Genomic DNA, 72,089 nt, shown 5'->3' with positions numbered 1-72,089 from the left:
CCAGTTGCTCATCCACTGTGACTTCAGGCCCAGGGTTGTAGAGGTATGGCAGACGCTCCACCCACTTCTCCCAGACCTCTCTTATGGCTGCCAGTTTGTCTCTCACACGTCTTGCAGGTCTTGACTCATGGTTATCAAATCGTGGCATTCTTGAGAAAGTGTGAAAGACTTTCAGTGGCATCGTGGCACGGAAAATAGCCCTTCCACTCTCTCCAGCCCAGAGACTACATGTAGCCTCGCCTCGGGACCTATATACACCCGCTAAGATTAGCAGCCATATGTAGGCATGCAGGTCAATCTCATCCATCCTTTTCCAGTTGTCTCCATATTTACGGAAACCCTCCAAATTTGTAATCTCAAAGATGATTTTTTCGATGGCTGGTGTAATGAACATGTAGAATGTTGAGGCGATGCCCTGGGCATGGGCAACTGCATGTCTTGTGGGCCATGTGGTCATCCTTATGACATTTTGTACTGCGATCCTGCCCTGGTTGTCATATAGTGACAAGGACCATGTTATTTTTCTGTTCTTTGACAAAAATGTCTCTTTCAGCTTGGGGGATTTCTTCTTCATCTGAAGATGATGCATCGTGCTCTGGGTTGTATTCTTCCCCATCTTCTTCTTCAGATACCTCCACTAGGAAGTCCTCTTCTAAATCATTGTTCTCTTGTTCCTCCTGGACATCTGAAATAATCTGATTTTATGACCTGTTGGGCACTGCACGCATGGCTTCAGCAAAGAGAGAACTGGGGGGAGTGTCGTCTGCAGCACCTTCATAGCCTTTGTTGTGTCTGTGACTATCATTAAATGTGAAGACTGTTATTTTATCAAATCAATTCTCTATGTGTTATTATTATTACGTGATTAACTTCTAGTTCCTCCCAAACCCGGATCCGGGAGCACCCCCATCAGTAAAAAAGCTGACTAGCATAGCCTAGCATAGCGTCACAAGTAAATACTAGCATCTAAATATCATTAAATCACAAGTCCAAGACACCAGATGAAAGATACACATCTTGTGAATCCAGACATCATTTCTGATTTTTAACATGTTTTACAGGGAAGACACAATATGTAAATCTATTAGCTAACCACGTTAGCAAAAGACACCACTTTTTTTACTCCACCATTTTTTTCCTGCATAGGTAGCTATCACTAATTCGACCAAATAAAGATATAAATAGCCACTAACCAAGAAACAACTTCATCAGATGACAGTCTGATAACATATTTATTGTATAGCATATGTTTTGTTAGAAAAATGTGCATATTTCAGGTATAAATCATAGTTTACCATTGCAGCCACCATCACAACTCTCACCAAAGCGACTAGAATAACTACAGAGAGCAACGTGAATTACCTAAATACTCATCATAAAACATTTCTGAAAAATACACAGCGTACAGCAAATGAAAGACAAACATCTTGTGAATCCAGCCAATATTTCAGATTTTTTAAGTGTTTTTCAGCGAAAACACAATATAGCATTATATTAGCTTACTACAATAGCCAAACACACAACAGCATTGATTCAAGCCAACAATAGCGATAACGAATAAACCAGCAAAAGATATTAATTTTTTCACTAACCTTCTCAAACTTCTTTCGTTGACAGTCCTATAACATCATATTACACAATACATATAGAGTTTGTTCGAAAATGTGCATGTTTAGCGGCACAAATCGTGGTTATACAATGAGAAAAGTAGCCAAGCTGCAAAGAAAATGTCGGGAGAAATCTTGGGAGAGGCACCTATTCTAATCGATAACTGATCATATACTTGACTAGAAAATACAGGTTGGACAGCAAATGAAAGATACATTAGTTCTTAATGCAATCGCTGTGTTAGATTTTTTAAATTAACGTTACTACAACATACAGCGTGCGTTAAAGCGAGACCGCGACTAGATTCATAGCAGAATAATAGTTCTACATTTTTCAACAGAACAACGAATTAACATCATATATATTTCTTACTTTTTGATGAACTCCCATCAGAATCTTGGGCAAGGTGTCCTTAGTCCAAAATAATTGTTGCTCGGTTGTAGATTGTCGCCTTCAACGTTGGAATAAGCTGTAAACATTAGCCATGTGGCAAGACGTGTCCGACTCACTAAAACGCAGGACAAATGAATATCCGAAAACCGCAATATACCGATATAAACTGATATAACTCGGTTTAATATAACAACATTATGATGTCTCTAACACCTATTACGAATAAAAACACAGCCGGATATATCTAAGGCCTATAACCTGAGCGTTCTACAGCCACAGCCAGAGGTCCTTCCTGCGTCAGAGCGAAGTGAACAAATACCGGACCCTAAGTTCCCAGGCTATTTATAACCTCCCAGTTCTGCCTAGCAACCTCATTTCAATTCTCACTATTCGCTGACACCCAGGGGAAGACGTATGCAGTGCATCTCAACCAATAGAAGACAGGCAAATTAATAAACTGACCTGGGAACAGCTTGTAGAATTCAGCATTCTCACATCCTCATAGGAAAATTTCTCCAGCTCCAGTTCTGTTTAACTCACAGATATAATTCAAACGGTTTTAGAAACTAGAGAGTGTTTTCTATCCAATAGTAATAATAATATGCATATTGTACGAGCAAAAATTGAGTATGAGGCAATTTAATTTGGGAATGAAATTATTACAAAGTGCAAATACCTCCCCCTATTGACAAAAGGTTAAACTAATCATGTAAACTTGAATTAACTAGGAAGTCGGGGCACCACGGGAAAATTGTTTATTCATTTAGAAGGTTAACATCACATTACATATTTTCACAAATAGTTTCATGTTTAATCACATACGTTTCACAATATTTAGATGTAAACCTGACAGCTGGGAAATGTCCTTCATGAGATCACCAAATGAAACACACTCGACATGACTGTCCCTTAAGTGTCCACGGACCATTTCCACATTCTCAAAAGTATAAATATTGTTTAGTTCTCCCATTTTGGGGATTAGGAGTTTTGAACTAAGATAAGCTCTTTGTTCTGGTAGACTCTCTCCCTCAATACTGCATGGCAGTTTCTACCAGGTATTTATGACCTGTCGTAAAGTCATAAAACTGTAGAGCGAGAGAGGGGGTGGGGGGCTATGATCCTCCCCCCAGGGCACGCCATGACACCTCTGACTGCATTTCTCATTAGTAAGCAATGCTTTCAATACATTTTTACTTTGTCTGAAATTGTTATTATTTTGTCTGTGAACTTGAGTCATGTGTGGGGTCGTGGAGGGGAGATGCTGCACAAGCACAATAAAGTTTTAGTTTTGTCTGAGTTCAATAAGTAGCACACAATCTCAATTTCTTATTGTGTGTGTGTGTGTCTTTGTGGTTTTTCTGGTGTATAAATGATTTTATAACTGCCGGGTCAAAAATAATCCTAAAACAATTGTTGTCCCCTGGCGGTGTACAGCGTTCATGGAAATATGAACATAGGTGATGTTTCACTTTTTCTAATGTTGGGTCACTCTAGGAAAAGTAATCCAATTTTAAGTTGAAAAAATATAATTTAGGGGGTTTTCTCTGCTGTTAAACATAGTGGCGGTAATGTTTTACCCTTAAGACAACACAAGGGTTAAGACATCTGTGGCATTCTAGAGTGGCCTTTTATTGTCCCCAGCACAAGGTGCACCTGTGTAATGATCATGCTGTGTAATCAGCTTCTTGATATGCCACACCTGTCAGGTGGATGGATTATTATGAACCATTTCTTTTGTTTACATGGGCCCGCTGATACGGTAGAGTGTTGATTGTTTTTCTCACAGTATTTATTCCCTGATAGACAGCACAGTGTTTGGACCCATAGGAAAGGGTTGTTGTGACAGGAAGACAGATCTACAGTTCTGGGTAGCCTGGTTACATCCGTCAGATGAGACCACATCCACTTTGGGGGCCCCAACTGTTTTAGGACTGAACATCTCAAACAGGTGTCAAGACTGAAGAGGATGAAGATACTTTGAGTCACCCGGTAACAGTGCCCCATGTTTCACTTCAGACTGTTGTCATACTCTTTAACAATGACATGGTGTTGTTGTGTGTTATCAATGCTGGGGAGATGACCAAACTCCTTCTCTTCACTCTCCTTCTTTCTCTCTGTGTCTCTCTCAATCACTTTCTCCATCTTTATCTATCCATCTCTGTACCTCTTCCTCTCTTTCCCCTTCTCTCTCTCTCCATCTCTTTGCCTCCCTTGCTCTTTTTCTCACCCCCCTCTCTCTCCCTCCGCTCTCGCTCTCCCTCTTTTTCCTCTCTCTCCTCTCGCAGTCTCAGTTATTTGCATAATCCCTGTGATACTCAGATTAATAACTCCACAGTCATTTGCATATCTATGCCTGGAACTGAGAACAGACATTAACACCATAAACACAGTCCATCTTGAAATAAACTGTTTACTGATGTAGGAATAGATGTGTTGAGTTATACTGGCAGAGTAGTGAGGGAAAGAAAGACAGCCTGATGGTTCCCAGGCCCCCAGTACACACACTCCCTCACACTGTCCTTCCTTCTGCTCTCTTCAAGCCCTTCACCCCGACCAAACCAGGCCTGGGAAAGGGGAGACCTTGCCACTCTAATGGTTCTCGGTAACAAACTGCAGTTTAAGAAAGTGTAACCCCAAATTACAAACCCAGAGCTTTGGTTAAAACAATGTTTTAACCAAAGGGGGCGAGGAACCACCAAGATCATATCTGCATCAACACTGTCCCCCAGTGGAGATAAGATGGTCAGCTCTATCACAGATTTTTGCCTGGGAAGCACAGGACTTTGAGTTCTGGGAAAAGAGATGGTCTTTCCTAGTATGAATAGGAGATCCAGGACTTTGGAGCTTCTAGGAAAGGGTTGCCCCGTGTGTACAAAGCAATCCGACGTCAAATATCAAATATGAATGAGACAGTTGAGAATTGAGAAAACTATAACGCAGTACCAAACCGTCAAACCAAGCGGGCCAAGCTGGTTCAAGTGATGTCATTACATATCCTGCCGGGAAGAGATTGAGAATGTCTTCTCTAATAAACAAATTGAGGGTGGAACTCTGTGAACGAGACATAATATGCAAGTTCTGTCTCCATACAGATGAACAGCAATGTATGTACAGCTTCCATAAGAGCTTTAAGCATCTATTATAGTTTCTTTACCATTATAGCCATCAATAGATGAAACAACAAGAGTTTTCTGACATTTCAATCTCATATGTCAAGTCCTTTCAAATCAGTGGTCAGAAAGGAAAGGAAACATAGAAAGGAGGCCTATTGAGCCAGAGAGATAGTGTGTGTGTGTGTGTGAGACTGTTAGTTACTGACAGAGAGTGGCAGGGTGATCTCACCCCAGGATCTGGTGATAAGAGTCTGTTTATACTCCAGAGTTTGTGAACAGGGTCCTCCTGCTCTGCGCAGTGGGGCCTAATGCAATGCTACTGTGCGCTTACACTACACACACTCTTCACAGTCACACACACACACACACACACACACACACACACACACACACACACACACACACACACACACACACACACACACACACACACACACACACACACACACACACACACACACACACACACACAGAGAGAGAGATGCACCACTGCAGAAGAAATGACATGTGTACAATGAGGTAATGACATTTCCCCCATAATGTGGCCGAAGGCATCTTTCAGCAGAATGGCAGGTCTAAGAGTCTGACCTGCTCCAGTGACAAGCCAGGCTCTAATCGGTAGGTACAGCTTTCACTGCGGCTCAGGACCCAGCCACAGAGTGGCCATTCAATTATTGAACAGGTGCAATATGTTCAGGCAGAGAGAGAGAGGTACTTCTCTAAAATGGATGCAGTGTCCTTCCTCTGCTTGCTTGGTAGGAGTCATCAAATGTTAGACGGGAGAAAATGTCCAACTACTTTCCCCCTCGTTCCTTCGGTCCGGAAACATATTCCTCTCAATTCCCCAAAGGTGCAACGTCTTCGTCGGTTGTCAGCCGCGGCACTGATTTATTTTCTTCCTCTCCTATCTCCCTTTCAGACCTTTATTTTTTTTATTTTTCTCCTAAGGATGTTTTATTGTTTTTCAGCTTTTCATCAGGGCCTGGGTTGCCATGACGACAAAGTGGAATGTCATGCTGAATTTCACCTTTGCTGTTTCACCTCATATGCAGCACAGCATCGTTGCGTGTGTGCGCGAGTCTCATATGGAGCTTGCCACTCAGAGCAAACACTGCGGAACGACTCGGCCATACAGATGCCTGATTTCACGGCGACGGGCGATGAGAGAAGGAAGCGGAGGGGAGGAGGAAGAGGAGGTGGCATGGGAGAGTGACCTTGGGAGAGTGTCCCTCTTGAGGTTTGGGGGGGAGGGGTGTTTCACTCAGCAATCTGCTGCTTGTGAGCCCCCAACACGGGGCCCAAATGGTGAGTGCCACAACTGCACTCAGGTGAAACCGACATGGCCTCCCACTGAAGGCTAAGGACTGGAAGGAAAGTTGAAATTAAAAAACAATAACACTGACTATACTTTTACTGTAGGAGACCTACAGTAATATCTGAGGGGCTGTGTTATGGGATGGTATTATACCGTTACTGTAGGAGACCTACAGTAATATCTGAGGGGCTGTGTTATGGGACGGTATTATACCGTTACTGTAGGAGACCTACAGTAATATCTGAGGGGCTGTGTTATGGGACGGTATTATACCGTTACTGGAGGAGACCTACAGTAATATCTGAGGGGCTGTGTTATGGGACGGTATTATACCGTTACTGTAGGAGACCTACAGTAATATCTGAGGGGCTGTGTTATGGAACGGTATTATACCGTTACTGTAGAAGACCTACAGTAATATCTGAGGGGCTGTGTTATGGAACGGTATTATACCGTTACTGTAGAAGACCTACAGTAATATCTGAGGGGCTGTGTTATGGGACGGTATTATACCGTTACTGTAGAAGACCTACAGTAATATCTGAGGGGCTGTGTTATGGGACGGTATTATACCGTTACTGTAGGAGACCTACGGTAATATCTGAGGGGCTGTGTTATGGGACGGTATTATACCGTTACTGTAGGAGACCTACGGTAATATCTGAGGGGCTGTGTTATGGGACGGTATTATACGTTACTGTAGGAGACCTACGGTAATATCTGAGGGGCTGTGTTATGGGACGGTATTATACCGTTACTGTAGAAGACCTACGGTAATATCTGAGGGGCTGTGTTATGGGACGGTATTATACCGTTACTGTAGAAGACCTACGGTAATATCTGAGGGGCTGTGTTATGGGACGGTATTATACCGTTACTGTAGGAGACCTACGGTAATATCTGAGGGGCTGTGTTATGGGATGGTATTATACCGTTACTGTAGGAGACCTACGGTAATATCTGAGGGGCTGTGTTATGGGATGGTATTATACCGTTACTGTAGGAGACCTACGGTAATATCTGAGGGGCTGTGTTATGGGATGGTATTATACCGTTACTGTAGGAGACCTACGGTAATATCTGAGGGGCTGTGTTATGGGATGGTATTATACCGTTACTGTAGGAGACCTACGGTAATATCTGAGGGGCTGTGTTATGGGATGGTATTATACCGTTACTGTAGGAGACCTACGGTAATATCTGAGGGGCTGTGTTATGGGATGGTATTATACCGTTACTGTAGGAGACCTACGGTAATATCTGAGGGGCTGTGTTATGGGATGGTATTATACCGTTACTGTAGAAGACCTACGGTAATATCTGAGGGGCTGTGTTATGGGACGGTATTATACCGTTACTGTAGAAGACCTACAGTAATATCTGAGGGGCTGTGTTATGGGACGGTATTATACCGTTACTGTAGGAGACCTACAGTAATATCTGAGGGGCTGTGTTATGGGATGGTTTTATACCGTTACTGTAGGAGACCTACAGTAATATCTGAGGGGCTGTGTTATGGAACGGTATTATACCGTTACTGTAGAAGACCTACAGTAATATCTGAGGGGCTGTGTTATGGGACGGTATTATACCGTTACTGTAGGAGACCTACAGTAATATCTGAGGGGCTGTGTTATGGGACGGTATTATACCGTTACTGTAGGAGACCTACAGTAATATCTGAGGGGCTGTGTTATGGGATGGTATTATACCGTTACTGTAGAAGACCTACAGTAATATCTGAGGGGCTGTGTTATGGGATGGTATTATACCGTTACTGTAGAAGACCTACAGTAATATCTGAGGGGCTGTGTTATGGGATGGTATTATACCGTTACTGTAGAAGACCTACAGTAATATCTGAGGGGCTGTGTTATGGGATGGTATTATACCGTTACTGGAGGAGTACTAAGACCCCTTGACTTCTTCCACATTTTGTTACGTTACAGCCTTATCCTAAAATGTATTCAATTGTGTTTTCCCCACATCAATCTACACACAATACCCCCAATTGCCAAAGCAAAAAATTGTTTTACACATTTTTGCAAAAAAATAAAATATTACATTTACATAAGTATTCAGACCCTTTACTCAGTACTTTGTTGAAGCACCTTTAGCAGGGATTACAGCATTGAGTCTTCTTGGGTATGATGCTACAAGCTTGGCACACCTGTATTTGGGGAGTTTCTCCCATTCTTCTTTGCAGATTCTTTCAAGCTCTGTCAGGTTGGATGGGGAGCATCGCTGCACAGCTATTTTCAGGTCTCTCCAGAGATGTTCGATTGGGTTCAAGTCCGGGGCTCCGGCTGGGCCACTCAAGAAAACTTGTCTCGAAGCCACTCCTGCGTTGTCTTGGATGTGTTATTGTCGTGATGGAAGGTGAACCTTCGCCCCAGTCTGAGGTCCTGAGCAGGTTTTCATCAAGGATCTCTCTGTACTTTGCTCTGTTCATCTTTCCCTCTATCCTGACAAGTCTCCCAGTCCCTGCCACTGAACAACATCCCCACAGCATGATGCTGCCACCACTATGCTTCACCGTAGGTTTCCTCCAGACGTGACGCTTGGCATTCAGGCCAAAGAGTTTAATATTGGTTTCATCCGACCACAGAATTTTGTTTTCATGGTCTAAGAGTCCTTTACGTGCCTATTGGCAAACTCCAACCGGGCTGTCATTTACTGAGAAATGGCTTCCGTCTGGCCACTCTTCCATAAAGGCCTGATTGGTGGAGTGCTGCAGAGATAGTTGTCCTTCTGGAAGGTTCTCCCATCTCCACAGAGGAACTCTGGAGCTCTGTGTGACCATCGGGTTCTTGGTCACCTCCCTGACCAAGGCCCTTCTCCCCCGATTGCTCAGTTTGGACGGGCGGCTAGCTCTAGGAAGAGTCTTGGTGGTTCCAAATTACTTCCAGTTAAGAATGTTGGAGGCCAATGTGTTCTTGAGGACCTTCAATGTCGCAGAATGTTTTTGGTACCCTTCCCCAGATCTGTGCCTCGACACAATCCTTCGATCTCATGGCTTGATTCTTGCTCTGACATGCACTGACAACTTTCGGACCTTATATAGACAGGTGTGTGCCTTTCCAAATCATGTCCAATCAATTGAATTTACCACAGGTGGACTCCAATCCAGTTGTAGAAACATCTCAAGGATGATCAATGGAAACAGGATCCACCTGAGCTCAATTTCAAGTCTCATAGCAAAGGGTCTGAATACTGTATAAATGCAAATAAGGTATTTTATTACATTTGCCAACATTTATAGAAATCTGTTTTCGCTTTGTCATTATGCGGTATTGTGTGTAGAATGATAAAATATATATATATATATATATATATATATATATATTTAATCCATTTTAGAATAAGGCTGCAACAGTACAAAATGTGGAAAAAGGGAAGGGGTCTGAATACTTTCCAAATGCACTGTATATCTGAGGGGCTGTGTTATTGAACTCACAAGGCATTATTACAGTAAACCGTATAAATTATGTGACGTTTAATATTCGTAAACATCAGCTGTTTCTGAGTTCGCACAGTAAAGTTTAGAGTATGGCCTACAAATAATAACTGTAAACTCCTACTCAACAACCAAAACCATCTATTGTAATGACAGATCATGCAGTGTGTTTTCAGGAGTCTCTACATGCTCTGAAGGTCCCTATTAGACGAGTCATTGTTGTGAGAAGTGGCACGGTGCCACACAGGTGCCACAGCAAGCAGATGCTGTCGTAGCCTGTCACCGTTGAGTGGTAGACCGCAGGAAGAATACTCCCCCCCCGAGAGAGAGAGAAAGAGAGAGGGGAGGGAAAGAGAGGAACATATAGAGATGGAGAGAGGGAGACTGAGAGATGGAGAGAGAAAGACAGCGACAAAGACAGGATTGGGCTCGGTTTCGACATTGTTGTGTATCATGGGACCTCCTGTCAATCCTCCAGACAATGCCTCTCCTCTCCATTCATTCTGGGGTTTAACTGACAATAATGGCTCTAACTGTCATGGCTGACGGCTATATTATTCACCATGACAAATGGGGTTGAGTGAAGAGAGGTGCGGATGCCAGAGATCACCTCCCCCCTCTCTAATCCATACGTGTCTCTTTAATCCCCCCCTCCCGACACACACACACACATCCCACACCCCCTTACGTATGCTCGCCTCTAAAAAGTGACAACTTCATTATTGGACTGTAGAGGAATATTGAGAAATAATAGCTTTTCTGTGGTCGTCAGTGTGTGTGTGTGTTAGTGGTGTGTGAAAAGGCTTCTGACATGTCTGAGAGCTATTGTTAAACCATATGACAGATGTCATTATGAAGACTTAGGAAAAAGGCACATAAAGCCATCAACGAGATTGACTGTCATCTGCCAAGAGTCAAACACTGTGACCAAGTCCTGAGTTATTACAGCGTAAGACTAGAGTGGAAAATTAATATAGCTATGGTGTCATACTCTGCCCGTACCGAAATGCATTACTTCCACAAACTGTTCCACAAACACCAACAACTATCACAGAATATTCTCTAAAAGCTGCATGTTCAAGATGGGTCTTTTAGTGGGCCTATATTCCTGTCAGTTATGATACGAGAAGGGAGAATAGATTATAAGGCTGCTATCAGGGGCCTTGGGCCGTATAGTACTGTCTGCTGTTACAATTCATTAAGTGAGGATAGGCCCTATAGGATTATCTCTGTTCAGAGGCCGGGTTTAGACGCTGGCATCAGGCAGCCTTTCTGACAGGTCATTATGGCGCATCACACTGGGACCCACTGCAGAGAGAGGAGAGGAGCAGGCCCACCATGCCACTGTGTGTGTGTGTGTGTGTGTGTGTGTGTGTGTGTGTGTGTGTGTGTGTGTGTGTGTGTGTGTGTGTGTGTGTGTGTGTGTGTGTACTTGTGCATGTGTGTGTGTACCCCAACAGACATGGGGTAGTGAAACCTGCTCTTCTCTGAGATGTGTGGAGGGTTCCCTGCTACACTAATGACTTATAGTTGTACACACTAGGCTCTGGAAGGCTTCACAGCAGTAGAGGTGCGTCAGGCATGCTTCAGACTGGGAGGGGAGGTCTGATACAGCGTCTTAATGCAGATTTTTAACTAGTAGGGGGCACAATGTTAGAATCATAGGAGAGTGAGCCAATGTGTACTGGATAGCATAGATGAATACACACACACACACACACACACACACACACACACACACACACACACACACACACACACACACACACACACACACACACACACACACACACACACACACACACACACACATACAGTACCATTCAAAAGTTTGGACAAAAGTTTTCCCAATGTAGAATAATAGTGAAGACATCAAAACTATGAAATAACACATATGGAATCACATAGTGACCAAAAAAGTGTTAATCAAATCAAAATATATTTTATATTTGAGATTCTTCAAAGTAGCCATCCTTTGCCTTGACGACAGCTTTGCAGACTCTTGGCATTCACTCAACCAGCGTCATAAGGTAGTCACCTGGAATGCATTTCAATTAACAGTTCTGCCTTGTTAAAAGTTAATTTGTGTAATTTCTTTCATTCTTAATGTGTTTGAGCCAATCAGTTATGTTGTGACAAGGTAGGGGTGGTAACCAGAAGATAGCCCTATTTGGTATGAGACCAAATCTATATTATGGCAAGAACAGCTCAAATAAGCAGAGAGAAATGACAGTCCATCATTAATAGAAGACATAAAGGTCAGTCAATCCGGAAAATGTCAAGAACTTTGATGAAACTGGCTCTGATGAGGACCACCACAAGAAAGGAAGACCCAGAGTTACCTCTGCTGCAGAGGATAAGTTCATTAGAGTTACCAGCCTCAGAAATTGCAGCCCAAATAAATTCTTCACAGAGGTCAAGTAACAGACACATCTCAATATCAACTGTTCAGAGAAGACTGTGTGAATCAGGCCTTCTTGGTCGAATTGCTGCAAAGAAACCACTATTAAAGGACACCAATAAGAAGAAGAGACTTGCTTGGGCCAAGAAACACGAGCACTGGTATTAATCTGTCCTTTGGCCTGATGAGTCCACATTTGAGATTTTTGGTTCCAACCGCCTTTGTGAGACGCAGGGTAGATGAACGAATGATCTCCATGTGTGGTTCCAACCGTGATGGTGTGGGGTTCTTTTTCTGGTGTGACGACCCTCCCACTCTGTCTGCCGAATTCTTTCTCTTTGCTCTTGTTTTCCTTAATAGGATGTCGGTGGGTGGAGCCGGGAGGGTCGTCAGCGAAATGGGACACACCTGGGCTCGGGTGTGTCCCGGGATAAACGCACCCCTTCCCCATTCATTGAGGAGACTCTCTCCATGCAGACACTGATAGATTTTGGTTGTGGCATTTTTGTGGCTGTTTTTGTTTGTTTGCGTTGGCACCTTTCAACAACACTCATTCACACTCACTTACACTACTGATTACTGAATACACACACAGTTGTTAATTGAATTTAGTCTACTTTAGTTAATAAATATATTTTGTTTTTCCTTATCTCCACGTCGTCTCCCTTTTTTGTTATGGGCTTCGAGCCGGTTCGTGACACTGGTGACACTGTCAGTGATTTATTTAGAATTCAAGGCACACTTAACCAGTATGGCTACCACAGCATTCTGCAGCGATATGCCATCCCATCTGGTTTGCGCTTAGTGGGACTATCATTTGTTTTTCAACAGGACAATGACCCAACACACCTTGAGAATGTGTAAAGGCTATTTTACTAAGAGAGTGATGGAGTGCTGTATCAGATGACCTGGCCTCCACAATCACCCGACCTCAACCCAATTGAGATGGTTTGGGATGAGTTGGACCGCAGAGTGAAGGAAAAGCAGCCTCAGCATATGTGGAAACTCCTGCAAGACTGTTGGAAAATCATTTGAGGCGAAGCTGGTTGAGAGAATGCCAAGTGTGCAAAGCTGTCATCAAGGCAAAGGGTTGCTTCTTTGAAGAATCTCAAATATAAAACATTGTTTAACACTTTTTTGGTTACTACATGATTCCATATATGTTATTTCATAGTTTTGATGTCGAGACTATTATTCTACAATGTAGAAAATAGTAAAAATAAAGAAAAACCCATGAATGAGTTGGTCTGTCCAAACATTTGACTCGTACTGTACATACAGTTGAAGTCGGAAGTTTACATACACTTAGGTTGGAGTCATTAAAACTCGTTTTTCAACCACTACAAATTTCTTGTTAACAAACTATAGTTTTGGCAAGGCGGTTAGGACATCTACTTTGTGTATGACACAAGTAATTTTTCCAACAATTGTTTACAGACAGAATATTTCACTTAGAATTCACTGTATCACAATTCCAGTGGGTCCGAAGTTTACATACACTAAGTTGACTCTGCCCTTAGACAGCTTGGAAAATTCCATAGCTTTAGAAGCTTCTGATAGGCTAATTGACATAATTTGAGTCAATTGGAGGAGTACCTGTGCATGTATTTCAAGGCCTACCTTTAAACTCAGTGCCTCTTTGCTTGACATTATGAAAAAATCTAAAGAAATCAGCCAAGACCTCAGAAAACAAATTGCAGACCTCCACAAGTCTGGTTCATCCTTGGGAGCAATTTCCAAACGCCTGAAGGTACCACGTTCATCTGTACAAACAATAATATGCAAGTATAAACACCATGGGACCACACAGCCGTCATACCGCTGTCTCCTAGAGATGAACATACTTTGGTGCAAAAAGTGCAAATCAATCCCAGAACAACAGCAAAGGACCTTGTGGAGATGCTGGAGGAAACAGGTACAAAAGTATTTATATGGAAGAAGCCACTGCTCCAAAACCACCATAAAAGACCTAGACTACGTTTTGCAACAGCACATGGGGACAAAGATCGTACTTTTTGGAGAAATGTCCTCTGGTCTGATGAAACAAAAATAGAACTGTTTGGCCATAATGACCATCGTTATGTTTGGAGGAAAAAGGGGGAGGCTTGCAAACCGAAGAACACCATCCCAAACGTGAAGCACGGGGGTGGCAGCATCATGTTGTGGGGGTGCTTTGCTGCAGGAGGGACCTGGTGCACTTCACAAAATAGATGGCATCATGAGGAGGGACAATTATGTGGATATTTTGAAGCAACATCTCAAGACATCAATCAGGAAGTTAAAGCTTGGTCGCAAATGGGTCTTCCAAATGGACAATGACCCCAATCATACTTCCAAAGTTGTGGAAAAATGGGTTGAGGACAACAATCCCATAGAAACTTTGTGGGCAGAACTGAAAAAGCTTTAGGACAACAAAGTCAAGGTATTGGAGTGGCCATCACAAAGCCCTGACCTCAATCCTATAGAAATTTGTGGTCAGAACTGAAAAAGCGTGTGCGAGCGAGGAGGCCTACAAACCTGACTCAGTTACACCAGCTCTGTCAGGACGAATGGGCCAAAATTCACCCAAGTTATTGTGGGAAGCTTGTTGAAGGATACCCAAAACATTTGGCCCAAGTTAAACAATGTTAAAGCAATGCTCCCAAATACTAATTGAGTGCATGTAAACTTCTGACCCACTGGGAATGTGAAGAAATAAATAAAAGCTCAAATAAATCATTCTCTCTACTATTATTCTGTGATGTCACATTCTTAAAATAAAGTGGTGATCCTAACTGACCTAAGACAGGGAATTTTTACTAGGATTAAATGTCAGGAATTGTGAAAAACTGTATTTGGCTAAGGTGTATGTAAACTTCCGACTTCAACTGTACATACAGGCATACACACACACACAAACAAATACCCATGCATACAAACCCAGTAGTAATAACTCCTCTATGAGAATCCTTTCTTGATGGACATAATGTGTATGAGTTGTTCATATTGGCAGCAGAACGATTATCAACTGTGTCATGCTTGAGCTTAATACCCACTCATGTTTGATGTCAGTGACTCCCAGTTCAGCTAAATGTCTGTCTGATGCTATCTTCCCTTTCACAGAGAGTAGAAAGAGAGAGAGAGCGGGAGAGAGAGCGGGAGAGAGAGCGGGAGAGAGAGCGAGAGCGAGAGCGAGAGAGCGAGAGCGAGAGCGAGAGCGAGAGAGAGAGAGAGAGAGAGAGAGAGAGAGAGAGAGAGAGAGAGAGAGAGAGAGAGAGAGAGAATGACGGACAGAGAGAGAGAGAGATGGAGATGCTACAGTGGGATGTTCCATATGTGCAGCAGACCTGGATCAATAAGCCTTGTTGCTATGGCAGACCAAAGAGAGAGAGAGAGGCGGACGGGGTATCTGAAGGTAGATGGTATCGATTTGCTCCCGTTTAAACAAACCTCCGTAATGCAATTCCGAGGGTAACTGACACACACACACTGACGACCACGGAAAAGCTATTATTTCTCAAAATTGCAAAACAAATTGCACGTCTGTGACTTTGAGACCACAGACGATTGAGAAACACAAGAGAGCGGAGCCCTTTAAATTGATCTGCCATTTTATTTAACTTGACCTCTCATAAACAAGGAAGATTATTAGAGGCTTAGATGATAAACCTGTTTGGCTGGGAAACTGCCTGACTTACAGACATGGACAGACAAACAGACAGGAAGGGGATACTAGATCTCATCAAAATGAAAGGGACAGCTCAGCTACCCGTCTCATATAGAGCTAAGAGCAGCTCAACTAGCCCTAATGCAATGTGTGATTGACTTCTCCCCTTCATATGTCTGAGTCCGAGTCTGGCACAGCCAGCTCCTAAATAATAACAGAGCAAAGACCTAGGATTTATGGGGGGCTCATTGGAAGTGGGAGTGCGCACACACACACACACACACACACACACACACACACACACACACACACACACACACACACACACACACACACACACACACACACACACACACACACACACACACACACACACACACACACACACATATACACACACACACAAAGTACACACACACATATAAAAAGTATGCACGCACACACACACACACACACACACACACACACACACACACACACACACACACACACACACACACACACACACACACACACACACACACACACACACACACACACACACAGCTTTCTCAATCACACAGTGGTGAATTAACAGGAATATGTAAATGCATTAGATGAGCATTAGATGAAATTACCCAGGCTGGGCTGCTCCCTCCCAGCTAATATTTATGACTAATTACCAGGTGCTGGTCGACTGTCTATCAACATGGTTGGTGACGCGAGCAGACGTTACAAAGACCAGTTGGCCTAGGAGAGGAGGGCAGAGACTGGATTAATGTTCATGACTGAGAAAACAGTGTTGAACTTCATACGGGTGCTGAGAGGAACACCATCAGGCTTGACAATGTAATGCACAGAAATGAAGTTGTGAGTTTGTAGGAACTCGATAGGATTTTGTCAGACCTGGGTTCAAGTACTATAATAAAAATGTTTTTCTACTTTGTTTACTGTAGCCTTTGCAACAGGCAAGCTCAATCAAGGACAGCTAAAGAATCTGAAATCATTTGAAATAGTATTTGACCCCAGGTCCGAATCTTGTACATGCGTTACGCATGGAAACTTTACTCCCTCCAGAAAAATAAGTAGGACTTTCTTCAAACATCTCACTCCTCAAGGTCATACGTCTCTCTACGTTCCTGTCGCTTTAATTCATCTTTATTTAAGGATTCATATCTAATTCTACCAGTGGGCCTAGATTACCCTTTTGTTATTGACTTTGGCACGGCCGAAAGAAAACCTGTTGGATTATTTCAATTGAAATGTTAATTTTTTTAGGCTCATAGCCGATTGCACACTGTGCAGCGAAGGTTTACTCACCACATCGATCTCCTGGACAATATTGAGGGTGGAAATCCCAGGATACCTCATCACCCGGCGATGGCTCCTACCCAACTTCTATAAGAGACCAGGCCGTCCGGCTGCTCTCTCGTAGCATGTGTAGAGCACAAGGTTACAAGTTTAGCAAAGTTCTGTTGAGGTTTGAGGCACCAAAGTAATGCATACCTGTCTGGAGCTTTGCATGCTGGGAGCTAGAAAAGCTAGAAATCTCTCGCTTAAAGGTCCAATGCAGCCGTTTTTATCTCAATATCAAATCATCTCTGGGTAAAAATGAAGTACCTTACTGTGATTGTTTTCAATTAAAATGGTCCAAAACAAAAATAGCTTCTTAGCAAAGAGCAATTTCTTAAGAATCTTCCTCCTCTCTTACGCTGTCTCCCTCTCCTTCTCTTCTCCCATCCTCTCCCTCCCTTTCTCTCTTCATCAGTATGCTGTCAGGTCATCTTCATACGTCCCCTATGAGGAATCCCCCTTTAGGTGGGAGATAAAGATAAACATTATGTTCCATAATTCATCCCATTAATAAAGGAAGCATTTGCTTTTCAGATGTGGGAAAAAATTGTTATCTGTGCTCTGAAGGGAATCGCTGGAGACACTATCTCATTGATTACAATGTTCAATGGCGACATGTTGCACTATGGTAGTTGGTGCTACACATGGTTTAGTAGATAGCAGATAGTGGATTGTATAATGTCAGAGGCAAGAGCAATATTTTTTATTCATGCAATACCTTCAGTTGCACTCCCTATCAGTTTGATCATTCTCGTTTGAACAGGCTCGACAGAAATGACTTGACTATTTTCGTGAATTGTATTTCTATGTTGTTATGCCTGTATTACAGAGCCAGTGGGTGGTAACTCACATTCCCAAGAGTGTTATCATGCCTGTAAGACATTCAAAACACATTCAGGCCTGGGACTCAGTCTGTTCATCAGGTCAAACTGAACATCTTGTAAAACAAAGGCTGGTACAGTAGATGGCTATGTTAACCCCTGACACAAATGCACACACACTTGAATAAGTTGCATGTAAACAGATATGCATCTATGATAGATGTGACAATGCGGGCCTAGAACATACATCTTCCTGCTTTCTCAGGACCTTTTTCATTTCTATCATTTTATTTGGGGGCGGCAGATAGCCTAGTGGTTTGAGCGTTGGGCTAGTAACCGAAATGGTTGCTGGATCGAATCGCTGAGCTGACAAGGTAAAAATCTGTCGTTCTGCCCCTGAACAAGGCAGTTAACCCATTGTTTTCCGGTAGGCCGTCATTGTAAATAAGAATTTGTTCTTAACTGACTTGCCTAGTTAAATAAAATAAAAATATATATTTTAAATGTGTGTAGTGCTGTTCTTGTCAATTATTGTTCTGTATCAGGTTGAGTAGCTGATGCATTTGCAACAGCTAATGGGGATCCTAATAAAATAACAATAACACACACACATACACACAGCTGAGTCAGGCCCACTACGTCTGGGCTAATGATACACACTCATAGATGGATACCGGCCCGCCTTACCGGCTGTCTTGGAGCCGAAGGCCAGCTGAGCCATATTAAAACCATGGTGTCACAGCGGGCACACACACACACACACACTGCCGTGCTGTTTGGCATGCTGCTCGGTCGCCTTACGTTAGTCCTGAAGAGTTACCCAGGGAATAGTTATATCCATACTGATCACTGCCCACACCCTTCTGGCCCTGAGAAATCAACAGGCAGGACATATATATTTGCCTTAGATTGCCTCTTCCGCATTTGTCCCCCCATAAATGCTTTTACAGCTCTACTAATGCCACTACGGGGAATAAGCAAGGTTACAGTGGATAAGATGAGGCCGAGATTTAGTTGGCGGTTCAGACAGCGCTGGACGAATGATGAGGAAGGGACTGGTGTTGGGCTGTGTAGCGTTAGCATGCTGTGTGTGTTGATATGTGTGTGTGTGTGTGTGTGTGGGGGGGGGGGGGGGGGGGGGGCATCACAGATGCTCCCTGTGTGTGCTCCCAAGCTGGGTCTAGTGAGAATATTCTTCAGCCTAATGTGACAACACCACCCCATTGTACTCTCAACACATGCATTGAGTTTACTGTAGAGAGTGTGACATGTCTGTTCCATGTGTTGTTGTTTTGCTGGTGAAGGATTGCATAATTCAAGCCCTGTACTGTACCACAGCTATGGTGTTGTCTATACCAAGCCCTCTGAATAAATAACAAGCATGTTTGGTTGAATGAGGAAGCTCCCTCTGTGACTATCTCTCTGTCTCTCTCACTCAATTCAATTCAATTCAATTCAATTGACTTTATTGACATGGCAAGTTCATTATTACTTACATTGTCAAAGTATACATATCGAAAAAATAAAAATAAAATATATATGTATATATATATACAAAATATATATATATATTTATATATAAATAAATGGTGGGACCAACAGTAATAATAATAGTAGTAGTGGACATGGGATTACCATTAATAACAGCTACAACAACAATATTAATCAGAACAACAATACATTAAAGCAATGGTAGTAGACCAGTGTCAATATGACTTGAGAAGACATATGACCTGGTATGAAAGACAAAACAAAACTAAGCTAAATGGGAAATATTATCAATTTTTAGCATTTTTCACTGGCTGTCCCTCAGGTTGTGGCAGGAGGACACATATTTGGCTGCCAAAACTGCACATTTTGGCTTTTCACCCAATAAATATTTGATTTTTTCTTCATCTTTTATAGTTTCAAATTCTTTGTATTGAGTTATAATTTTGGGAAAGAAATATGCTCTTAGGTCTGAGTATTTGTCACAGTGTAGTAGGAAATGCACCTCTGTCTCTACCTCTCCCCTGGAGCAGAGTGAGCACAGCCTGTCCTCTCTGGGCAGCCAGGTTTGTCTGTGACGACCGGTCTCTATAGCCAGACTGTGCTCACTGAGTCTGTACCTAGTCAATGTTTTCCTCAGTTTTCTATCAGTCACAGTGGTCAGATAGTCTGCCACCATGTACTGTCTGTTTAGAGCCAAATATCATTGAAGTTTACTTTGATTTTTTGTGGTGTCTTTCCAATAGGTTATATATTTTTCTTTTTGTTTTGTGATGATTTGGTTGGGCCAGATTTTCTGAGGGCTGTCCCGAGGCTCTATGGGGTTGGTTTGGGTTGGTTAACTGAGCCTCCGAACCAGCTGGCTGAGGGGACTCTTCTCTGGTTTCATCTCTTGACATTGTAGAGCTGTGTGATGGAATGTTTTAGGGTCACTTGTTTTTAGATGGTTGTAAAATTTGATGGCTCTTTTTTCTATTCGAATGAGGAGGGGGTATTGGCCCAATTCTGCCCTACATGCGTTATTTTGAGTTTTTCTTTGTACTTGCAATACAGTCTTGCAAAACTCTGCATGCAATATTTCAGTTGGATGTTTTTCCCATTTACTAAATTCATTATTAGAGAGTGGACCCCATACTTCACTGCCATATAGAGCAATTGGTTCTATAACCGATTGAAACATTTTGAGCCAGATTCTAATTGGAATTTCAATTTTGATGTTCCTTTTAATGGCATAGAATGCTCTTCTTGCTTTGTCTCTCAGCTCATTCACAGCCATGTGAAAGCTACCTGTGTTGCTGATATTTAGTCCTAGATATGTGTAGTTTTTGGTGTGTTCTAATAGAAATGTGTCCAAATAGAATTTATATTTGTCATCCTTATTTCCCGACCTTTTTTTGGAATATCATTATATTTGTTTTTTTTAGGTTAACGGCCAGGTCTGACAGAACCTGTGAAGACGATCTAGGTGCTGCTGTAACCCCTCTATAGTGGGAGACAGCAGCACCAGGTCATCTGCGTACAGCAGACACTTGATTTCAGTGTTGTGTAGGGTGATATCAGGTGCTGCCGATTCTTCTAATGTTTTTGCCAATTCATTAATGTAGATGTTAAATAATGTTGGACTTATTGGGCAGCCCTGTTTCACTCCCCGCCCCTGAGAGAAGAAGTATGTTTGCTTGTTGCCAATTTTAACCGCACATTTGTTTTTAGTGTACATTGATTTAATAAAATCATATGTTTTCCCTCCAATACCACTTTCTATTAGTTTATAAAAAAGACCTTCGTGCCAAATTGAATCAAATGCTTTCTTGAAATCTACAAAACACGAGCCTTTGTTTTGGTTAACTTGTTTATCAATTAGAGTGTGGAAGGTGTAAATGTGGTCTGTTGTACGATAATTTTTTAGAAATCCAATCTGGCTTCTGCTCAGGACACTCACTCTCTCTCCCTCTGTGACTCTCTCTATCTCTCGGTCTCTCTGTGACTCTATCTCTCGGTCTCTCTGTCTCTCTCTCTCTCTCTGTGACTCTCTCTCTATTTCTCTGTCTCTCTCTCTGTGTGTGTGTTTCTCTCACTCTCTCTCCCTCTGTGACTCTCTATTTCTCTGTGTCTCTCTCTGTGTGTGTCTCTCACACTCTCTCTACCTGTGACTCTCTATCTCTGTGTGTGTGTGTCTCTCTCTCTCTGTCTCTGTGTGTCTCTCTCTATCTGTCTGTCTCTGTGTGTCTCTCTCCATCTGTCTGTGTCTCTGTGTGTCTCTCTGTCTCTTTCCGTGACTACAAAGTTGTTTATCAATGGGCAGCATTATTGAAAAGCAGCTCCTGGCTGAAGCAAAAACAGATGACCATGGTGCTAATGCTTATCAGAGACATCCACTATAAATGATTAAAATGAATGACTTAATTTCAGTTTTAAATGCTACTCATTTGGACAACTTCATGAAACTTGCAGGGTTTAAAGCCATAAAATATGCATAGTAAAGCCATCACTCGTTGGATAATGAATAAGCACACCTTGGAATTGACAGATTTGCTCCAGGAAAGTCTTGTTAAACTGATTACAAGAGTACTCTCTAGAGTTGGCTGGGTTCTCTTTACACACTATGTGAAGCCACATCAGCAATATTAGGAGAGGTTGTAAAACTGGTTTTGTCATCATTGTGCCATGGCCAGGTATCTCTAGAAAAACTACATGAAAGTTGTCAGTAAAATTAAAAACGGAACTTGATCTATTTCCAACTGGACATTTAATTGTATTTTACAAATGATAACACATACAGTATATAATGAATGTAAATGCATGTATATTAACGCTAAATTTGAAGAGTCATGCAGAATCTATAGTGCATGATCACATCTGACATAAAATTAACATTGATGATGTTTTTACACAGCTGTTGTTTGCATTTCACGACCCAAATTGATATGAGCCATAATAACACATGACATTTCAGTAGGCCTACTGTAGTATAATCTGGGTGGTTCGAGCCTTGAATGCTGATTGGCTGACAGCTGTGGTATATCAGACCGTATACCATGGGTATGACAACATTGTATTTTTACTGCTCTAATTACATTGGTAACCAGTTTACAATAGCAATAAGGCACCTTGGGGGTTTGTGGTATATGGCCAATATACCACATGTTGGCCATATACCACACCCCCTCGTGCCTTATTTCTTAATCATCATCTTTCCAAACCTCGATAGAAAGACCACTTGAAATACAGTAATGATACACAAACTATAATATCACAGTGTGGTATAAAGTGCAGTGTTATTAGCTCCTACTCTAGCTTAGAGTGCGTGTGAATGGCAATGACAGGGTCCGGGTCAGAGGGGCTGATGGTGAAGTGTGCTCTCCCGTCCCCTCCAACGGTCACCTGTTTCCCCGAGCAACGCCCCCCTGACCTCTGACCGGAGATGACATCACAGTAGGTTCCTCCATGAAGGCCGGTGTACAGCATCACATCCAGGGAACTGAATAATAGGAAATAGCTCAAAGTGTTACAAACAAGTACTGCAGGATGACTACTAGGTTATGGAATTGATTTCCTTACCCATTCAGAGATCATCTTTTTAGTATTTGTCAATTCCGTCAAATGTCCTCTAACAAATTAATTAACTTCTTTGGGACTGGGGGGCAGTATTGAGTAGCTTGGATGAATAAGGTGCCCAGAGTAAACTGCCTGCTACTCAGGCCCAGAAGCTAGAATATGCATATAATTAGTGATTTGGATAGAAAACACTCTGAAGTTTCTAAAACTGTTTGAATGATGTCTGTGAGTATAACAGAACTCATATGGCAGGCAAAAACCTGAGAAAAAATCCAACCAGGAAGTGGGAAATCTGAGGTTTGTAGGTTTTCAAGTCTTTGCCTATCCAATATACAGTGTAAATGGGGTCAGGTTGCACTTCCTAAGGCTTCCACTAGATGTCAACAGTATTTAGAACCTTGTTTCAGGCTTCTACTATGAAGGGGCAGCGAATAAGAGCTGTTTGAACCAGCAGAACGCCATGAGCTAAGTCTCGCGCGTAGCCGTGAGAGCGAGCTGCGTTACCTTTCATTTCTAAAGAGAAAGGAATTGTCCGGTTGGAATATTATTGAAGATTTATGATAAAAACATCTTAAAGATTGATATACATTGTTTGACATCTTTCTATGAACTGTAATGTAACTTTTTGACTTTTCGTCTGGATTTAGTGCTCGCGCGTTGTGCATTTGGATTACTGGACTAAACGCGCGAACAAAAAGGAGGTATTTGGACATAAATTATGGATTTTATCAAACAAAACAATCATTTATTGTGGAACTGGGATTCCTGGGAGTGCATTCCGATGAAAATCATCAAAGGTAAGTGAATATTTATAACGCTATTTCTGAGTTTTGTGACACCTCTCCTCGGTTGGAAAATGGCTGTATGTTTTTCTGTGGCTAGGCGCGGACCTAACATAATTGCATGGTGTGCTTTTACCGTAAAACGTTTTTGAAATCTGACACAGCGGTTGCATTAAGGAGAAGTTTATCTTTAATTGTGTGTTTAACACTTGTATCTTTCATCAATGTTTATGATGAGTATTTCTGTAATTTGATGTGGCTCTCTGCACTTTCACCGGATGTTTGTTTAAGACAATGCATTTCTGAACATAACGCACCAATTTCAAATGAGGTTTTTGGACATAAAGATTAACTTTATCGAACAAAACAGACATTTATTGTCTAACATGGAGTTCTGAGAGTGCCATCCGATGAAGATCATCAAAGGTTAGTGATTAATTATAACGCTATTTCTGTCTTTTGTGACACTTTTGTGAAAATGGCAGAATTTTTTTCTGTAGCTAGGCGCTGACCTCTCTTCCCACATATCCCAGAGAAGTTAATGGAATTCATTGAAATATATGCTAATGTATTATCTACAACTTCTTCCATATGGTGAAACGTACCAGTTATCATTGTTGATAACTATGAAGCCTTGGTTGCCTCGTCCAAAAGCTATCTGGTTCCCCCCATTGTCCCACCAGTTAGACAACGGCTCTCCATCGACAACATTACGGAACATCACCATATTTCTACAAGGAGAGAGAGAGAAGTGCAGCAAAATAATAATCACCATCAAGCACACATACAAAATAACTGTACATTGACCAGGTCAAAATACTCACATTACTGGATGGACAACGCTTTGTTCGAAGGTGACTTACATTAAAACTTCATATAACACTTTCATAAGATGCTTATGTCAACATCCACATTTGAGACGGTTACACACTTTTTAAGAATGCTTTACATATTGCTTACGAACGTGTTATGAAGTCCTTGTTAAAGTACCCTTCAAATAAAGTGTTACCCTTTACAGTAGGTCAATACAATACTATTCAACATGATTGACTGACTGAGATCTGGAGGTGTAAACTGTCACCTGATTGTGGGCCATCTGTGTTCACACACCCAGCCCTCCCCACAGCTGCCGTCTGGCTGGATGGGGACAGGCTTGGTGGAGCCGTCAGGGAAGCTGGGAGGACCTATCCAATCATTCTGGTCCTAACAGACAGGTAGCAAGCCGAACAACACGACCGTGAGGCGAGCGGTCACATTGACCATAGTCATACACAATGTGAGGTTAAAGATCTAAAGTGTTGCGGTTTAACAGTTTAAGTCACCAGAACTTTTTTTTATATAGTTTTAGACTGTCAGAAGCATACCTTTCCATCCACAACATGTTGATCCCACCGGTAGCTTGACATCACTCTCGTAACTCCATAGGGATGGGCCAGCATGAAAGCCACAGCCATTTTATACATTCTGGGGATATATGATAGAAATAATTTGTCTATACTTATACAACATCTATAATCAGATTCTACAGTATTTGTCCCTACCTGGGCTCCCAGAAGGTGAGGATGGAGGCCCCACCTGCACCGTGCCCTCTCTGGTTGTCATGGTTATCCACAAACACCAATGCCTCGCCTGAGGGCAGCAGATCCCAGCTCTCACCACACGTCCTGAAACAACAGAGTAGAAGCTCATTTTCACCTCAGAATAGTCAGAATTCTCACAGTATCACAAGCTGGTTCTCTTTCAGTGATGTTTCGTTCTCTCCATCAGATAACCAGGGTTACGTAGTAACCTAGACAATATACTTTAGTCATTAATGCTGAGGGTTCAACATATATTTGAGAATTTGCTGATATACAATCTGCCATATTTATATTCTTAGACCATGGCAATATGTTGTACTATGTGTGTGTCCCCCAAATGGCACCCTATTCCATTCATAGTACACTAGATTTGACCAGCAGGGAACATAGGGCACTATATAGCGAATATGGTGCCATTTGGGAGGCATACTATATCATACTTGAGGTCAGAGAGTTTCCCTTGGTTCCACTTGCGGATGACAGAGCCCAGCATAGTACCATACTTGAACTCTGTGACAAGACCCAGTCCAGAGTATTCTGTCGCTTTTATCGGCTCGCCACCGAGGTCGATAATCTTGAAGAGAAAATGGGAATGTGTTGCTGTTGGATATGTAGTGTTTTTGCTAAATCACACAAGTAAACGTGGTGCCCCCAGTAGGCCTACAGCTTCAGTGTCAGAAGCTGATCGATAAATTCCTAAATCTGCAGCATTAATGTTTAATTGACACTTACAGGAAACTCATGACAAAAAGTATATATATATATAAAATATTTGCTAGACTAGCCTGCAGGTTGGACAAATCACAGTACATAAAAAATATTGGAAGCAATCAAAAATGATACCATTCAGGCTAAAACAACAGAATACATAGCCTACTTAAATACATAATACAAGTACAATAAGTCAACATATGGACATTTCTCATTCCAACCTCTTGGTAAATGAGTGGTCTGGATCCCTGTGTGAACCAGGTGGTGTTGAGGTTGTGAAGTCTGCTGTATATGTTCTTCAGGTCCTCAGGCCACATGTGTTTACATGCGTCCACCCTAAAACCTGCTATACCCATATCCACCAGTCTGTTCATGTAGTCCACTATCCTCTCCCTCACATGCTCCTTGTCCTGCGCCAGATCCAGAAGACCTAGCAGACGACAGTTACGCACCTGGTGGGTTGAAATGCCAAAGCAATACAGTGTATGATCTCTGGGTTTATATTACATTACATTATAAAAAAAAAAGAGGTTTGCAGAGAGAGAACATAATACGTCTCCATCAGTGTCTAGTGGTATTTACAAGGAGTTATCCTTCTTATTTTCTCTCTGAAATAATACCTGATAAATGTCTTGGTAAGTCTCAATATTTCTGCTGCTGGTGGTGCATTTGTCATCGTTGAAGTGGGAAGCGGAGTAGGGCACAGATGGGAACTCCCTCTTGCTGGCATTGAAGTATGAGCCACAGGTCGAACGGCGTCTGCCCTCCCCCTCGCCCGCGCCAGACATACACATGTGATTAATGACCACGTCTGCATAGATCTTCACCTGCAGAGGGAGATGTGTTCATAACCACACTAATACTGATGCACAAATGTATTTCAAAGAGATATCACATCCATTCATAGCTGTAGTTCACGCTATTTTAATGGATCTACAATGAGACCTAAAGGCATTTAGTACAGTGCAGCTGTGCTCCCACCTGCAAGTGTTCACATCCACATGCATACCTGAAATTCACACCAGAACTTTATATTTAAATATTATTTATATCTTAAACAGTGCCTTCAGTATTCCACACCCAATGACGTATTCCACATTTTCTTGTGTTACATACTGAATTCAAAATGGATTAAATATACTGAACAAAAATAGAAAACATGTAAAGTGTTTGTCCCATGTTTCATGAGCTGAAATAAGATTACAGAAATGTTCCATACACACAAAAATGCACAAATTTGTTTAGATCCCTTTCAGTGAGAATTTCTCCTTTTCCAAGATAATCCATCCACCTGACAAGTGTGGCATATCAAGAAGCTGATAAAACAGCATGATCATTATAACAGGTGCACCTTGTGCTGGGGGCAAAAAAAAAGGCCACTCTAAAATGCACAGTTTTGCCACACAACACAATCCCACAGACATCTTGCGTTTTGAGGGAGTGTACAATTGGCATGTTGACTGCAGGAGTGTCCACCAGAGCTGTTGCCAGATAATTTGTTAATTTCTCTACCATAAGCCGCCTCCGATGTTGCTTTAGAAAATTTGGCAGTACGCTCAACCGGCCTCACAAACGCAGACTACATGCAACCAAGCAAGCCCAGGACCTCCACATCCAACTTCTTCACCTGCGGGATCGTCTGAGACCAGCCACCCGGACAGCTGATGAAACTGTGGGTTTGCACAACCGAAGAATTTCTGCACAAACTATCAGTAACCATCTCAGGGAAGCTCATCAGCACACTCGTCATCCTCACCAGGCTCTTGACCTGACTGCAGTTCTGCGTCGTAACAGACGTCAGTGGGCAAATGCTCACCTTCAATGGCCACTGGCATGCTGGATGAATTCCGGTTTCAACTGTACCGGGCAGATGGCAGACAGTGTGTATGGCGTTGTGTGGGCGAGCGGTTTGCTGACGTCAATGTTGTGAACAGAGTGCCCCATGGTGGCGGTGGGGTTATGATATGCGCCTTATGGATTGTGGTTGTTGTGGATGGCTGTTCATAAATCTAAATGTGTATTTAAACCCAATAATGGTTGAATTCAAGAAGTTTAAGCTGCCTATCAATTATTGTTTTTGAAACCAGTGGACAGCCGTTGAAAAATGTGCTCTTGCAACAGCTGCATTTATGCGTATCCCAGACTATGAAATAAAAGTAGGGCTTTTATTACGCAATCTAATTCATGCAGATAAAACAAATACATCCATAGACGTAAATGGACACATGCTCAAACTCACACACTTTTGATAGACTTAAAAGGGGCAATCTGTAGTTGCTACATCCATTTTTGGAATTATATATATATATATAACCATATATAACCATTTCATGGTTTTGATATATTCGCTATTGTTTTACAATGTAGAAAATAGTAAAAAATAAAGAAAAACCCTGGTATGAGTAGGTATGTCCAAACATTTGACTGGTACTGTATATATATATATATATACAGTACCAGTCAAATGTTTGGACATACCTACTCATACCAGGGTTTTTCTTTATTTTTTACTATTTTCTACATTGTAAAACAATAGCGAATATATCAAAACCATGAAATAACACACATGGAATTATGTAGTAACCAAAAAAGTGTTACACATTCAAATATATTTTATATTTGAGATTCTTCAAAGTAGCCATCCTTTGCCTTGATGACAGCTTTGCACACTCTTGGCATTCTCTCAACCAGCGTCATGAGGTAGTCACCTGGAATGCATTTCAATTAACAGGTGTGCATTGTTAAAAGTCCATTTGTGAAATTTCTTTCATTCTTAATGCGTTTGAGCCAATCAGTTGTGTTGTGACAAGGTAGGGGTGGTATACAGAAGATAGCCCTATTTGGTAAAATACCAAGTCCATATCAGGGCAAGAACAGCTCAAATAAGCAAAGAGAAATGACAGTCCATCATTACTTGAAGACATGAAGGTCAGTCAATCCGGTGCAGTCGCAAAAACCATCAAGCACTACGATGAAACTGGCTCTCATGAGGACCGCCACAGGAAAGGTAGACCCAGAGTTACCTCTGCTGCAGAGGATAAGTTCATTAGAGTTAACTTCTCCTCAGAAATTGCAGCCCAAATAAATGCTTCCGAGAGTTCAACTAACAGACTCATCTCAACATCAACGGTTCAGAGGAGACTTGGTTCCAACCGCAGTGTCTTTGTGAGACCAAGAGTAGGTGAACGAATGATCTCTGCATGTGTGGTTCCAACCGTGAAACATGGAGGAGGTGGTGTGATGGTGCTTTGTTGGTGACACTGCCATTGATTTATTTAGAATTCAAGGTACACTTAACCAGCATGGCTACCACAGCATTCTATACGCCATCCCATTTGGTTTGCGCTTAGTGGGACTATCATTTGGCTACTTTGAAGAATGTACATTATATTTTGATTTGTTTAACACTTTTTTGGTTACTACATGATTCCAAATTTGTTATTTCATCGTTTTGATGTCTTCACTATTATTCTACAATGTAGAAAATAGCTCAAATAAAGAAAAACCTTTGAATGAGTAGGTGTGTCCAAACTTTTGAATGGAATTGTTATATATATATATTACACAATGTTTGTATACATATGTAAATGTAAACAAACAATGTATAGCCTCATAACATGGTTAAAACCATCATTTTGATATAATGGAAGGTCAGTCCTTGCATCCATAGCTATGTCTATTCATCTGAGAGTGGTTACATTTCTCCAGGGCCATTCCTCAGCGTTTTACCAAAACAGAGGTGGGGCGACCGTTTTGTTATTGTTTCATCTGTAAATTTGCCCTTTAAACAGCTGCATTATCAAGATATCAAAGTGTGACCAACAAAAAGGTAAACAATTAGCCTATAGCAAATACAGCATATGACATTCATTTTTAACATGTAAATAGCCCTTTTCAGTAGTGCTCAAAGCATGCCATTCCATGAGCACAACATTTATTTTTCAACTCAAATCGATGATCCCAGTCAGTCCTCCATAACAACAAAATCATAAACAATAAGAGTAGGCCTGGCTAATAAATCCTTAGTTTTGGGGTTATGCTCAGGTAAAACAATTTGGCTAATCTATACTTCCATATTTCCAAGTCCTATTTTTGAAGATCAAGGGGTGTAACATTTATTGGAATGACTGGAATTCTGAAAGACTTTGGTTTTTAATGTAAAGATATAATTGAATCGTATTATTAACCAACCCATAAAGTAAAATGTAACATCCATATGTGGCCTGCTATATAAACTTGAACATTGATTTATCCTGCAATAGATGTTGTTTAATTTGTGACATACATTGTTGTCTTCTTCTAATGCCTCTTAAGGGGGAAGTAATCAAAAAATTACTGAATGTAATCAGATTACGTTAATGAGTTTGGGTAATCTAAAAGTTACGTTACTGATTAGAATTTTGGACAGGTAACTAGTAACTGTAACGGATTATATTTGGAAAGTAACCTACCCAACCCTGGACATGGGCAGGCATAAGCTAGGGGCAACGAACACAATTGTGTTTTATCGATGGCAATATGAATGCAGAGATAACGTGATGAGATCCTAAGGTCCAATGTCGTGTCATTCATACAACACCATCTCCTAAATTTTCACCATGTCCCAGGAATTGTGTACTAATCCATGCAAGCTGAAAATGTCCCAGTTCTTCCATGTCCTGCATACTCACCAGAAATGTCACCCATTGAGCAGGTTTGGGAGGTTTTGGATTGACGTGTATGACAGTGTGTTCCAGTTCCTGCCAATATCCAGCAACTTCGCACAGCCATTGGAGAGGATCGGGACAACATTCCACAGGCCACAATCAACAGCCTGCTCAACTCTATGCGAAGAAGATGTGTCACGCTGCATGAGAAAAATGGTGATCACACCAGATACTGACTGGTTTTCTGATCAATGCCCCTACCTATTTTTTAAGGAATCTGTTGCCAACAGATGCATATCAGAATTCCCAGTCATGTGAAATCTATAGATTAGGGCCAAATTAATATATTTCAATTGACTGATTTCCTTTTATGAACTGTAACTCAATAAAATCATTGAAATTGTTGCATTTATAATATTACTCAGTGTAAATACAAATTCTCACCCAGCTACATAGAATACCCCATAATGACAGAGTAAAAACATGTTTAAGACATTTTTGCAAATGTTTGGAAAAATGAATATACAGAAATAGCTCATTTACATAAGTATTCACAACCCGGAGTCTATACATGTTAGAATTAACTTTGGCAGCGATTATAGCTGTCAGTCTTTCTGGGTAAGTCTGGGTAAATCATTTCCACATCATTTTTTCAAATTCTTCAAGCTCTGTCAAGTTGGTTGTTGATCATTGCTAGGCAGCCATTTTCAAGTCTTGCCATATATTTTCAAGCCGATTTCAATCAAAACTGTAACTAGACCACTCAGGAAAATGTAATGACGTCTTGGTAAGCAACTCCAGTGTATACAGTTGAAGTTGAAAGTTTACATACACTTAGGTTGGAGTCATTAAAACTCATTTTTCAACCACTCCACAAATTTCTTGTCAACGAACTATAGTTTTGGAAAGTTGGTTAGGATATCTACCTTGTGCATGACACAAGTAATTTTTTCAACAATTGTTTACAGACAGAATATTTAACTTTAAATTCACTGTATCACAATTCCAGTGGGTTAGAGGTTTACATACACTAAGTTGACTGTGCGTTTAAACGGCTTGGAAAATTCTAGAAAATTATGTCATGGCTTTAGAAGCTTCTGATAGGCTAATTGACATCATTTGAGTCAATTGGAGGTGTACCTGTGGATGAAATTCAAAGCCTACATTCAAACTCAGTGCCTCTTTGCTTGACATCATGGGATAAAAAAAAAAAATCAGCCTAGACCTCAGAAAAAAAATTGGTAGACATCCACAAGTCTGGTTCATCCTTGGGAGCAATTGCCAAATGCCTGAAGATACCACATTCATCTGTACAAACAATAGTACACAAGTATAAACACCATGGGCCCACGTAGCCGTCATACCACTGCTGGCTTGCTTCTGAAGCTAAGCAGGGTTGGTCCTGGTCAGTCCCTGGATGGGAGACCAGATGCTGCTGGAAGTGGTATTGGAGGGCCAGTAGGAGGCACTCTTTCCTCTGGTCTAATAAAATATCCCAATGCCCCAGGGCAGTGATTGGGGACACTGCCCTGTGTGTAGGGTGCCGTCTTTCGGATGGGACGTTAAACGGGTGTCCTGACTCTCTGAGGTCATTAAAGATCCCATGGCACTTATCGTAAGAGTAGGGGTGTTAACCCCGGTGTCCTGGCTAAATTCCCAATCTGGCCCTCAAACCATCATGGTCACCTAATAATCCCCAGTTTACAATTGGCTCAATCATCCCCCTCCTCTCCCCTGTAACTATTCCCCAGGACGTTGCTGCAAATGAGAACGTGTTCTCAGTCAACTTACCTGGTAAAATAACGGTAAAATAAAAAATAAATAAAATAAAATACCACTCAGGAAGGAGAAGCGTTCTGTCTCCTAGAGATGAACGTACTTTGGTGCGAAAAGTGCAATTCAATCCCAGAACAACAACAAAGGACCTTGTGAAGATGCTGGAGGAAACAGGTACAAAAGCATCTATATCCACAGTAAAACGAGTCATATATCGACATAACCTGAAACGCCACTCAGCAAGGAAGAAGCCACTGCTCCAAAAAGACTGCGGTTTGCAGCTGCACATGGGGACAAAGATCGTATTTTTTGGAGAAATGTTCTCTGGTCTGATGAAACAAAAAAAGAACTGTTTGGCCATAATGACCATCGTTATGTTTGGCGGAAAAAGGGAGAGGCTTGCAAGCCGAAGAACACGATCCCAATCGTTAAGCACGGTGGTGGCAGCATCATGTTGGGGGGGTGGTTTGCTGCAGGGGGGACTGGTGCACTTTACAAATTAGATGGCATCATGAGGTAGGAAAACTATGTGGATATATTGAAGCAACATCTCAAGACATCAGTCAGGAAGTTAAAGCTTGGTTGCAAATGGGTCTTCCAAATGGACAATGTCCCCAAGCATACTTACAAAGTTGTGGCAAAATTAAGGACAACAAAGTCAAGGTGTTGGGGTGGCCATCACAAAGCGCTGACCTCAATCCTATAGAAAATGTGTGGGCAGAACTGAAAAAGCGTCTGCGAGCAAGGAGGCCTACAAACCTGACTCAGTTACACCAGCTCTGTCAGGAGGAATGGGCCAAAATTCACCCAACTTATTGTGGGAAGCTTGTGGAAGGCTACCCGAAATGTTTGACCCAAGTTAAACAATTTAAAGGCATTGCTACCAAATACTAATTGTGTGTATGTAAAGTTCTGATCCACTGGGAATGTGATGAAATAAATAAAAGCTGAAATAGAATAATAGTAGAGAGAGAGATTTAACATTTCACATTCTTAAAATAAAGTGGTGATCCTAACTGACCTAAGACATGGAATTTTTACTAGGATTAGATGTCAGGAATTGTGAAAAACTGAGTTAAATGTATTTGGCTAAGGTGTATGTAAACTTCTGACTTCAACTGTATATGGCCTTGTGTTTTAGGTTATTTTCCTGCTGAAAGGTGAATTTGTCTTCTAGTGTCTGTTGGAAAGCACACAAAACCAGGTTTTAGTCTAGGATTTTGCCTGTGCTTAGCTCTATTCTGTTTCTTCTTATCCTAAAAAAACTCCCTATTCCTTGCTAATGAAAAGCATACCCATAAAATGATGCAGCCACCACCATACTTTAAAATATGAAGAATGGTACTCAGTGATGTGTTGGATTTGCCCCAAACATAACTCTTTGTACTGAGGACATAAAGTTAATTTCTTTGCCACATTTTTTGCGGTTTTACTTTAGTGCCTTATTGCAAACAAGATTCGTTTTGGAATATTTATATTCTGTACAGGCTTCCTTTTTTTCACTCTGTCATTTAGTTAGTATTGTGGAGTAATTATACTTTTGTTGATCCATCCTCAGTTCTCTCTTATCACAGCCATTAAACTCTATAATTGTTTTAAAATCACCATTGGCCTCATGGTGAAATCCCTGAGCGGTTTCCTTCCTCTCCGGCAACTGAGTTAGGAAGGGCACCTGTATCTTTGTCTTGAATGGGTGTATTGATATATCATCCAAAGTGTAATTAATAAGGTCACCGTCCTCAAAGGGATATTCAATGTCTGCTTTTTTGTTTTACCCATCTACTGTTCCAATGGGTGCCCTTCCTTGCGAGGCATTGGAAAACCTCCCTGGTCATTGTGGTTGAATCTGTGTTTAAAATTCACTGCTAGACTGAGGGACCTTACAGATAATTTTATGTGTGAAGTACAGAAATGAGGTAGCCATTCAAATATCCTGTTAAATACTATTATTGTAGTCCATGCAACTATGTTACTTGTTAAGCAAATCTTTACTCCTGAACTTATTTAGGCTTGCCATAACAAAGGGGTTGAATACTTATTGACTAAAAACATTTCTGCATAATTCAATTTTGACATTTTGAGGTATGGTGTGTAGGTTAGTGACACAAAATCTCAATTTAATCCATTTTAAATTCAGGCTGTAACACAACACTATGTGGAAAAAGTCAGAGTGTGAATACTTTCTGAAGGCACTGTACATGTTGTGTCTTAATATAAGGCTCTCGTTCACACTATTCAAATATATTTACACAATGAGGTCAAAACGCATGCAGTACAGTATCTGAAGGCAGTTGTGTTCCTTCCCTAACAATTAAAACAGAAATTTGGTACATCCCTCTCGTACAAATGAGTTAAATTATGTCTCTTCTCAAGAAATCCATTGCATAACCCATTATGCAATAACCCATTGCATAACCAATGAGATGACAACAAATGAGATGAGAAATGATTGAACCAAGACATCTTTCTCAAAATGTATATAACCATGTCCATTTTTCCTTCTATAAATGAATTCAAAGGAATCATGTTCCATCATCATTACCCCGACATTGTTGCACCTGCAGACCATGTCTCGGAGCTCCTGTTGGGTTCCAGAGCGGGAACAGAGGTTGTAGCTGACTGGCTGGTACCTCTCCCACCACGGTCTCCATGGTTTAGTCACCACCACGTTCTCACTGGGAGGGGAGATCTAGTAAAAGACATTTCTATGAAGAATATAGTCTGTAAAATGTATCAATTATCAGTCATTTCTATGAGGAATACCTACTGTGCATGTGCATCAGTGGAGGGTGGTGAGAGGAGCTATTGGAGGACGGGCTCACTGTAATGGCTGGAATGGAATCAATGGAACGGAGTCAAAAGTGGATTCCATATGTTTGATGTGTTCGATATCGTTCCATTTATTCCATTCCAGAGGAGGCTACTGAAGGGAGGACGACTTATCATAATGTTTGGAATGGAGTTAATGGAATGGTACCAAACACAAGTGGTTGATACTATTCCATTGACTCCATTCCAGACATTATTATGAGCAGTCCTCCCCTCAGCAGCCTCCATTGATGTGCATCTATAGTGTATGTACATATTATCTATATTATCAGTAGTGTTAACAGTGGAGGCTGGGTCATCAGATCTTATACCTAAATGGTGTAATAGACTTTAAAAGTAGAAGCGGTCTTCCAACAGAAATACAATGTGATTTGACTGTACTGTTGCCTGGTAGAAAAACACATGAGCCTACCTGCACTCCATCAAATCCATTGGGTCCCAGATATCGCTCACACTCTTCAGCTATGTCATTCCAGCGCCACTCAAACAGGTGGACTATGGTTGACCTGCCCTGCTGGATGTGATGCTTTGTGTGACTTTTAGACTGGTACTGGGAGAGGCCTACTCCAAGACCCAGAGCCAACAGGCAGCCACAAAGTTTAGCTTTTACCTGGTGGAGGCAATGACACAAGTGAATGATTAATTGATTACAATACCTAGGTTTCCATCCAACTGGTGAAACAGATTTTCATGTGAATATTCTAAAATCTGCATAAAAACGATATGCAAATGTTCCCTCCAGAGGGGTGTTCATCAACACTGACATGTTGTGGATAAAAGGCCGTGAGTGATAATGTAGTATACATTAAAAAAACACTTTTGGTCCTGGGTGGCGCAGCGGTCAAAAGCAATGCACCGGACAACCGGCTGTGACCGGGAGCCCCATTGGTCTGTGAAAAATTGGCCCAGCGCCGTCCGGGGTAGTATATGGTTTGACCGGTGGGGCTTTTGTTGTTTCATCATGCTCTAGCGACTCCTTGTGACAGGGCCGGCGCCTGCAAGCTGACTCCGGTCGTCAGTTGAACTGTTTCCTCCGACACATTGGTACGGCTGACATCCGGGTCAAGCGAGCAGCGTGATAAGAAGTAGGCGACCAAGTGGGTCATGTTTCGATGGACACATGGCTTGACCTTCGCCTCTCCCATTGAGGAGTTGCAGAGATGAGCCAAGGGACCAAATTCGGGGAGAAAACGGGTTAAAAAAACATGTTAGTACTGGTACGATGACCACATGGGAATACCAGCTACATTTTTTTATTTTATTATAACAATTACAAAAAATAATATATATATATATATATATATATATATATATATATATATACACTTTTGTGGTTAAGTTCCAATGTACGCAATAAAAAATCTAAGTTGAACTGAATTCCATCACATCTTCAACTCTACCTATGGTTTTGTCACAAAAACTGATATGGATAAAAAGGCCGGCAGATAGCGATATTAAGTTGTTTTATTTTACTGTACAAAGGGAATGCATGCATGAGCTATACACTGGTTTTCCCTGTGGACCGGTTTGTACATAAAACATTATATTCAGGCTGCAACGATGACTATTACCTCCTTAACTCGATTTAATGGCGAGAAGACAAAAATATATAAAAAAGGGAAAATATGCAGACGTTCTTTACGAAGCACCATTTTCCATCACCATGCTATGGCTAATGCTTCCCTAGTTCAGCCAGGGGTAAACAACAGACTTCAGCAACCTGATTGACTGAATGCAATATCCGGGACTAGGCATTCGTCACATGCTGGTGGAAAATGTTGTATCACTTAGTAGTAATATTTTCCGTATTTTTTCGCCTTTTCATTCAATCGAATTTAGAAGGAAATATATGTCTTTGGAGCCTGAATGAAGACTGTTTATTCACGAACCGATCCACAGCGGATACAAGTTTATAGCAATGCAAGCATTCACTTGAACAATAAATGAAACGACTCAATAGCGCCATCAGCCGGCGTTTGGGCTAGATAAACGCCAGATCACTTTTATTTTATTATTGGCAGCCAAGCACCGATCATGTCACCAGCATAATTCAAATAGCCCACCCTCGATATTTAGTGGAAATGTGCATGAAGCTCATCGCCGTGCACCTAACCACCATAAATTAAGCCACGAAATAAGTTATAAAGTTCACAATTTATTCCATCTGTCTATAAACTCGGCATGTTTTTCCACGTGGAGGTAACATGAAACATCGCGTGACTACAAATTTAATGGGATGGTTTCTATATAAACAATCCCGCACAAAAGCGTTTCCACCACAATTGTCGCATAATCCATTTCAGCGACAAAAAAAGATCCCACCTAGTCTTGCAAGTATTACGTTTAGTCAAAATATGGACATTTTACAGACACATTTTCTGCTTCCATAAGGCCTCTAGTGAAACCTCAACGTGAGATAAAGAAACCTCACGAACACTAATATAAGTCCCACAACCAATTACATGGGAATGATTGAACAAATGTTTCAATGCAAAAAAAAGCATTCATTTGCAAAGGATACTAGTTTGTCTGTTCACAAATTTTGCCAGTGGTAAAGTCCTGTCGCACCAGATATTTGTAACTAGTGTGTTTGTATCATTCAATACCACATCTGCAGTAGCCTATAATTCTAAATGACTCACCTTCATGTTTGCTCATCAGGTCCATGCAGTCCAGTTGCAAGCTGCTTCTCAGACAACACAGCCAGTCTGTAGCATTTGAAGGGGCTTGTTTATAACAGGCCCTAAAGCAGGGAGCTGTTCCTCTTCTGAAGCCCACAGATCAGGCACCCTCGGTGGGCAGTAACTAAGATACCCTGGTCAGTATCTCTACCAGTAGTTGCAAGTCATGCAAACGCTACCATACATTGCGAATACCATATATCGGTGCTTAAGATATGAATGGGTGACTGATTATCTTCATGAAACAAGGCATGGGACTGACAATACAAGAAACGTGACTTTAATAAAAAACAATGTCTGTTTTAATTGCACTGCTCACCTTCCTCCAGTGTGCACTTTGCCCCATCCCCAATAAAATCTAGCAATCATCACGAATCCAGAGTACAGCCAGCAGGGTACAGCCAAGTTTACGGACTCAGTCCCTGCCTACCAGCATCTCTCACAGTCCGTGTTTGTTTGTCTCGTCAGGAGTGTGTTACTCTAGTCTACAGCGTTGACACCACCATCTGTTGCTGCAGCTCACAGCCAATTCAGATTTCAAATTGCTTTCACTGTCTATATTTACCTACTCTCTCTTTCCTGTTCAGTTCTCACTTTCTCTGAGGTTAAAAACTCCTGTGATCCTACAGATAGTTCACCAATGATACAAAATTGTGTAAATTCATATTTATATTTTCTAATTAGGCAAATTTGACATTGTGTGATTATGTAACATGTACCATAAAAAAAACTATTAAACAAAAAAAGACCTTACAGTGGACTAGTAGGTATTTATAGACAGACAATATATATAAAAAATATTTTATTTAAAAAAAAAAAAAACTGAAGAAATTATATTCCTAACGTGTTGTCTTCAGTTTGCAGAGGATTCCATCACCTGTAGTTCAGAACCAAACAGGGGAGATGTCAAATATTGAATATTGATTTTCACAGATTAAAAATACTACATCTCACAGCAACATTTTTTTTTATTATCAGGGGAGAAGAACATTTCAGATAAATAACACTGACTCCAGGCGCTACCATTTCTGCAAGAATCAGTGTGTGCATGTTGGAAGGATACAAACAGGTGTGTATTATGTCCCTCATCAGAAAAGAAAAACCCATAAGCCTGTATACTGTGATTTCTTTAAAAAAAATTATGTTAGGCAGTTAGGTTGTAACCTATCATTGTAAAACTGCTATTGATTTCACTGGATATGAGAGCTATGCTTAATGTTTGGCGTTTTAACTCCAAGGTAATTTCAGAACGGCATGGTTGTCTATGGGTCTAATGTGTACCAAAGAGGAGGAAAACACAGGAATCGTGATGGTATGATGTGCTTTGGAAAGGATATGACAGAATCAGAAGGATACGAATGGTACTGACTGCTGGGCCACACTATCACCATGTAACTTCAACTTGACATCAATATCTTCAACAAAAAATTTAAAGATACAGATAGTGTTTTAGATAAATATAGGGATCATGTTTTATATACAGAACTACTATAATTTCACAAATAAATAGCTTGAATTTCTCAGATTAGGCCTATCTTTGAATCAACATTCAGCACAGGAGTTATATTTCAAGAGTTCCATTTCTCTTTTTCAAAAGTCAGTGAGACAACATAATATGGACCTAGAAGAGCAGAAGAACGATTCTCACCTGTTCATCGGGTTCGTTTGGGTCCTTTCTTGGGGTCCGGGGTGTCCGCTTTAGGTCTGGCAGACCTGGCAAACGACTGGAAGGTCTGAGTTAAGGTCTGAAAGAGTTAAAATATTGTACAGGAAACATCACACAAACTGTGATCCACTAAGCGTAATATGTATCTCTGAAAAATTTCAAAACCAACCCAGCTTTATAACTGTTAAAACTGTTTTGATTACATTTTTTAAACGAACTAAACAAGTATATTCTTAATGATTGTTGAAAGTATATATTGGTCTGTTTATAAGGGATTAGAAGTAAAGGATACGACGACGAGGGGCTTGTCATAGAGGACGTAACCGTTGGTGTCTCTCAGGGCCTTCTCTGCACTCCTCTCACTTGGGAGACCAACGAATGCCTGGCCCTTCATACGACCCTCCTTCATCAGCACTATGTCAAACCTTAGGCAGAGACAACGGAGAGGTTATTCTCACTGATACCTAGTCTACACATTCCCTATGTCAAACCTGGGGGAGAGAAGTGGCGCACATCGTTCTCATGAAGATATCCTACATTTTTTATTTGAAGCACCGTACACTGCAAGAAATGTCTTCATACATACATATTTCTCTCTGCCTCAGATGAAACGTCGATGTATCGCCCATAGATGTATTTCAGATCCTGCAATACAGAGAACAAATAGCTACCATCAACATAGTCATCTTAACATCACATTGTACATGATTTGATGCAATTAGACAGTAGAAGCAGAAGACAAGAAGCAAATGTGTGTAAAATAAACATACATATTGAATGTTTGCCAATTCTATAGTATAAAGGTACCTACTTTCTCTTCCACTGACTTGGCGATGTTCTTCACGTAAAGTCTGCTGGTCGGCTCTCCAGGTTCATAATTTTTATACACAGACATCCTTTTTATCTCTGGTTTAAAAGAGGTAAGAGAAGAACCCAGTCAACCCCAGTCCTACTTCAATAAACACAGCTACAGAAGACCACAGGGGTGCCTCTGCCAATCTGATGGCAATTCAAACCTTATTTCAATTCAAGGCCAAACATTGAGTCACTCCCTACAGTCAGAATACATTGCTACATTAAAAAGCATGTTTGATCTCAACACCCCCATTTTCTTTTCCATTTGATCTTTATAAACAAGTGAGCTGCAACCAAACAACCAGCCTAGCGGACCCATTGCCAACAACGCTTCACAACAGTTACAAATCCAGACACTACGCATTTCTCTCAGACTTTTCAAGTAATGGTGCCCTTTCAAACATTGAAATGCTTAGAGAGTGGCGTCTGAGCTACCCAGATAGAGTAGTGTAGTGGTCTGGTAAAGTGAGAAGTGTACCGTCTCTGTCTGTTGATCAAAGGCTGTAGTAACAGACTAGTGATCTGGTAGGTAAGTGTACCGTCTCTGGACAGCCGTCCCTTATCCAGTTCCTTCCTGGAGATGACATCATTGGGGACATCCTCGTCCTCATCACTGTCCTCCTCCAGTTGGGAGGCCTGGGCGGCAGGGTAGATCTTCCCAAAGCCCTCCCCTGGATCCTCCTCTGTAGTGGTGGTGGCCTGCATCTCCTCAGCTGCTACTGGGACAAATAGGGGATTATTAGTCTCAATTGTCATGTTACATTTGGCTTATGTAATAAATACATTGGAAATCTTATGTGTTTAGGCTGAACCAGTCTACTGTAATGAGTGGACAAGCTGCAATAAATTATACGTTTGTTAAAGCATTTGTTGACTGCTACTGACTGCTATGCAGTTTTAAAACAGAGCCTTCAGCACGCACTGCTCCATGGAACTTTCACTTGAGGCTGAGGAAAAAAAGTAGTTGGGAACTGTAGCCTGGAGGTTAACTCTGAGGTGCGCGCACACACACACACACAAAATGATGAAGAGCAGCGAGCTTATAAAAAACCTCTGGAAACTTGTCACACACATCCAGCTTGCGCGTGCTCGCCCACCGCGGCGGAACGCCAGGGCTGTTCTGATACGTTCTCAGTAGAGAACTAGATCCTTTTTTCAAATGATCCTCCTCATCACACCCCAACCCCCTTCGCATAATTTAAAACGGGTTGTTTATCAGCGCCCCAAAACAAGACTAATCCAAAAACCAACCTGCCAGTTTGTCTTCTATGCATTAGACAATCTTTTGCCCTGGATTTTTTAGATATGTTTTATTTCTCGGGAGTTGGGACGAGAGTGGATTCATGGGAAGAGGGTGGCTTATAAGAGACAGAAGATAAGACAAGCTGAGACAGCCAGTCAGGGTGGCAGGTGACGACAACAGTGCCAAAAGATGACATTTCTCTAATCCTGATAGTGAAACACCTTCCTGCTTTGATAATTCTATAGTGCATTCTATAGAAGCGTTAAAATACAATACAGCATATCCTGTGATTCCTCTAGGGGTGCGGCTACTGATTGAAATTAATCCATGTATTGTAAACATGGAATCACAGATGCTCCAATTCAAATTCCTTTCACATAATTCTATGAGTACTCATTATTACCATTCAAAATGGGCTAAAATATGCTAAAGCTGTATTATAACCTTTGTGTGGCCTATAACCTATTTTGATTTGGTTAACACTTTTTGGGTTACTACATGATTCCATATGTGCCATTTCATAGTTTTGATGTCTTCACTATTATTCTACAATAAAGAATAAAGAAAAACCCTCGAGTGAGTAGGTGTGTCCAAACTTTTGACTAGTACTGTAAATTACTTATGGATTCATTTTGAAATGGCACCCTATTCCCTATATAGTGCACTCCTTTTGACCAAAGCCAAATGTAGTGCACTATATAGGAAATAGGGTGCCATTTTGGATGTAACCTTAGACCACTGAAACTGTGGGTAGTCGGTATGTTTCCCAGAGTGGTGCAGCCTGGCCTTGTGGCGAGTCCGAGTCGAAGGCCCTACCTTCAGCCTCCTCAGTGGGCTCCTGTTGCTGGGTGGAGTTGCCTCCTCCTCCTTCCAGTATGGCTGACATGTCTGCTGAAATGTGGAACTCAATCTTCTTCTGTCCGCAGGGCTGGGGCTGCTCAAACACATCTGATGGCTGCAAGATGGGCCCTGGAGCACTGAGACCACAAGAAAGCTAAAATATACCCCTAAACACAAGGGTCTGGTACAAGAAAGCTAACATACCCCACTAAACACCAGAGTCTGGTACAAGAAAGCTAACATACCCCACTAAACACCAGAGTCTGGTACAAGAAAGCTAACATACCCCACTAAACACCAGAGTCTGGTACAAGAAAGCTAACATACCCCACTAAACACCCCACTAAACACCAGAGTCTGGTACAAGAAAGCTAACATAACCCACTAAACACCCCACTAAACACCAGAGTCTGGTACAAGAAAGCTAACATACCCCACTAAACACCAAGGTCTGGCACTGGGCATAGTAAACTGTATTTATCTGTGAATCTAGCTTGTTAATATTTTTTTCTGGTCAGCTTGATATTTCCCAGGCCACTGAGTAGACTTAGGGAACATTTAGGGTGCGTTTGTTGTATTTCTACACTCTTCAAACTGAGTTTGTGGTCTGATCTATTTTGGGGTTACACAAGGTGTAGGCAGATATCCAATATGCAGTCGAAGCCACATTGGTGGACTATTACGAGTAAGAAATATCTGGAAGGAGGACAAATCCTTCACAGCTAGTTGTGTTGTCTGGCCCTTCAGACAGACAACCCTGTACCTTTCAAACAGAAAACTGCATATTTTAAAGTTGAGAATAGATTAAGAAGAAAAGGGAGAGGGTTGATGTGCATGAGCGGCTGAGTACCTCTGAGAGTCGGGCTTGGGGACAAAGAGAAGGTCCTTGAACTTGGGTTTCTTTCTCTTGGAGGACACTTTAGTTCTCAGAGGTCTCTTGCATGCTTGGTTGACCAGACCCATCAGGCGAATCATCCTGGAGAAGAAATCAACAAAAGAAAATAAAGGCAGCCTAGACATTCATGCCACTGTGCAAATGATGACTGCTCTAGAAATGGCACAGGGGAAATAGTGGTATACTGTGAAATATTGTCAGAATAATGTGACTCAACATTCATTGCAACAACCCATTTGGATATGCTCGTGCAAATTCCTAGCTGTGAAGAAAAATAAAACAGGTACAGCTACCACACAAAAACGCCAAAATCTCATCTCTCTTGTAATCATTTGGCTTGAGACCAAAATACATTGACGGGGGCAGCCTCTAAACTGACTTTATTGGTTGAAATTTCAATCAATCGCCAATAAAGTAGTGTGATTGGTCCCTCACCTCTCTTTGTCCTCGTCATCTCCACTCTCATACTCAGACCCCTCCTGGCTGGAGAGGTCCATCTCATCTGCTGGTAAGGGGGGGTATTGGGGAGGATAGGGGGGCGGCATTGGTGGAGGAGGGGCAGGATGCATCTCATACTAAGGGTAGAAAGAGAGAGTATATTCATTGAGGCCTGAATTTACAATACCTGCTACAGTACACAATCTTTCATACAATCACACACAAAGTTGTAACACTAGTCTACATCCACAGATGGGATTGAAATCTAACTAGTGTATAATATACAGGTATTGGACAATCTAGTCTAGTTGTGACAATATTCTGGGGCTTTTCGGAGTATGGTCCCCTTAATCTAGCTATTGAATAATCTATAAATTATTAATCTGTGTTTTAGAATATGAAATGAAGGTAGTATATAATCTACTAATCTGTGTGTTGGCGTGCGATCCGGTAATCTCACCATCGGAGGTCTTGCTGTGATGGGGCCGAACGGAGACGGTAGGTTCATCTTGTTCATCAGGTGAAGGACCTGTTGGATGACAACACACGGTACTGTAGCACCCAGACTACAATGCTCCACTACTTAAAGGCTTAGCTAGCTGAAGCTCTGCATCAAATTATTTATTGTAAAACGTCTGGGCAGATTGGCGTGACTGTGCTAACATCACAAACACACACTAGCAACCAGGCCCCAAGTGTCTCGTCTGGAGCGCGAAGTCACAAGCTTTGCTAGGCGGCTAATGTGTAAATTATGATCGCCAGATCGGCCCCCCAAAAATGTTAAAATTAGTTTATTATGAACAAGTTCAATACCCACAGTGAATTATTTGAACGTTCGGTACAAATCGAAATATTTGATGAAATAGTGATCCATTCTGACTACTACATTTGTCATCATACATGCTGACACAAACAAATCACGGGTGAGCAGGCTACGAGGAGGCTATAGTTGACCCTCTGTCAGGATGAAACGACTACATCAACCATGATCCTTTGCGAGTTATGGCCACTTTCACCATGATCCGCAGCGATTTTTTGGTGCCATTCAGCAATATGGCACAATTCAAATTGAAATACTTTCGGCTTCATGCGCCAACAGGAGTTTTCAATAGGAATACGTGGATGACATCAGCACTAGAGGTCGACCGATCAATCGGCATGGCCGATAACAATCGGTAATCTGCCTTTGTGGAATGCCGATTATGGCCGATTACATTGCAATCCACGAGGAGACTGCGTGGCAGGCTGACCACCGGTTACGCGAGTGCACCATCAAAAGAACCTTGTGGCTGCAAGGAGTCAAGGTAAAATTGCTAGCTAGCATTAAACTTATCTTATAAAAAACAATCTTCACATAATCACTAGTTAACTACACATGGTTGATGATATTACTAGGTTAACTATCTTGTTCTGCGTTGCATATAATCAATGCAGTGCCTGTTAATTTATCATCGAATCACAGCCTACTTCAACTAGGCCAAACGGGTGATGATTTAACAAAAGCGCATTCGCAAAAAAAGCACATTCGTTGCAATAATGTACCTAACCATAAACATCAATGCCTTTCTTAAAATCAATACACAGAATATTTTTTTTACCTGCATATGTAGTTAAAAGAAATTCATGTTAGCAAGCAATATTAACTAGGGAAATTGTGTCACTTCTCTTGCGTTCAGTGCAAGCAGAGTCAGGGTATATGCAGCAGTTTGGGCCGCCTGGCTTGTTGCGAACTGTTGAATGGCCATTTATTCCTAACAAAGTCTGTAATTATTTTGCCAGAATTTTACATAATTATGACATAACATTGAAGGTTGAGCAATGTAACAGCAATATTTAGACTTAGGGCTGACACCCATTCAATAAAATATAGAACGGTTCCGTATTTCACTGGAAGAATAAACGTTTTGTTTTCGAAATGAAAGTTTCCGGATTTGACCATATTAATGACCAAAGGCTCATTTTTCTGTGTGTTTATTATTTTATAATTAAGTATATGATTTGATATTTGATAGAGCAGTCTGAGCGGTGGTAGGCAGCAGCAGGCTCATAAGCATTCATTCAAACAGCAGCTCTTATAAATGCTTGAAGCACAGCCCTGTTTATGACTTCAAGCCTATCAACTCCCGAGATTAGGCTGGCAATACTAAAGTGCCTATAAGAACATCCAATAGTCAAAGGTATATGAAATACAAATGGTATAGAGAGAAATAGTCCTATAATAACTACAACCTAAAACTTCTTAACTGGGAATATTGAAGACTCATGTTAAAAGAACCACCAGCTTTCATATATTCTCATGTTCTGAGCAAGGAACTTAAACGTTAGCTTTTTTACATGGCACATATTGCACTTTTACTTTCTTCTCCAACACTTTGTTGTTGCATTATTTAAACTGAATTGAACATGTTTCATTATTTATTTGAGACTAAATTGATTTTATTTCTGTATTATATTAAGTTAAAATAAAAGTGTTCATTCAGTATTTTTGTAATTGTCATTATTACAAATATATATATATATATATATATATATATATATATATATATATATATATATATATATATATATATATATATATATATATATATATATGTATTTAAAAATAAATAGTCAGATTAATCGGTATCGGCATTTTTGGGGTCCTCCAATAATCGGTATCGGCGGTGAAAAATCACAATCGGTCGACCTCTAATCAGCATTATCACCATCTACTGGTTTTGACATCTATGCAACACAAACACACAGTCATTGTGACCTCAGCTTCATATGCAACACAGATTGCAAGGAAAGCATATGTCTGCAACGTTTACCAATGGAACTATACAGTGGGTGAGGTAGTGAGTGAGGAGAGTGCCTGCATTGTTAGGACAATGGCATGCTCTTCCACAACACACTAGCGCCACCAAGAGACCATTATGAGCTACTCCAAATGTGAATAGTTTCCACAGAGTAAGAAGGGCAGCCCAGTAGCATGGAGGCAAATGTTAAACCCTTTACTCATGCCTCCCACTTAGTCTTAATATTATAATTTGCAACGCACAATCATTTTCTGTATGATCTTTAAAGTGTGTTGGATGTGGTAAAAAAACAAACACTAGGGATAACGCTTTTTTTTAATGTTCTGAGTCAATATTTTGTTAACACAATTGTTTTTCTCTAAGGTTAAAAGAAGGACATCTAACTGGGGAATAAATAAAAGCAGAGATATGAGGAATAATATATATTTGAATAAATACATTTCCCAGCATGATTTCTAAAATAAACCAACACAGAAGGAAATATCACTTTGCAAGATATACTCACCTGAACGTAAAAGTTTGGTACGCTCAGAAGGGCATGTGTTATGTTTGTCAGGATCCCATTCGAAGGAGGTGGATATAAATATTTCAGACTGGGATTTGATTGAAATTTCAACCTACAGCGAATGAGGGACAAAAAAAGCCACAGGAAAGAGAATAATTAGCACATAAAACATGTCAAGCGCTACCTACGAACGTACGGTCTCCCAACACGCAAGAATAATACCAGAAACAATATATGTCTAAATAATGGGGCCGCATAAATATGTAAGCAGGCTACCGAGGTTTAGTAGCGGGCTTTGGCTATGCGACTGAAATACACTCAATATCACACTTCCTCTTCAGGGACGTTGGGAACAGTATGCTATCTCAGCATCTATTCAAGGTCTGTTCTCATGTAATGACTAAGGTCTGAGCTTAGACTAGGCCCTGTTCAGTGCTGGGCCAGCCATAGAGGCTGAAACTCATTAAATTGAAAGTCTATTTACACTCAGGGTATGGGGGCCTTTTAATTAAAAAAGCCATTACCTGCATTAAAAATAATATTTTGTAACTGACTGTGCAGGGAACATGAACTCAATGGGCTGCTTTCCTGGAATAAGCCTATTCCTGGACTGAAAAACACTTTCAGTATAGGAATGAGAAACCGCCCCTAAAGCACAACTTGCTGCAAGTCTTGCTGTAGGCTTACTGGAGCTTCAAAGCCACGTAATTACAAAAAATTACTGTACACATGCATTTCATCCAACAACGATTATGCACATACTCTCAAATAACTGACAGACAAATCAACCTCCCATGTGTGTGATGTATAGGATAGGAGACTTCTCATAGTGGCATGACACCTTACACCTCAGCCCTGAGTGTCTTTATCAAAGGCCACCTGGTGCCACCAACTGGCAGCGGCAGATGTCCTGCCACTGCTGATGTCACTGCCGAGCACCAAGCCACAGACCTGACCTGCCATTGCTGATGTGCTCAGCCACAGACCTGAGACCTGGGGTTACAATTGGACATGAGAATGCTGACAGCTCCTCATTGGAGATTCCGGCTGAGTCTTAGTCAGTCTCCCCCCAGGCAGCACACACACACACACGCACAGCATCAGTCTCAAGACACACACATGCAGGCACACAATTACCCGAGTTTGGGTGCAGTGCCAGTCTCTATTAGTGGTATACTCGGTTGTGTCACTTCCTTTTTCTTCTTCACATCTTTGCCATCTGTTGCACTGAGAAGAATAAAGGGTTTAATACACACTAGACAAGTTCTGCTTTACAATTGAACATATTTGACTGCCTCACCTAGTTGAGGTAAATTACCTGTCTGACACAGGTGGGTCTTTCAGCACTGTAACATGTTCCTGGTCTTTGGCAAACTCCACCACCAGGGTATGGTTGAGGATCTGTAGCTGGTGAAGCCTGCTCAGAGCCTGCAGGACAGGGGAGAGAATACAGGTTTTACTAGAATTCTAATTTACATCATGTAATATGATAATGAACTGCTACTGAAGGCAGAAACAATTAGCCTACCTTTGCTGCAGACTTTTCACTCGCAAATGTTGCAAAGGCTGTGTGTCTCTGGAGGTATAAGGATTGAATTGCATTAGCACGAGAACCGCTAAAGCAGTCATTGTGACTGTTCATGATTTTGTAGTTATTTATTACTCTGCCATTTAAGTCAATATCCGTCCTTGACTTTTCCTAAATAAGTCTAAACAACACACTGTTGGTGCTAAAATCTTAATATCATAAAAAGAAATGGAGCTAGAACCAGTTTGAGGAGGACAAGTAACTTTTTTGTATTGTTTTCCCCACGGCCTCTCCTTCTCTGATAATCACACCAATAATTGCCTCAAAACTGAATCTAAACTATACCAAAATGAATTTCACACATACACTATATGTAGACAAAAGTATGTCTCCCCAACACTCCTTCAAATTAGTGGATTTGGCTATTTCAGCCACACCCGTTGCTAACAGGTGTATAACATCGAGCACACAGCCATGCAATCTCCATAGACAAACATTGGCAGTAGAATAGCCTTACTGAAGAGCTCAGTGACTTTCAACGTGGCACATCATAGGATGCCACCTTTCCAACAAGTCAGTTCATCAAATTTCTGCCCTTCTAGAGCTGCTCCGGTCAACTGTTAGTGCTGTTATTGTCAAGTGGAAACGTCTAGGAGCAACAACGGCTCAGCCGCGAAGTGGTAGGCCACACAAGCTCACAGAACGGGATCGCCAAGTGCTGAAGTGCGTAAAAATCGTTTGTCATCGGTTGCAACACTCACTATCAAGTTCCAAACTGCCTCTGGAAGCAACGTCAGCACAAGAACTGTTCGTCGGGAGCCTAAGATCACCATGCGCAATGCCAACAATCAGCTGGAGTAGTGTAAAGCTTGCCACAATTGGACTCTGGAGAAGTGGAAACGTATTCTCCAGTATGATGGGGAGAAAAGGGGAGAATGGGTGAGTTGATGAGCGAGGGGAAGCAAACGATGCATAATTATGTAATCACCAATTATGAATGAAGAACAGGGGGGGGGGGGCATTCTATTGTACTGATCCATTCTAATCTTAAAATGGTATGTACCCTACTTCAGTCCACTAAATAAAAGCAGTCTTATCAGTTTACTCTGGCCATACTTGGAGTAGGCTACACAGTCATAGTAGGCGTAATTGTACATGTTGAACGGCTTTCAATATCTGTGAAAATATCTATATCGGTCAGCAGGTGAGCGAATGTCGGAGACCTTATGAGAAATGTCACCATGGACAATTTCTTAACTTCACTGTCATTGGCGAACAAGTTGCTTGCAGAGGAAACAAGTCTGTCCGGCACCATGAACAAAGTGAGAGGCAAGCTCCTTCCCCATGCGCAAAATTAGGCAACCGCACAGCCGTACAACGGTTCTGAAGAATGACAAGACAACGGGAACGCAAAGAGATTTGAGTCTCCAGCTTCAGTGATCTATTAAATGTGCTATTGGATTGTGTTTTTTGATGTCATGTTGTTTTGTCGTCATGATGGTGTTGTTTATTGTGAGAAATCTACTGTTTTACGACAGTAGCCACCTAAGACTGAAGATATGGCAGTGGGCTACATGGTCTGACCTACCAGTACTCCTTTATCAGAGAACACTCTGACTCCCACGGCACCAAAGTACTTGAGTAGATCCTGCTTCTCATCCCTGGACAGGTCAGCAGGAAGATGGCGGATGATCAGAGTTCTACTTTTCCTCGACTGGACCAACTCCTCATCCTCACCCGCCATAGCGCTGTCAGAGATAAATCAGAATATGTTGACTAACCCGGTAACATTACCTGGGGATAGAAAAAGAAAGCTAACAAGCCACGAGAGTTAATGTTACTGTTGAGGGAGGGATGAATGAATGCAATATGGTGGCTTGCAAGTATGCATCTGCAATGGTGTGAACCTCTTGTCTCCATTACTTTATCTGTAGTGATGTATAGGAACTGGGCTTTTACCTACCCTGTGTTCTCAGATCAGAGTCCAGATAAAGGAGAATCAATGACAAGGCTGGGAAATAACCCACATTATTGAGAGATCAACCTGTGCTGGCTAGCTAGTTGCTGTAGTGTACAGTTAACTGTCAAAATAGAGGAAACGCCAACATAAAGTGTGTTATTAATTTGGTGTTGGGCCACCACGAGCCAGAAAAGATTCAATGCGCCTTGGCATAGATAAATGTCTGGAACTCTATTGGAGGGATGCGACACCATTCTTCCACAAGAAATTCCATAATTTGGTGTTTTGTTGTTGTTGGTGGAAAACGCTGTCTCAGGCACATCTCCAGAATCTCCCATAAGTGTTCATTTGGGTTGAGATTTGGTGACCATGGCATATGGTTTACATCGTTTGGATGGGGGCATAGCCATGGTAGCAAAAACGAATGACCTACACAGCATTATAATACATGAACCAAAGCATGATGTATGTTAATTGCTTAAAGGAAAACTCCACCCATAAACTATCTTTTGGTATTCGTTTCATTAGTCCATTGTTGATATAGTCCCAAAATGTTTTGCATGTCAGCAATCAAGTTTTCAAGAGATATAGCTTTCAAAAACAGAAATACAGCTGGTATGAGTATTCAGCATCATATGAGGCAAAACGCAGCATCATATGCGTATGCGACCAATACAATTGTACTTGAAAACACAGCATCATATGATACAAAATGCATCATACCAACTGTATTCTTAAAGTTATGGATCTTGAAAATTGAATTTTCCTTTAAACAACTCAATAACCACACCTGTGTGGAAGAATCTGCTTTCAATAGACCTTGTATTCGTCATTTACTCAAGTATTAACATTATCTTGGCAGTTAACGTGGGTGGGTAAATTCCTGTTGGAACGTTCCAACAGGAATCTATTCCAAAAACTTCGTAAAGTACAAGGATGCCAACAAACAACGCATACAAAGTAGTATGACCAACTCATCTCGCTGACTAGCTGCCGAGTAGGTATCAACTAACCACGTAGCTTATTCTTAACGTTTGTCCAGACTACCAGTGAGGACAGACATTTTTCGGGAATTATATAGTGGGAGTGAAAAACGTAATTAAAAAGCCCACGCCCTATGTTACCGGGTATCTTATTCTGCCGCTATACAACGTTGTACGCGTTGTTTGTTGTCAGCCTTGTTATTTACGACGTTTTGCAACAGATTCCTGTTCGAACGTTACTTATACATTGATCAGCGAAATGAAACCAGCTAGCTCATCCTCTGAAATCCTCCCGTCCGAACCCGGCCTGCCAAACAAAACCCACACCGGTATGATATCCAACATATCAAAGATTTCTTTGGTTATTCCTTTCTGATAGCTAATATCCCACAGCGTCCAGACACAGACCTAACGTTTTGTCGATGAACTCAACTCAGGCTCCGAGGCAAGTACAGTAGTTAGCTAGCTATTGGACATGCATCAGCTAGATAAACGGATGTTTGTAACTAGCGTTTAATTCATATTCTCCACCATTCAATGTCGTACATTTAGCTATAACATTACAACACGTCATTCAATGAGTAGCTCATTGTAATTAAATACATTTATGAATTTAAAGAACCATTTTTGCCACATACCTGCTAGCTAATATAGGTTTTCTTGCAGCCAGAAGCGCATGCGAACCACTTCCGCCCAAAATGATCGACGATTGGATGTTTACACATTTGACCGCCTACCAAGAGTTCAAAGTCTGTTGGTTAATCAGGATGTCCATCACTAGGATTACTTACTTGAGTGTATCGCTTTCCTTTCACCAGTAGAGGTCAACATTATCAATAAAATAGTCAGGTCCCTAAAGTTTATGAACTATGGGAAATGAGAGGTTTTAGTTTGAAACCCATTGCACAAAGCACATCACAGTATTGTAGGTATAATCACCGTTTTATTTGTCTTTGATTGTCTAGAGATACTACTAAGAAGACACAGACAACTGAAAGTAAATGTTATTACTTAGTTGGTCTGAGTAATGAGGAACAACAACCCCTGAAACTATTGTAGACAAGACAATGAATCCAGTATTAATATATATTTCCTCAACTACCCCAGTTGTCCTAACCATAGTGCATTGACCGCAGTGGCTCCAAGTGGCTCTCTCTCTCAGGGGCCTGTATAGTTGGCATTTGGCCAAGCAAAATTGTCAACTTCTGTCACTCATTCATTCCAGGCCAAACTAGTTTCCTGTGTCACACTTCATCTTGGATAGAGGCAAGCTTCTAGAGACAATTTTGAAAATGCCCCTCAAACAGGTGGTTACTATCTGGGATGTTATAATGTATGATAAAGTAATCTGAAATATGAAGAAAAATAACTCATCAGATATCATCATCACAGAAGTTCCTTACTGTCACATACTCATATCTCATTGAAAATTAGGGCATATTAATCTACAGTTACACAACCCACTGACCAGTTAGTGACCAGTCCCACCAGAGGACATCAACCCAAGATCTCCTCTATGTTCTCAAGTCTCAAGGAGCTTCCAAATTCCTGTGCAAATGAAGCCTTTATTTGAGGACAACACGGGGCATTCCTCTAGGGGGGAAACAATGCCCCCTTTCACCCTGGCTCCCTCTGAAATTTCACAGGTGAGGGGAGGAACGGTATACTTTTTTCCCATCCCAGGACTACGCACTCAGCCCAAGCCCCTGGCAGAGGTTGGGTGGAATTTTATGGGAGAGAGAGAGGGAGAGAGAGAAGGAGGGAGAGAGAGGAGAGGGAGAGATAAAGCCCTTGAATTGAATTGAATTGGATTGAGAGAGAGACATTCTCACAGTGACCATCAAGGACTTATTTGTAAAATATATTTTACAGTGTTTAGAGCAATATCACTTTACAGTAGAAAATTAAAATGCATTTTGTCTCAAATCATACATGAAACTGACAGCCCTGAGATTTGGGATTTGTGTTCGGTGCAGTGTAAATGTACAGTTGAAGTTGGAAGTTTACATACACTTAGGTTGGAGTCATTAAAACTTGTTTTTCAACCACTCTACACATTTCTTGTTCACAAACTATAGTTTTGGCAAGTCGGTTAGGACATCTACTTTGTGCATGACACAAGTAATTTTTCCAACAATTGTTTACCGACTTTATTATTTCACTTATAATTCACTGTATCACATTTCCAGTGGGTTAGAAGTTTACATACACAAAGTTGACTGTGCCTTTAAACAGCTTGGAAAATTCCAGAAAATGATGTCATGGCTTTAGAAGCTTCTGGTGGGCTATTTGACATAATTTGAGTCAATTGAGTCAATACCTTCAATCTCAGTGCCTCTGCTTGAAATCATGGGCAAATTAAAAGAAATCAGCCAAGACCTCAGAAAATAAATTGTAGACCTCCACAAGTCTGGTTCATACATTTACATTTTTAGTCATTTAGCAGACGCTCTTATCCAGAGCGACTTACAGTAGAGTGCATACATTTTATTACATTTTTTACATTTCATTACATTTTTTACATACTGAGACAAGGATATCCCTACCGGCCAAACCCTCCCTAACCCGGACGACGCTATGCCAATTGTGCGTCGCCCCACGGACCTCCCGGTTGCGGCCGGCTGCGACAGAGCCTGGGCGCGAAACCAGCCAAGCCTGGGCGCGAACCCAGAGACTCTGGTGGCGCAGCTAGCACTGCGATGCAGTGCCCTAGAGAAATTGGGAGCAATTTCTCTAGGGGGAGCAATTTCCAAACGCCTGAAGGTACCACGTTCATCTGTACAAACAATAGAACACAAGTATAAACACCATGGGACCACGCAGCCGTCATACCGCTCAGGAAGGAGACGTGTTCTGTCACCTAGAGATAAACGTACTTTGGTGCGAAAAGTGCAAATCAATCCCAGAACAACAGCAAAGGACCTTGTGAAGATGCTGGAGTAAACATGTACAAAAGTATCTATATCCACAGTAAAACGAGTCCTATATCTACATACCTGAAAGATCGCTCCGCAAGGAAGAAGCCACTGCTCCAAACCGCCATAAAAAAGACAGACTAAGGTTTGCAACTGCACATGGGGACAAAGATCGTACTTTTTGGAGAAATGTCCTCTGGTCTGATGAAACAAAAATATAACTGTTTGGCCATAATGATCATCATTATGTTTAGAGGAAAAAGGGGGAGGCTTGCAAGCCGAAGAACACCATCCCAACCGTGAAGCACGGGGGTGGCAGCATCATGTTGTGGGTGTGCTTTGCTGCAGGAGGGACTAGTGCACTTCACAAAATAGATGGCCTCATGAGGTAGGAAAACTATGTGGATATTTTGAAGCAACATCTCAAGACATTAGTCAGTAAGGTAAAGCTTGGTCGCAAATGGGTCTTCCAAATGGACAATGACCCCAAGCATACTGCCAAAGTTGTGGCAAAATGGCTTAAGGACAGCAAAGTCAAGGTATTGGAGTGGCCATCACAAAGCCCTGACCTCAATCCCATAGAAAAGTTGTGGGCTGAACTGAAAAAGCGTGTGCGAGCAAGGAGGCTGACTCGGTTACACCAGCTCTAAGGAGGAATGGGCCAAAATTCACCCAATTTATTGTGGGAAGCATGTGGAAGGCTACCCGAAATGTTTGACCCAAGTTAAACAATTTAAAGGCAATGCTACCAAATACTAATTGTGTGTATGTAAACTTCTGACCCACTGGGAATGTGAAGAAAGAAATAAAAGCTGAAATAAATTATTCCCTCTACTTTTATTCTGACATTTCACATTCCTGAAATAAAGTGGTGATCCTAACTGACCTAAGACTACGATTAAATGTCAGGAATTAAGAAAAACTGAGTTTAAATGTATTTGGCTAAGGTGTATGTAAACTTCTGACTTCAACTGTATTAGTAAGCTGGTCACGTTGAGAATTACTTTCTTAGCTGTATCTGACAGTAGCCAACAGTAAAGATTTGGGTTCGTTGTGTGAGTATTACAGCACAAACAGATCTGCAACCAGCAGGCTTGTGGATCTCTGCTGAAGTTCCCACCCACTGTTAAGAAAGTGACTGAGAGATGTCAGATCTGAAACATCTGCTCCACATAGCTCTAAAACTTAAAAGTGGGCAACTACAGTTCACCCCTCAAAGAAGAACCAATGTGACATTTTCTGAAATAATGATGCAATATACTATTTGCAGAGGGATATGTATTTCCGTGTACATATATCTCCAATCGTTGGGTTCAAGTCTGAAGGCGCAGAGCTGAAACCTTGATGACTTTTAAAACATGTATATAATGACCAGCAGTCATGTTAGAAGAAGTTGAATGTTTGGGATTTGAGGTTTTCCTTCAACCAGAAACAGTAGTCTTGGTTAAGAGCTGTCCTATATATTACTGCATGTGGAATGTGCTCCTTAAACTTTGTGTTGATTCAGACTTACACTTCAACTGCAGCCCGGCTATTACGCTGATTCCCAGTCTCTTGTCCCCCACACTCCAATGGATGTTTATTACTGGCAAACATCTCCAACTTTGGCTGGTCTCCCAGTGGAGAACGTTGGGAAACTATGGTCTGTCTCTTTGGGGAGAGGAAGAAGAGGATGAACTGGTGGCATTGAACACACCAAGACCTTGCCAAATACTGAAGAACATGGCTTTTCTACTTAGGTCCTAGACAGCAGGCCCAAATCTTTACTGTTGGCTACTGTCATATACAGCTAAGAAAGTATTTCTCAAGTTGGTAAGACAGCTCAAACTGATCTGGGACCAGCAGTTTAGAAGTCCTCTGAGAAGGTTCCTTATTCAAGTTTCAAGTTTTATTGTCATGTGCATAAGTACACTGAAATGCCTTTCTTGCAAGCTCTTTCCCAACAATGCTGTAATCAGTATCAGTAGTAAAAAATATTATACTATAAAGTAAAGTAGAACAAAAACACACAAGAAAAATAAATAAAAATAACACAAGAAAGTATGTAAGCGAGTTCCAGGATCAGTGCCAGTACCATATTTCCAATGTGCAGGGATACTGGAGTGGTACACTGTCAGAAAGGGTTCTCCTATGGGGAGAGACAAAGAAAACTTTACGGTTTTAGATAGAACATTTTCTAAGATAGCACCTTTGCTGTAGTAGGAGTAGATACAGTATGTCTAGGGGTAAGGTGACTAGGCATCGGGAGATATGATAAACAGAGTAGCAGCAGCGTATATGATGATTATACCTGAGTGTGTGTGCGTTTGTGGAGAGTCAGTATGAATGTGTGTGCGTGTTATGTTTGTGTGAGCAAATGAAGTGTGTGTGTGTGTGTGTGTGTGTGTGTGTGTGTGTGTGTAGAGTCTAAAATAAAAATATAAGGGTCAATGCAGATAGTCCAAGTAGCCATTTTGTTAGCTATTTAGCAGTCTTATGGTTTGGCAATAGAAGCTGTTCAGGAGCATGTTGGTGTCAGACTTGACGCTCCGGTACCGCTTGCCTTTCGGAAACAGAGAGAACAGTCTATGGCTTGGATGGTTGGAGTCTTTTCTGGGCCTTCCATTCACACTGCCTGTTATAGAGGTCCTGGATGGCAGGGAGCTCGGCCCCAGTGATATACTGGGCTGTACGCACCACCCTAAGTAGTGCCATGCCAGATCACTGACCTCCTCCCTGTAGGCTGTCTCATTCTCACCGGTGATCAGGCCTACTACCGCCATGTCGTCAGCAAACTTGATGATGGTGTTGGAGTCGTGCGTGGCCATGCCGTCGTGGATGAATAGGGGGTATAGGGGACTAAACGCACACCCCTGTGGGGCCCCCGCGTTGAGAGTCAGCGTGGGGGAAGTAATGTTGCCTACCCTCACCACCTGGGGAGTCAGGAAGTCGAATATCCAGGTGCAGAGAGAGAGGGATATTAAAGTAGGTTCCGTATTCCAAAGGTTCTAGGTTCCATATTTCTGAGCTTGTTCAAGCTCCCTGAGTGCTCCTTCAGCAGGTTGTTGGTGCAGCAACCCCAGCCCAGACCCAAACAGTAAACCAGGTCATCCCCAGCCTCAGACTGAGGTCTTTCATTATGTGAGAACTGGATCTAGGTAAGGGAGAGAGTAGCCTCAGGTAAGTAGGGGCCGGACAGTGTGTTTATAATGGCCTTTATGGAAACTGTAGTTTCTATCCATGATACATTGTCCTTTCATTAGCCTGGACAGGAAGTGGCGAACTGGGAGTGCGGTTTCCATGGTGTTCACAGGGTGTATTTGTATTTGTGTTGTTTTAACACAATAAGACCGTTATGCATGAAATTAGTTGTTTTATAGGTATTTTAAGATTTTTTTATCTTATCCTGCTGGTCAAAAGTGCACTCTATAGGAAATAGGGTGCCTATAAGATGCAGCCTAGCTGACTTAGCCACACACAATGAAGGTATTTGAAAGATCACAACCAATATTTAATAATGACATACTATTACATGGGTTGCATGTTATTAAATGGGGCAAAACAGCGCCATATCTGTGTTATCACACATTTAGTTAATCTCAGAGAGTATAATGAGAAGCATGTCCAGAGGATATGAACTCTCCTGCTCCAATGGTTTTCCACAGTAATGTGCCATGCAGATGTGCTTCACTTCTTTTGATGGAAAAAAATCTACGCCAGGCAGGACTCTTTGAAAAGGGTTTCTTTTTTTCATCCCTTCTTTGCTCTGTGTTCAATCTGCTTTCAACAACAGAACTGAACCGGGAAAGGTGGCCTACACTGCTTCGACCAGGGAGAGAATTAAGAAATTAGTGCCCTAAAGTTTTGTACTGAGGCCAACAGTCATATACAAATTGATATTGTCCCGGAATTTATTTCATCTTCATTTATTTGAATGAGATTGTGGTTTCTGTGCTGGAATCTCTGTTTTCCTGATTTCATGTCTCTTAGCCTGGCTACATGCACTAACTACACTAGAAGCCAGTATAGTATGACTGACTGCAGACAGACAAAGTCCAGTCCTAGATGTTATCCATGTTAGGACCATATCCTCCTTGTGTTTCAAGGGGCCTTAGTGATAATCAATGATGAAGGAACTAAATCCTGTGTTATTCCGGTATATTCTCCCTTTGGAGAAATATTCAAGGCAATTGATGTGTTCATTTATTGGCTTCCCTTTCCTGTCCATTACACCTGACCATCGTTTTGGGACGGATAGAAAATATTGCAATTTCAAAGCAAATTTACTGCAATTCTACACAATTTACAATGACTTATGCCATGTTCGTATACACTACCTGACCTAAAGTATGTAGACACCTGCTCGTCGAACATCTCATTCCAAAATCATGGGCATTAAAATGGAGTCCACTCTTCTGGGATGGCTTTCCACTAGATATTTGAACATTGCTTCCATTCAGCCACGAGCATTAGTGAGGTCGGAACTGATGTTGGGCGATTAGGCACAAAGTTGGCATTCCAATTTATCCCAAAGGTGTTTGATGGGGTTGAGGTCAGGGCTCTGAGCAGGCCAGTCAAAATCTTCCACACCAATCTCGACAAACCATTTCTGTATGGACCTCGCTTTGTACACAAGGCAATTTGTCATGTTGAAACAGGAAAGGTCCTTCCCCAAACTGTTGCCATAAAGTTGGAAGCACAGAATCGTATAGAATGTCATTGTATGCTGTAGCATAAACATTTTTCTTCACTGGAACTAAGGAGCCGAGCCCAAACCATGAAAAACAGCCCCAGACCATTATTCGTTCTTCACCAAACTTTACAGTTGGCACTATGGATTCGTGCAGGTAGCGTTCGCCAAACCCAGATTTGTCCGTTGGACTGCCAGATGGTGAAGCGTGATTCATCAGTCCAGAAAACGGATTTCCACTGCTCCAGAGTCCCAGTGGCGGTGAGCTTTACACCCCTCCAGACGACGCTTAGCATTTTGAATGGTGATTTTTGTTTTGTGTGCGACTGTTCGGCCATGGAAACCCATTTCATGAAGCTCCAGATGAACAGTTCTTGTGCTGATGTTGCTTTCAGAGGCAGATTGGAACTCAGTAGTGAATGTTACAACCGAGGACAAAGAATTTTCACGCGCTACGTGATTCAAAGATTGGCAGTCCCATTCTGTGAGCTTGTGTGACCTACCACTTTGCAGCTGACACTGACACTCGGTGACACTGAGATCATACACACAAATTACAGTAGAAAAAAAGACCCAGGATTTGTCCAGGGGATCTTGCTGCATTGTATCAGAGTTTATCATTGCCTGTAAGAAGAGAAGTTCGAACAAACATAAGGTACTTTTTGAAAACACCAAATAGATGTTCAGGCTATCAAATAGTTTCAGCATGTTGAAGCACAACAGTAAAATGTGTCTCCCAATAGCAACATAGACATAGTTTAAAGGGTCTAACATTGCTAATCTAACTAGGTCTAACTTAGCTACCTCAACAAGAAACAAGAAAAAAACGTATAATTATGATCATTTGTATCCAGCAGCCTACCACCAGAAGAATATCATCCTGCATCCCAGTGCTGGCTCGCTTCTGACGCTAAGCAGGGTTGGTTCTGTTTGGTCCCTGGATGGGAGAACAGATGCTGCTGGAAGGTTGCAAAGACAGTAGGAGGCGCTCTTTCCTCTGGTCTAAAAAATAATACAATTGTATGTTCCAGGGCAGTGATTTTGGACATTATCCTGTGTTGGGTGCTGTCTTTTGGATGGGATGTTAAACGGGTGTTCTGACTCTCTGTGGTCACCAAAGGTCCCATGGCACTTGTCATAAGTGTAGGGAAAGGGGGATACTTAGTCAGTTATTCAACTGAAATCTATCTTCTGCATTTAACCCAACCCCTCTGAATCAGAGAGGTGTGGGGTGCTGTCATAATTGACATCAATGTCTGCGGTGCCTGGGGAACAGGGCTGTTAACCCTGGTGTCCTGGCTAAGTTCCCAATCTTGCCCTCACACAATCATGGCTACCTAATCATCGTTTCCAATTGGCTCATTCATTGCCTCTCCCCTGTAACTATTCCCCAGGTGGTTGTTGTAAATGAGAATGTGTTCTCAGTCAACTTACCTGGTAAACAAAAAATGGATCCTTTTTATTGCCAATTTTTCTAAGTGAATCTCAGTTGAAAGGTAGCCTAATCACTCATCGGCCAAGTCTGGCCGTTAAGGTTTATCTTATCAGGCATATACGGTACATTATGTCGTTTTTTGTTCGAGTGTGTGCATAGAGAAGCCAGCCATCTTGGCATGGTGGCGGTAAGGTTGGGACATGGTATAGAGCCTCTCCACTGACCTCTATTTTGAGGTGCATTTTCAGCCCTCACATGGAATCAGTATTTTCTCTTCCAACAAGGCCCCAGTCATGAAGGCTGCTCCTGACACGGGCTACAATGGACTCTCTGTACTGCTCACCTAGAGTCTCCATCTGCCACATAGGCATGAACGATAATGAGTGACATTTACTCAGAGGTTGCTGTAATGCACTGTAAAACACTATTCTTTAGCACAGGTGAACCCCCTGAGAAAGAGGATCTAGCCCTCTCCAAATGCGACACGATAAGCAAACTGCTGTAGTTGTATCATGATGCTAGTCTACCTGTGATTTAGTTGTTATATGATATGGGGTTTTTCCCAAGAAAAGTGGCCATCATTGTTAAGTGTCATTGAGATTGTACTTGGGAAAGCCCTGAATTGTATGTCTAGGACCCAATGCCAGAACATATTCATGTATAGTAGCCTATATGCCGAATATATAGCAAGAATCCTCCAAGGTACTTTTTTACAAAGGCTATCAGAAGTAGGCTGATCTCAACACAAATAAATGTCTCCGTTATTTGGAGAAGTTGTTTTCAGTATCAGAGAAGAAGATGAAGATGAAGATGAAGAAGAAGAGAACCCATCTCCAGCAGCGTACTGAGCGCAGAGGAGAACAGCAGCAGTCTCAGTGGGCTTGTTTAACTAATCTGCTCAGACCATTTAGTCTCTCCCCTTGAGGAAGAAAAGCATTAACACTGTTCTTTCTTCCTGCATGCTGCTCTGCTATGGGATTATGCCACCCAATCCTATTTTACCAAGAGGATCAATTTACTCCATCCTTCATACTGACAAGTGTGTCTTCTATCCAAACACCTGAAACAGAAATAAACAGTGAAAGGAGTGCTGCTAGTCAATTGTTTTATTTGACATGCAATGTTACTGAGGTGAGTGGAATAGTGGTAAGAGTGGCTGTCCTGGCTGAGTCATACCAAAGACTGTAAAAATGGGACCGGATGGGTCTCTAAGGAGCTAGATTGGAGGTAAAGCGCTGTGATAGACTAGCGTCCTGTCCAGGTGGTGTACTTCAAGCTGCCTCATGTTACAGTAGATAGACTCCTATTAGCCATTCTGGTTGGCACAAGCTAAGGCTCTTGCGAGGCTACTGACTTACATACCTGGTACCTAAGCTTCAAAGGAGGGTGTTTTTGGCCTTGAGCTGCTAAATCTTACCTCATAGTGCATTGTCAAATTGAGTGATGAAGCCTATACACCTCTCTCTCTCTCAGCATGTCAAGGCAATGGCTAGGCGCCGTTCAGACACAAACCAACATGCCAAAGTTGTCTTAGTTGAGTAAAATCTGACTTTTACTCACATTGTGAGTGAAACGAATCAAAGTATTGATGGTGTCTGGCAAACACGGAAAATGTGGAGAATAGGAGTAGCTTAAATATGAACAGTGTCACTGGGAGATTGTTTAAGTCCTTGTTTGGAATGCCTGAAAGAAAGACACAGCTCTTTAACAGCAGTAATAGGGAGGTACTCTCTCTGTGCAGCATAATCACATCGTTGCCCTCCAAACGCTCCCAAAATTAAACCAAATCTCACACGTTGATAGCCGGGTAGCTGCAATCATGGTTTTCAGAAATCACAATCTTGTCTAAACATGGTCGCTGTAATTGCATAGTCACCCGGATTGTTTTAATGAAAAATCCCTTGGTGGACTTTCCTTCCACTCTGAATGGGGTTGTTAGAACTACCTCTATGCTGCAGGGACTACATTATTTCAACCAGCGTAGTGTTATCATGGTGCTACAGCGTCTCTGTTGGTGTGCAGCTGTCTCTAGGGCCTTTGACCTCTCAGCCTGTAGGTGAAACATGTTGGGGTCAAGGATCAAGGCTTCCACTTCGTGTTGGTTGGTTCACTACCTCCAGCGTTGGACTGCTGCTTGTCTCTGTATTGCCCAGACCTGCTCTGCCACGTCTGGGCTGTGTCATCCCAGCAATGCCCCCCTCGTTGCCTCCAGCACCACCGCCAGGGCTCACTTCCACCTTCCACCACAAGCCCCGTGTTGTGATTGAGTGTGCTGCCAAAAAGCAAATGGGCAGAAAGAATGAGGAAAAATGATTATTTACAAAAAAAGAGACCTTCACTTCTGCAGGTGTATGGTTAGATAAGACACACGTTTCAGCTTGCTCTGCGTGTATTTTCCTCTTAACTTCCAGGTGACTATTTGACCATAGTCTTCCCTGTTTTTAATCGCCATCAAATTCTATCTCCCACTGCAGTGAACAATTGTCATTACATAAATGTCAGCGTGAGATTTAAAAAGTGTTAGAATACCCCGCAGGAATAAGGTTTATTGTGTCGTCATTACCCAATATGTCTTTAATGTAACACAGTATGCTGTATACAATGAAGTGTATGACAGTGTATCACCTGCCTTCCATGTGGAGCCACAAGCCTACCTGGCATGGTCAGGCATTCTGCCAGTCAGATAATGGCTGGTTGCACTCTGAGGCACCCTCATATTACCCCTAGATCTGTAATCAACAATTAGTGGCAAAGAGAAACTTTTGATCAGAACCGTCCGCGGCGAGGAGTTTTAATAAAGAAAGAGAAGTAGGTGCATGTTTATCCCCCTCCAACTGTTTTCTGCCTGAAGCGGGATCCAATAACATTGGTGCTCATTTTGGTAACCTGTAGATACATTCAATCAATCGGTCAATTGTTATTTCATTTTTTACGTCAACAGTTGTCATAACGAGCTTCACATTAACCTGGCCTAGACCGCAAACAGCAAGCAGGAGCACAGTGTCTCTCTGAAATGTATTAAACTGTCTGCCTAGTTGTAGTACTTCCATACATGTTTCTCTCATTCACTTCAGTATATCCCTCCTAAAATGAAGCTCCTGTTGGCTCTGACTGACTGACTCTAGTACAGTGAAGGGAGATAAAAAATATGTGACTGATTGTTATTTTAAAGTTTAGGCTTCTTGTTCTGCTCTTACATTCCAGTTGATGACAGCTCCAGACATTTTCACCTGTTACCCCAAGAAAGACAAGCTTATGCTGAAAGAGAAAACATGAAGGTACAGTAACGACATAATACTCTGTTCATTTGTGTTTTTTATTTTATCTATACTGATTGCTGTAACAGAGAATAGTCAATAGGAAAGTAACTATTTTGTTAAGATGGATCGGTCATCCCATACCTTACCTCCTCGCTCCAGGAAAGGGAAACTTCACTGAAATCTACATCAACTGTGATGTCATCTGTTTTCAGCCCTGTAGCAGGAGAAAAGTGGAATTGTAGGGTACTCTACTCTCAAATTTCATGAAATATGTGAGCGTCAAGCCTCTGCATGTCCAACTCCTGTCCGCTTTAGATATTATTTACAAAGAGGACCAGCTTCAAACTGTCAAATACAGTGTCTGGAAGTTAACTTTTCACCCAAGATGATGGCAATATTTATTTTGACAGTAGAGAGAAATATGTTTAAGTTAACGTGTTCTCCATTTCTAACCGATCCTAGTAAAACGGCAGAGTTGACTAGACAAAGTTTACCATAGAGATCTAATATATCTGCTCAAAAAAGAAGGGGTGAAAAGGGAATCCAATGAGGGTCCAGTCGGTGTATAATCTAATGGGAAAGGGTAGAGAGGGGTTACATTAACATTTCATTTTAAGAAAACAGTCTATGTCACCCAACACAACCCAGGAGTCATATGCCATGACCCCTGCCAAGTGTTGGAGGAGACCCCTGTTGTGGTCCAGATGTATGGTTCCAGGGCCGGCCCTAGCCTTTTGGGGACCCGCTGCGCCACTCAGGTGGTCCGTATTCTACCTATCAACAGTAAATTGAGACCCCATGGTTTATGAATTGATACACAAAACAACGGCAAATTCAAACTTTACGTTTTTCAATTTAAATTATTATTTAAAAATTATTGCATCCAATAGAATGTTATATATATGGGGGATACAACCATCCCATCTTTGCAGATTTTTCTGCAAAGAGACAGAATCATTAGATCATTTGTTTTGGTACTGGTTCAGAAATGGCTGAAGAATTGCAACATTTACCTGGAATTAAATCTGCAAATAGCACAGCTGGGTGATCTGAAAAGCCATAGTCAATTGATCAATATTATATAATAATACTTTTAGCAAAAATGTTTATCTTTAATTTACAATCTGTTGGGAAATCTAAAAGCAACAGCATACAATGACATGCCTGATGATCCTGTGCTTCCAAATTTGTAGCAACAGTTTGGGGAAGGCCCTTTCCTGTTTCAGCATGACAATGCCCCTATGCACAAAGTGAGGTCCATAGAGAAATGATTTGTCGAGATCGGTGTGGAAGAACTTTACTGGCCTGCACAGAGCCCTGACCTCAATCCCATCGAGCACCTTTGGGATGAATTGGAATGCCGACTGTGAGCCAGGCCTAATCGTCCAACATCAGTGCCCTTCCTCACTAATGCTCTTGTGGCTGAATGAAAGTCCCCGCAGCAATGTTCCAACATCTAGTGGAAAGCCTTCCCAGAAGAGTGGAGTATGATGTAGCAGCAAAGGGGGACCAACTCCATATTAATGCCCATGATTTTGGAATGAGATGTTTGATGAGCACGTTTCCACATACTTTTGGTCATGTAGTGTATATAGATAGATATGTGTTATTGGTCGGGGACCCCTAGAGGTCTAGGGCCCTAGGCAACCGCCTATGTCGCTTATGACTGTGGCCGGCTCTGTATGGGTCCATATGATCCCCACATATCTCTAGGAGGGGCCCAGTATTAGACCGAGATAATTGGTACTTGAGAAAGGGCAGCATGGCTTTAACCAGTGGATTGGGCGAGGTGGAAAAAATAAACATCAAAAGCGTCTGCAAGCGAGAAGACAGGGCAGAGAGTACTGCAGCCAAAGCAGGATTACCAGTACTTTAGCTGAAATAGAAATGTGTGTAGAAGCATATACATTATGGTTTCTCTGAAGAAATGAGAGTGCTTACTTGCTAAAAGGGGTTTGGACAGGGCTGAAAGCAATGGGTGTTCCCATATGCACTTAAACGAAACAACACACAAATACTAAACAATTACATCATTCTTCTGTGTGTAAATTCCTTCCCAATCAAGTGATTCATCGTTTGAAACGTCATTAAAATGAAGGGGATCTTGTGGTCTACCACAACAAGACAAATGACTAAGTCTACCCTTACATATTTCAAAAGTGTGAAAAAAGGAGAAGGGGCACCTCCCAGCCCCCAGGATGTGTTTTAATTTACAAAGGGGTTTGGTGCGCTAGCTAGCTGCAAGAAGGGAAGGCCGACCTAAGCTGGGGGGAAAGTCGGCATTCCTATTCACAGTTGTTTAATCCCCACTCTAGGAGAAGAAGAAGAACCAAGAGAGAAGAATCAAGAGCTAGGGCCAGTGCAGTGATACTGTTGAGACAACCAATTCATGAATCTAGATCATCCAGATCATGCTCTTCTGTAGGCCCGCGGATCATACAGTAGTTATAGGGTTGTCAAAGTCATTTCTATAAGGGAATCAGCTTTTGTCAAATTAATGTCAAAAGCAGATTTTTTGTTGTTGTTGCATTTTAGTTAACCCTAACCCTTTCAACCTTTCAGTGATACCCATCCCGGATCCGGGAGCATCCTCATCAAAAAAGCTGACTAGCATAGCCTAGCCTAACGCGACAGGGATATCATATAATATAATTTCATGAAATCACAAGTCCAATACAGCAAATGAAAGATAAACATCTTGTGAATCCAGCCATCGTTTCCGATTTTTAAAATGTTTTACAGCGAAAACACAATATGTATTTATATTAGCTAACCACAATAGCCAAACAGACAACGCCATGTTTTCACCATGTTTCCACCGCATAGGTAGCTTTCACAAAACCCAGAAATAGAGATAAAATTAATCACTAACCTTGAACAACTTCATCAGATGACAGTCTTATAACATCATGTTATACAATACATTTATGTTTTGTTCGAAAATGTGCAAATTTGAGGTATAAATCATAGTTTTACATTGCAGCCACCATCACAAATAGCACCAAAGCAGCCAGAATAATTACAGAGAGCAACGTGAAATACATAAATACTCATCATAAAACATTTATGAAAAATACATGGTGTACAGCAAATGAAAGATAAACATCTTGTGAATCCAGCCAATATTTCCGATTTTTTTAAGTGTTTTACAGCGAAAACACAATATACACTGCTCAAAAAAATAAAGGGAACACTTAAACAACACAATGTAACTCCAAGTCAATCACACTTCTGTGAAATCAAACTGTCCACTGCAACACTGATTGACAATAAATTTCACATGCTGTTGTGCAAATAGAATAGACAAAAGGTGGAAATTATAGGCAATTAGCAAGACACCCCCAATAAAGGAGTGATTCTACAGGTGGTGACCACAGACCACTTCTCAGTTCCTATGCTTCCTGGCTGATGTTTTGTTCACTTTTGAATGCTGGCGGTGCTTTCACTCTAGTGGTAGCATGAGACGGAGTCTACAACCCACACAAGTGGCTCAGGTAGTGCAGCTCATCCAGGATGGCACATCAATGCGAGCTGTGGCAAGAAGGTTTGCTGTGTCTGTCAGCGTAGTGTCCAGAGCATGGAGGCGCTACCAGGAGACAGGCCAGTACATCAGGAGACGTGGAGGAGGCCGTAGGAGGGCATAAACCCAGCAGCAGGACCGCTACCTCCGCCTTTATGCAAGGAGGAGCACTGCCAGAGCCCTGCAAAATGACCTCCAGCAGGCCACAAATGTGCATGTGTCAGCATATGGTCTCACAAGGGGTCTGACGATTTCATCTCGGTACCTAATGGCAGTCAGGCTACCTCTGGCGAGCACATGGAGGGCTGTACGGCCCCACAAAGAAATGCCACCCCACACCATGACTGACCCACCGCCAAACCGGTCATGCTGGAGGATGTTGCAGGCAGCAGAACGTTCTCCACGGCGTCTCCAGACTCTGTCACGTCTGTCACATGTGCTCATGTGCTCAGTGTGAACCTGCTTTCATCTGTGAAGAGCACAGGGCGCCAGTGGCGAATTTGCAAATCTTGGTGTTCTCTGGCAAATGCCAAACGTCCTGCACGGTGTTGGGCTGTAAGCACAACCCCCACCTGTGGACGTCGGGCCCTCATACCACCCTCATGGAGTCTGTTTCTGACCGTTTGAGCAGACACATGCACATTTGCACAACAGCATGTGAAATTCTTTGTCAATCAGTGTTGCTTCCTAAGTGGACAGTTTGATTTCACAGAAGTGTGATTGACTTGGAGTTACATTGTGTTGTTTAAGTGTTCCCTTTATTTTTTTGAGCAGTGTATATCTCTATTAGCTCACCACAATAGCCAAACACGCAGCGCCATTTATTCACTGCCAAAATAGCTTTCACAAAACCCAGCAATATAGATAAAATTAATCACTAACCTTTGGACAACTTCATCAGATGACAGTCTTATAACATCATGTTATACAATACATTTATGTTTTGTTCGAAAATGTGCATATTTAGAGCTGCAAATCGTGGTTATACATTGTGAATACGTAGCAACAATTCACCAAATTGTCCGGAGATATTTTGGACAGTCATCTAATCTAACCAAAGAACTCATCATAAACTTTACTAAAAAATACATGTTGTACAGCAAATGAAAGATACACTGGTTCTTAATGCAACCACTGTGTTAGATTTTAAAAAATAACTTTAGTACAACATACAGCATGCAGTATTGTGAGACAGCGCTCACATATTCTCCGCCTTGTTGGAGCCAACATTTCCCACAAAAATACGAAATAACATCATAAATATTCTCTTACTTTTGCTGATCTTCCATCAGAATGTTGTGCAAGGAGTCCTAGGTCCAGAATAAATCGTTGTTTGGTTTTAGAATGTCCATTTCTTCTGTCGAATTAGCAACTTTGGCTAGCATTGTGGCGCGAACATGCCCATCAACTCTTGGCGCTTGGAACGAAAATTCCCAAATTCCCAATAAACGTCGAATAAACTGGTCAAACTCGGTTGAAAATCCTTCTTTATGATGTTATTCTCATATGTATCCAATAAAACGAGAGCCAGAGCAATTCGTAGTGTATACCGAACGCTTTTCAGAAGACAATGTGAGGTTCCCCTGCGCGCCGTCGAAAACTGACAATAGACCGGACCTGCCACTTCAAAAGCTCTTATTCGGCCTCACGTCAAGCTAGACACCCCATTCAACCTTCTACTGCCTGTTGACATCTAGTGGAAGGCGTATGAAGTGCATACAGATCCATAAATAAAAGCCAGTTGAATAGGCAGGCCCTGACACAGAGCCTCGTTTTCAGATTTTTCACTTCCTGTGTGGAAGTTTGCTGCCAAATGTGTTTCACAATTCAAACAGTTTTAGAAACTTCAGAGTGTTTTCTATCCAATAGTAATAATAATATGCATATTGTATGATCTAGAACAGTTTAATTTGGGCACGATTTTTCCCAAAGTGAAAACAGCGCCCCCCTATTCACAAGAAGTTTTTAATAACCTTAACCTAATTATCATAATCTGCTACTTTAATTATCCTAACCTGCTTTGTAAATTCTCCTAACCTGCTACAAAAAGTCAAATCTGACAAAAGCTTTATCCCATCTAGTCAAAACCGGTTGTCGGGGGAGCCCCTTAACAAACATCCATATAAAAAGAATTCCAGTGTGCATACCTCTCACTCACACCCTATCATTTTGATTCAATGCCTTAACAGACACCACTTACAGTGTCCATAAACCCAGCCTTATAGACTGACATCCATATAAAAACAAAATATCAAATTGTATTGGTCGCATACACATATTTAGCAGATGTTTAGCAGATAGAATATGTAGTATATCTCAAGAATACGTGGGATAGAATAGTATATGTACAGCAATAGTTGAATAGGATGGCCTTGACTAGAATACAGTATATACATATGAAGTGGGTAAAACAGTATGTAAACATTATTAATGTGACCGGTGTTCCATGACTACATACATAAGGCAGCACCCCTCTACGGTGTATGGTAGAGTAAGTAGTGGTGGTAGCCGGTGGTAGCCGGCTAGTGACAGTGAATAAAGTTCAGGGCATGGTACTGGGCGGAGGCTGGCCTAGTGGTAACTATTTAACAGTCTGATGGCCTTGAGATAGAAGCTGTCTCTCGGTTCCAGCTTTGATGCACCTGTACTGACCTCGTCTTCTGAATGATAGTAGAGTGAACAGGCCGTGGCTCGGGTGGCTGAGGTCCTTGATGATCTTCTTGGCCTTCCTGTGACACCGGGTGCTGTAGATGTCCTGGAGGGTAGGCAGTGTGCCCCAGGTGATACGTTGGGCAGAACGCACCACCCTATGGAGAGCCCTGCGGACTTTGCAGTTGCCGTACCAGGTGGTGATACAGCCCAACAGGATGCTCCCAATGGTCCATCTGTAACAGTTTGTGAGGGTCTTAGGGCCAAGACAAATTTCTTCAGCCTCCTAAAGGTTGAATATGTAATGTTGCGCCTTCTTCCAAACACTGTCTGTGTGGTTGGACCATTTAAGATTGTCAGTGATGTGAACGCAGAGGAACTTGAAGCTTTTCACCTTCTCCACTGCGGCCCGACCCTGCTGCTGGTATTCTGGGCCCGCTCCATAGACATGCAGCACTGCGTGCTGGTACAGGATGTACAGGAGGGGTTCATTAGGAGGAGGGAGGTATGAAAGAAGCCTCTGTTGGTAGAGGAGAGGGCCGGGGTGGGATAGGAAGAATGATGAGGTGGGAGAGGCACAGTAAGAGGAGAGGGACAGGGAGGGAGAGGAAGAACAATGGGGTAGGAGAGGGACAGGGAGGGAGAGGAAGAACAATGGGTAGGAGAGGGACAGGGAGGGGGTGGAAGAACAATGGGTAGGAGAGGGACAGGGAGGGAGAGGAAGAACAATGGGGTAGGAGAGGGACAGGGAGGGGGTGGAAGAACAATGGGTAGGAGAGGGACAGGGAGGGAGAGGAAGAACAATGGGGTAGGAGAGGGACAGGGAGGGGGAGGAAGAACAATGGGTAGGAGAGGGACAGGGTGGGAGCGGAAGAACAATGGGGTAGGAGAGGTACAGGGAGGGAGAGGAAGAACAATGGGGTAGGAGAGGGACAGGGAGGGAGAGGAAGAACAATGGGGTAGGAGAGGGACAGGGTGGGAGAGGAAGAACAATGGGTAGCAGAGGGACAGGGAGGGAGAGGAAGAACAATGGGGTAGGAGAGGGACAGGGAGGGAGAGGAAGAACAATGGGGTAGGAGAGGGACAGGGTGGGAGAGGAAGAACAATGGGTAGCAGAGGGACAGGGAGGGAGAGGAAGAACAATGGGGTAGGAGAGGGACAGGGAGGGAGAGGAAGAACAATGGGGTAGGAGAGGGACAGGGAGGGGGAGGAAGAACAATGGGGTAGGAGAGGGACATGGAGGGGGAGAAAGAACATGGGGTAGGAGAGGGACAGGGAGGGGTTGAACCTGGAACGCCTGGAATATCTTGGTAAGGACAGGGCCTGAATAAGTGGTCTGCTTCCAGTGAGAAATGCCCATCTCTTCCCTGGTCACTGTAAAAAATGAAGTGCTTTCAACGTAGTAATGAAGATTAGTTACACCGCTAAAATAAGTTTAGTTATTTGACGTGTGTTTTCAAGCAAAAGACTTCAACTGTTAATCTATGAAATCTTCACCATTATTGGTTGTGTAATGTCTGGCCCATCATCCACACAACACATTCATTAGAACGTGCTGTATGCATGTGTGAGGTTGAACCATCCAGGATCTTTATATCAGGTGCTGTTAGAGGAAGGCCCGGAAAATTGCCAAAGACTTCAGCATCCCAAGCAGTGGAATGTTCTCTCTGCTGCCGTCCGGCAAGCGGTACCGGAGCATACGGTCTCGGACCAACAGGCTCCAAGACAGCTTCTATCCCCAACCCATAAGACTGATGAATAGTTAATCAAATTTCTACCCGGACTACATACACTGA

The 72,089-nt window shown here is 41.9% G+C and overlaps 2 protein-coding genes across 5 annotated transcripts; both read right to left on the bottom strand.

Annotated features, from left to right (window-relative positions):
* Positions 1-22,301: 22,301 nt before the first annotated feature.
* On the bottom strand, positions 22,302-38,293 carry LOC129822915 (alpha-amylase-like). 2 transcript variants are annotated; one of them, XM_055881449.1, is made up of 11 exons: positions 38,096-38,293; positions 35,866-36,063; positions 35,167-35,313; positions 26,823-27,029; positions 26,424-26,654; positions 25,932-26,065; positions 25,453-25,575; positions 25,276-25,375; positions 24,993-25,114; positions 24,517-24,642; positions 22,302-23,052 (listed from the first exon to the last, which is right to left on the bottom strand). In XM_055881449.1, the coding sequence occupies exons 1-11, from the start codon at positions 38,099-38,101 to the stop codon at positions 22,860-22,862; spliced, it is 1,587 nt and encodes a 528-aa protein (XP_055737424.1). In that variant the 5' UTR covers positions 38,102-38,293; the 3' UTR covers positions 22,302-22,859. The 2 variants fall into 2 exon arrangements, with proteins under 2 accessions (XP_055737424.1, XP_055737425.1); XM_055881450.1 differs by lacking the exon at positions 26,424-26,654.
* Positions 38,294-38,398: 105 nt separating this feature from the next.
* rnpc3 (RNA-binding region (RNP1, RRM) containing 3) lies at positions 38,399-52,555 on the bottom strand. 3 transcript variants are annotated; one of them, XM_055881453.1, is made up of 16 exons: positions 52,484-52,555; positions 50,491-50,650; positions 48,903-48,950; positions 48,693-48,802; positions 48,512-48,601; positions 47,375-47,486; positions 44,532-44,600; positions 44,069-44,208; positions 43,589-43,714; positions 42,715-42,875; positions 41,195-41,374; positions 40,612-40,706; positions 40,387-40,445; positions 40,093-40,225; positions 39,783-39,858; positions 38,399-39,011 (listed from the first exon to the last, which is right to left on the bottom strand). In XM_055881453.1, the coding sequence occupies exons 2-15, from the start codon at positions 50,644-50,646 to the stop codon at positions 39,787-39,789; spliced, it is 1,551 nt and encodes a 516-aa protein (XP_055737428.1). In that variant the 5' UTR covers positions 50,647-50,650; positions 52,484-52,555; the 3' UTR covers positions 38,399-39,011; positions 39,783-39,786. The 3 variants fall into 3 exon arrangements, with proteins under 3 accessions (XP_055737428.1, XP_055737427.1, XP_055737429.1); XM_055881452.1 differs by lacking the exon at positions 38,399-39,011 and adding an exon at positions 39,085-39,549; XM_055881454.1 differs by lacking the exon at positions 38,399-39,011 and adding an exon at positions 39,085-39,549 and having other exon boundaries at positions 41,195-41,371.
* Positions 52,556-72,089: the final 19,534 nt, after the last annotated feature.

This window comes from Salvelinus fontinalis, chromosome 25, assembly GCF_029448725.1.
Source record: "Salvelinus fontinalis isolate EN_2023a chromosome 25, ASM2944872v1, whole genome shotgun sequence".
Taxonomy (NCBI): domain Eukaryota; kingdom Metazoa; phylum Chordata; class Actinopteri; order Salmoniformes; family Salmonidae; genus Salvelinus; species Salvelinus fontinalis.
This window is presented reverse-complemented; position numbering and strand designations above follow the sequence as displayed.

What these genes read in the sequence shown, in the direction of transcription:
- LOC129822915 (XM_055881449.1), bottom strand. An exon ending in GACCACTCATTTACCAAGAG is followed by an intron (nt 26,066 to 26,423) that starts GTTGGAATGAGA and finishes TTTCTCTTCAAG; the next exon opens with ATTATCGACCTCGGTGGCGA. An exon ending in AACATGTTGTGGATGGAAAG is followed by an intron (nt 25,115 to 25,275) that starts GTATGCTTCTGA and finishes CCTGTCTGTTAG; the next exon opens with GACCAGAATGATTGGATAGG.
- rnpc3 (XM_055881453.1), bottom strand. Translation starts at nt 50,646, where the DNA reads ATGGCGGGTGAGGATGAGGAGTTGGTCCAGTCGAGGAAAAGTAGAACT. An exon ending in TCACAGCAAGACCTCCGATG is followed by an intron (nt 44,209 to 44,531) that starts GTGAGATTACCG and finishes TTCTACCCTTAG; the next exon opens with TATGAGATGCATCCTGCCCC. An exon ending in TCTGAGGCAGAGAGAAATAT is followed by an intron (nt 40,226 to 40,386) that starts GTATGTATGAAG and finishes TCTCTGCCTAAG; the next exon opens with GTTTGACATAGTGCTGATGA.